The 72,089-nt window shown below is 39.3% G+C and overlaps 1 long non-coding RNA gene and 1 pseudogene across 1 annotated transcript; one reads left to right on the top strand and one right to left on the bottom strand.

Moving 5' to 3' along the window:
• Positions 1-17,741: 17,741 nt before the first annotated feature.
• Positions 17,742-45,440, bottom strand: LOC121038191 (uncharacterized). Its single transcript, XR_005794214.1, has 3 exons — positions 44,250-45,440; positions 21,845-21,889; positions 17,742-21,068 (listed from the first exon to the last, which is right to left on the bottom strand). It is a non-coding gene; the product is annotated as an uncharacterized LOC121038191 (long non-coding RNA).
• Positions 45,441-60,227: 14,787 nt separating this feature from the next.
• Positions 60,228-61,326, top strand: LOC121038336 (programmed cell death protein 6-like; annotated as a pseudogene).
• The last annotated feature ends 10,763 nt before the right edge of the window (positions 61,327-72,089 follow it).

The raw sequence follows: 72,089 nt of genomic DNA, 5'->3' as shown, positions 1-72,089 counted from the left end.
ATAAAGAGGTTGTTGACTGTTTTCTTCTCTAGGGTTTTGTTGGTTTCCTGTCTCACATTTAGGTCTTTCATCCACTTTGAGTTTATTTTTGTGTATAGTATAAGAAAGTGGCTTAGTTTCATTCTTCTGCATGTTGCTATCCAGGTCTCCCAGCACCATTTGCTAAAGAGACTGTCTTTTTTCCATTGGATACTATTTCCTGCTTTGTCAAAGATTACTTGGCCATGCATTTGTGGGTATAGTTCTGAGTTCTCTATTCTATTCAATGGTCTAGGTGTCTGTTTTTGTGCCAATACCATATTGCCTTGATGGTTACAGTTTTGCAGTACATGCTAAAGTCCAGGATTGTGATGCCTCCGGATCACAATGCTATGAAACTTGAAATCAACCACAAGGAAAAATTTGGAAAGCCTCCAAATGCATGGAGGTTAAAGAATACCCTACTAAAGAATGAATGAGTCAACAAGGCAATTAAAAGAGAAATTGAAAAATATATGGAAGCAAATTAAAATGAAAACATGACTGTCCAAATCCTTTGGGATGCAGCAAAGGCAGTCCTAAGAGGAAAATACATTGCAATCCAGGCCTATTTCAAGAAACAAGAAAAACCCCAAATACAAAACCTAACCTTACACCTAGAAGAACTAGAAGCAGAGCAACAAAGAAACCCCAAAGCCAGTAGAAGAAGAGAAATAATTAAGGTTAGAGCAGAAATAAATAATATAAATTTAAAAAAAAGTAGAACAGATCAATGAATCTAAGAGCTGATTTTTTGAAAGATAATACCCCTAGCCAGACTTCTCAAAAAGAAGAGAGAACCCAAATAGATAAAATCACGAATGAAAGAGGAGAGATCACAACCATGGAAAACTTTTAAAAGTAGTGAAAAGCCACTGGGTTATTATCTAGGGCAAGACCAATTTTAGGGAATAGTCTTAGCACTTAGGGTCATGTTTCCATGGGGCCACTTGCTAATAAGCAGAATAATATAATAAGTAATATATAATTATTTCAGCACTTATGAATTTACATCTGCTAGTATTTCAGTATCATTTCAATAACATAAAAAAGTGATGAAATGCCACTTATTGTATCATTTCGTTATTTAAGTGGGAAAATACTATAATTTGTCTCAGATGCAGTGTTGGTATAGCCTGAAAGCAAATACATTGGAAGCAGGTGGTCTTTATTTGTTAGCCACATAGGAAGATAAAACATTTTATTAAGTGTAATGCACATTCCAGTCTCATGAGCAAGAAAAGAGTTCTACAAATGTATATATTTAGAGCTTAGGATACAATTTCTGATTTTAAGAACAAATTTTGTGAGAAAGTTTAAAGAAATTATTTGAAATTAAATTGCAACTTTTTTTTAAATTTTTTTTCAATGTTTTTTATTTATTTTTGGGACAGAGAGAGACAGAGCATGAACGGGGGAGGGGCAGAGAGAGAGGGAGACACAGAATCAGAAACAGGCGCCAGGCTCCGAGCCATTAGCCCAGAGCCTGACGCGGGGCTCGAACTCACGGACCGCGAGATCGTGACCTGGCTGAAGTCGGACGCTTAACCGACTGCGCCACCCAGGTGCCCCAAAATTGTAACTTTTTATTGTATAGCTCTGAGTAAATATAGTTATGAATCCAAATAAATAAAATAAGCCCAATTTACAGTGAAAAGCTATTAATGGGTAGCTTTTTGTCTGTATCAATTTAAACTTTTTTCCCAGCATTCAATTTAAATCTAAAAAATCCCCTATATCCTTTTGATGGACATGCCAAAAGGACATGATGAGCTCCTACCACTGAAGTATAAAACAAACCTAGCTACCTTTAAAAGTAAGAGATCAGATTATCTGAAGTCAGTGACAGTCATGAACCTAATCGTAATTCTTAAATGAAGTAGTTCACTGTCCAGAAAATTGCTTCTATAGAAAAAAATATAAGTAGAAAACTAAAGCATGTGATTAAGGAAAAGGAAAAAATAAATAAAAATATCCTCCTTTTCCCCAACTACTTGGTTTTTTTTTCTTCTTCTTCTGAATTGTTAACAAGATGGAATGTTCAACTCTGTCACTTTAATAAAGTAGAAGGTCAAGTCATTCCACAATTTTATTTAATCTACCAGAGATCAAATAATCCCATTTCCAAAATTTTCCAGTGAAAATTACAATAACTTCTCTTGCCTCTTGTGCCTTTTGAAAAAAGTGAAGTAAATAATGATATAAGATTTTTAAAGAACTAGCATGTGGAAGAGCTCTTAGAGCAGATTTATCCTGTAAGCCATGCACACCCACCATGGGAGCATCCAGAGACACACTTTCATCATGACTGAGAAAGGGGGGGAACCTTTCTCAGAGGGGGGAACCCAAGAATTCTTGAAGATTTCCATGGTCACTCTCTTCTGTAGGACAGAAATCACAGTGGGGCTTTCTACTCTAAATGAGAACCCTAAATGCAGTGGAGATAATTGAGGTCCCAGGATGGCAGGGGCCATGTTGTGGCCCTTAATCATGACAGACAAGGTTGGCAGAATAGTCTGACTTGCAGAGACTTACAGTGTTGACTAGTTGATCAAGGTGTTCCCTAAAAAATATACAGTTGACAGCCTACTAATTTCTAACTTGATCTATATAAACAGAAGAGTTCTGGGTTTAATGCACAAAAGTCTAACTTGAATCACCAAAACAGAGTCATGGCCCCTCAGTCAATTCTCAGACTTAAAACAGTTTACAAACCCAGTGTCAGAGCCAACAAAGTAGAAAAATGTCGCAGTTCCAGAGCAAGGTTCTCCAGGAGGCTGCATATGCTCTAAATCTGTATCCAATACATAGTGCTCTATCTCCCATAGCCAGGATTCATCAGTCTAGGAATCAAGGGGTGGAAATGGGAGTTTCCTCCTATCCGTCCCATTGATCCACTAGCAAAATTTGTGCTTCCTGTCACTACAACTTCAGACTCTGGTTATCTAGAGGCCTTATTTCCCCAGGGAAGAGTGCTTCCACTGGGAGATGCAACAATGATTCTACTAAACTGGGAACTGAGACTGCCACCTGGCTACTTTGGGCTATTCATGCCTTTGAATGAATGGGTCAAGAAGGAGGTTACTGTACTGGTTTGAATGACAATCCTCCTTACCAAGGAGACATTGGGTTGCTACTACACAACAGAGGTAGGGAAGAGTATGTCTAAGAATATAGGAGATCCCTTAGGGTGTGGAAAACTACACCTTAGGGTGGAAAACGACAATTCAGGCAGAACTAATAATGACTCAGAGGATACAAGAATGAAAGTCTGAGTCACCTCACCAGGCAAAAAGCCATGGCCAGCTGAGGTATTTCCTAAGGGCAAAGGGAATGGGTGATAGAAGGTAGTTGTAAATTCCAGCTACAACTGTATGTTCAGTTGCAGAAATAAGAACTATAATAGTTATAAATATCTCTTCCTTACTTATTATAAATATATTTGTGCATATATATGTATATATACTAAATATTTTTGTTTTCTTCCCTCTCTTATACCCTTATCATCTAACATAAGCTGTATTAATAACAGTTAACTTTATATCACAGTGTTTTAAGTTACGGGATATCAAAGAAGAGTAAAATGCTTTACATCCTCTTCGGAGTAAAGGGTAACCACATTTTTGGTTTGACAGGTGATAGTTATATTATGTTAGGCAGAAGTATGACTTTTTATTGTCTTTATTTGTAGATTAAGTATGGCTTAAAGAGATGTGAATGGACAGCATGTTGACAAGGGATAAAAGGCTTTAAATATCAACTTGGCTCGGTTACACCCCTCAAGTTATCCAATCAAATACCAATCTGGGTGTTGCTATGAAAGTATTTTATAGATGCAACTAAAGTCCATAATCAGGGGCACCTGGGTGGCTTGGTCGTTTAAGGGTCTGACTTCGGCTCAGGTCATGATCTCACAGTTCATGAGTTTGAGCCCCGCATTGGGCTCTGTGCTGACAGCTCAGAGCCTGGAGCCTGCTTCAGATTCTGTGTCTCCCTCTCTCTCTGCCCCTCTCCTGCTCACACTCTGTGTGTCTGTCTCTCTCACACAAATAAACATTAAAAAAAATTTTTTTAAGTCCATAATCAGTTGACTTTAATAAGGAAAGCTACCCTAGAGAATCTGTATAGGCCTGACTCACTCAATTGAAAGGTCTTAAGAGCAGAGTTGAGGCTTCCCTGAAGAAGAAATTCTGCCTATAACAGCAACTATAGCCCATGCCCAAGGATTCCATCCTGCCTTTCTGACAGTCTGCTCTCTGGATTTTAGACTTGTTTAGCCAGACCCCACATTATGTGAGCCAACATTTCACAATAAATCTCTTAATGTATATCTCCTACAGGTCTGTTTCTCTGGTTAAACTCTGACTGATACACCTATTGTATTCTCAGTATCAAAGCACTAAGCCTAAGGCCCAACATGTATTAAGGGCAACCTCAAAAGCTACTTTATTTAAATAGCTTTATTTTATATTTAAGTAAAATAGTTTAACAAAAGTCCCTTCAATTATTTTTTCTTTGTAACCCACTACCTAGGTACAGTGCTTGGTGAATTAATGACTATTTAATAAATGTTTACCAAAAAACACAAATAAATGAGGGAATTAATTAATAAATTATGATTACAGCTGCAGGGATTTATAAACAGTACATCATGGCAGAGAATTTTTACGAATCACCGCATTTTGTAGATTTGAAACAATTAAACAGATGCTAGCATTTAGTTAACTGCAATTTCACTTTGTTTCTCTGAAAACGATGCTCTTAAGAACTATAATGAAATGACTTGGGGATAAGGATAATTTACTCCTTAATAAACATATCTGTGAAAGGGTAGGCTATTACTTTTTTGACTATTACACAACCTCCCTACGACTCTTGACTCACAGGGCAGGAAAGCTCCTGGGAGGTCTTCAGTCCAGCCATTTGCTTCCCAAATGCCTCCCTGATTTCACTCTAATAAATGAGAGAAATCTTGGGGAGAACACACTGCTAAAAATTGGCACAGCCTTTCGGTGGCACATATTTTAATGGTGGTGAAGGATATATGATACAGAATCATTGTTTTACAATAAGAACAAGACCAGCAAAAATAGAAAGATGTAAGGAGAAGAGAAAAGAACATAAGAGGTGCTTTGAACTTTTAAAAGTAGGCTGGGGGATGTTGATGATGGTACTGTCGATGATTATGTGTCTAAGATAATGAAAAAAAGGAAATAAATGCAGAAAGGAGAAACCAAAGAAGGTAGAAGTTCTAGCAATTTCTTTCTCAAAAAAAAATGCTATCATTAGAATAGCCTTAATGCTATGACCAATATCAAGTGAGAAAATAGATTCATGCAGTACATTTGGGTGGGTAAACAATCAGGGTAGACGTTACTGAATTGCATCTGCTCGAATCAGGTTTGAGAAATGATAGAAAAACACTTAAAAGATTATCTTGAACTCTGAGGATTGTGAAATCTCCTTCTAAGGGTTACAGACTTGGAGGTTTCTATTTTCAAAGCAACTATAAAATGGTCCCAGTATTCCCATTTGGGTGGGAGAATGGTTGTTCTGGATATCCGCAGTCTAAGTTCTCATTTTTCCATCAAAAAGATCTGGCAGAATGGGGAATTTTTTTAATAGCTACAAATTCTTTTACATTTCTATCATTAAGAGATGGGTGTCTATCACTCTTTCCCTTGAACCTAGGCAGGGATGTGACTGCTTCGACCAATGGAATACCACAAACTGATGTTATGTGATGTTTGAGGTTAGATTGTAGATAACCACACAGTTCCCACCTGACTCCTTTGGGGTGCTTACTCCCCCTCAGGATGTTTCTGCCCAGAACTGGGCTGCTATGCCATGCTTTAAATAAGCCCAAGCCACATGAAGGGGCCACGTGTAGGTACTCTGATCAACCATCGCAGCTGAACCCTGCCTGTGAGTGACCCCAGACCAGACTCAAACATGAGATTGAACATTCCTCCAGGTGATTCCTGCCTCCAGCCATTCCTGTCCTCAGAACTGAGGTCTCAGACCTTGTGATTCTATGGAGCAGAAATAAGCCATCCCCTGACCAACAGAATCAGGGAGTGTAGTAAAATGGCTGTTTCATATCAGTAAGTTGAAGGGTAGTTTGCTACCCAACATAGGTAACTGAAATCCAGAAAAACCTCTACTCATTTTGCAGGTGCAAAATTTCTTCTGGGATGGTAACTCTCCCAGTTTGGGGACACTTTACCTTTTTTGAAAAGATAAAACTATTGCCTTAGTACATATTTCCAACCTTAAAAAGATTTAGAAGAAAATAATTGATGAAATTAAACCAACATATATATGACAATTCTGTTTTAAATTCAGCATTAATACATTCAAAATTGTTAAATATTCTGCATACTGAAATTCTGACAGATTTACCTTTCACTTCTATTTTAAAGTAGGTAATTGAATAATTGGTTTAAAATATGTAATCTTGAAGTAAAAGGTACATAGTTTAAATGTTTCAGGAAATTTAAGTAACTAAGTTATAAATTAGACTCTGTTTATGGGAGTTTAATCTCAAACTTTAGTTCATTGTTCACTGAATTTTTTTTTTTAGAGAGAGAAAGTGTGAGCCAGGGAGAGAGGCAGAGGGAAAGAGAGAGAGTCCCAAGCAGGCTCCATAGTCAGCGCAGACCCTGACATGGGGCTTGATTCCATGAACCTGGGATATGGCCTGAGCTGAAATCAAGAGTTGGACCCTCACCTGACTGAGCCACCCAGGTGCCCCTTTTCAATTTTTTGTCTTAATTTATGTAATACAAAAATAATGACTTTTAAGATGATAGGAAAACATACAACAGGAAGTTGCCTTACAATCCACTACAAGTAGGTCAATGTGATTGCCTCACTTTAAGACTGGGACAGAAAGGCAATGCAGAAAGAAGCTCAAGTTAGAACCCAAAATGTCTCAGCTGGGCTTGGTTTGTGTGGTCAACATAAATAGAGTGACCATATAAATTTGTCATGTAAAGTAGGACAGAATGACAAGGGAATTACTAAAATTTGACCAAGAATAAAAATACAATCTGGGACTTCCTGGCAAACAAGGACTTATATCAGAATCATTCACCTGCAGCCGGCACCTCATCTGGGTGAACCACGAAGCTTATAAACTATAAACTTCAGGTCCCTCCATTGCTTGGGTCCTTGTTGTCCATTGAATTTTAATCAGATAAAAAGTATGGGTGACTTCTCTCTGTTTATTATGAAAATCCAAATGTTAAGTTAATAAACACTGAATAGTAATTCAGAGCCTGAGTTGAGCATCAGACTCTTGATTTCAGCTCAAGTCATGATCTCATGGTCTAGGAATCAAGCCTCCACGTCAGGCTCCGTGCTAAGCATGGAGCCCGCTTAAGATTCTCTCTTCCTCTGCCCTGCTGCCCTCACTTGCACACAGTCTCTATCCAATAAAAAAATACTATAAGATATAATCATTCTAGATAAAATAAATAATTCTAAATAATCTTTATGTGCACAAAAATACATCCTTCCCATGGACATTAAAAATTGATATGAGGAAAGAGCATAAAAAAGTAGAAAAAGAAATAGAATAAAGGACAGAAGCCTAACAATTTTATCTGTAAGACAAACACTTGAGTCAGAGCATCAGGGAAAGACCAGTTTTCTGCCACATAGAAGAGGCCATTTGCAGCTTTGGAGAAACACCCTGAATGGCTCACACAGATTTCTTCCAGAAACATGATGACCCCATTCTAATACTGAACAAACATATCTATTAGTAATTCCACACTGTATAAAACCAAAATATTTTAAGCTGCAGTGTAATTTCCTCTTATTTATTTATGAGTACAAACTAAAAACATCTGGTTATCAGCCTTTTCTCAATATAAAAACATTTGAGCCATTATTTATTCATTTGTTCATGTAAACTGCAAACTCCGTACCCAAGACAAATATAATATTGGACACATATGTTCTAGTGTTAACATAAATAAGGACAGAGTAATAACAGTTTCTAAAAGAGAGGTTCTGAGAATAGTTCTAACCAGAATTCTTAGGAAAAGTGTTCCAAATGCACATACATTTCTTGAGAAATGGAGACCAAAATGTGAAGCACAATGGATTAAACAAATCTTTCGTGTGTATTTTACGAATATGATCTCACCCCCTAGACTCTTTCAGTAGAGTTCTTACTTCCTCACCCCATAATCATTTTTATATTTTTCTGGATGAAAAAAATTCATTTTAAGTTGGGGACCCCCGAACTGAATGCTATGGAGCAATCACCAGAGTTTTGAACTTTCACATAAAAATTAAATTAGGGAAACCCTCTGGGAGTAAAGGAAGAAACAGAACAAAGTGACATGCAGACAAACTGCGTTGTTCTTTTTCATTGCTTTTAATTTTATTTAAATCCACGTTAGTTAACATACAGTGTAATAATGGTTTCAGGAGTAGAATCTAGTGATTTCCCACTTCCACATAGCACCCAGTGCTCATCCCAACAATGCCCTCCCTACTGCCCATTGCCCGTTTAGCCCATCCCCCCACCTCCCTCCCTTCCAGCAACCCTCAGTTTGTTCTCTGTATTTAAGAGTCTCTTATGGTTTGCCTCCCTCTCTGTTTTTATCTTAGTTTTCCTGCCCTTCCCCTATTCTGAAATTAGAACGAGTTACAAAACAAAATGTTCAATGAGGGGGTAAAAATTGGAACCATAGAAATCTTAAGGTGATACCAAAATTGTAAACACAATTTTAAGATACTATTACTCTTTTTTAAAAAAATTAATGCTGGAAGGTAAAACAGGGAAAAAACGTCCCCAAATGCCCAGAGATGAAGAGATAACATGCTAACAACTTTTTCTAAGCTCACTATAGGCACACGCAGCATGGAGGTGGATGTTACCTAGATGTGTACTTCCCTTCGCGGCTGCTTACTCACCCTCCCACTCTCAAGGCCATTACAGTGCAGACCTTGGTCCTGTCACTACAGTCCACAGAAATGTTATCTCAGGAAACATTTAATTTTTATTTCTCTGGGGGCACCTGGGTGGCACAGTCAGTGGAGCAAACGACTTTGGCTCAGGTCGTGATCTCACGGTTTAAGAGTTGGAGCCCCACGTCCAGCTCTTTGCTGACAGCTCAGAGCCTAGAGCCTGCTTCAGATTCTGTCTCCCTCTCTCTCTGGCCCTCCCCTCTCACACTCTGTCTCTCATCCTCAAAAATAAATAAACATTAAAAAATTTTTAATTGTGGGGCGCCTGGGTGGCGCAGTCGGTTAAGCGTCCGACTTCAGCCAGGTCACGATCTCACGGTTCGTGAGTTCGAGCCCCGCGTCGGGCTCTGGGCTGATGGCTCAGAGCCTGGAGCCTGTTTCCGATTCTGTGTCTCCCTCTCTCTCTGTCCCTCCCCCGTTCATGCTCTGTCTCTCTCTGTCCCAAAAATAAATAAATGTTGAAAAAATTTTTTTTCAAAAAAAAATTTTTTTTAATTGTTATTTCTCTGGACTAAAAGAAGATTTGGCAGTGTATAAGAAGAGATTACATCACACCCCATCCAGCACATGACCTCAGTCAAAGCCCAAATTCCCATGACTTTTTTCCATATAGATGTCTTCCAGTCCGGCTATTTTCCAGCCTTCCTTACACTGTGCCCAGTTTTACTGTCACTCGTTTTCTTGCATATCTATGCCTCACAACTCAGTTGTGAAGGCAATGCAGCCCTGTGTTTGTATCTACCTCCAATTACTATTAGAAAGTAAGCTCCATAATGGAGGACTTGAATATGTTTTGTTTTTGCTGCATCACCAGCACCTAGGAAAATACAAGGCATATAATAGACACTCAACAAGTGATTGTTGAATGAATGCATTATTGAGAAAGTGAATCAATGCCCATGTGCCCCCACACAACTAATTGTGCTTTTTAAATCAGCTACTTGGTCACCCCCCCTCAAACACACACACACACACACACACACACACACACACACACACAGATCCAGAAAGCAGTAAGATTAAAAACACATTTCTCTCTGGTTCACCTGGCCTGAGAAAAGTATTCACAATCCCTTCTAATCTATTTTGCTGGTTCCTTCCCTCTTGAAGAGAAGACACACCGATTTTCTTCCAGGATTTATATTGACACTGGCAATACCCAAGTCCACTGTATTGCTGGGCTATAGGGATAGTTTCTTATTTTTTCTGTGGAAAACTTTTCTCAGACAGCCAAGTTAGCAGAATTCTCTAATAAAGTTGGTAGTAGGAGGGATGGGAGGTTCTCTCCAAGAAATTTGTAACTGGCAATGATTAGATGTGATAGCACATTATTAGGATTTAACGGTGACCCCCTCCCAAAAGGATGGACTTCCCAGACTGCCTTCTCCTATAGAGTTTCTTCTAGGCAGGAGCACCATCTATAGAGTGCTTGACAGCTTGCTCCAGCCCCTCTCCTCAAGAGGAGACAGAGGATTTGCATGCCTCTTTACTTTTCTCATAGTATGAAAATACCTCTCTGTTTTTTCAAACCTAATTTTTGGAGGGCCAGGATTAGACTCTCCTCATGGCTAATGTCTATCACAAATGTCCATTTCTTCACAACGGTAACAACAAAATCTATAGGCATTTCTGTTCCACAGAGTCCTAGGAAAGATAATGTTGCTTTGTTAGATTTTACCTGAATCTTGCCTAAATATAACAAGTTAGTTTCCAGAAGATGCACTCTCACAGTAACTTCAAATCATATGTAAAGGTCTTTTCTCCTTTCTATGAGCAGAAGTGCTCCATCAAAGAACATAAGGTAAAAGCTTCAATATATATCGCAAATTAACTTCTAAATAATTGCATCTGTTTTAAATCCCACCTACATTATATGAGTAAACATTTTTTCCACACCTTTACCTTTGAAAAAAAAAATAAAAATGGAAAAGACAAAGGTAACAATAACCATCATGTTAGAATAACATGTCAATTTTTCTTTGTTTTCAAAAGTGTCTGTACTGTTATGTTATTTCAGTAAAATTTGAAATAAATATAGGTATGTGTTTCACTTCAAGAGAACATGCTCCTAAGACACTGAGGTTACCTTCAGAAGAACAGATGGATTAATTCAGAGGAGAGAATAATGATGGTGGTGATGGAGGAGTGAGTTATGAGAAATGATTAAAGATAAAGATTATGTCTGGTGTTGCTAAGTAATGGCTGAGGGGGGACCAATAATTGACTACAAAAATCTGACAGGAGAAATACTGAACAGGCAGTAAGAATTATTTAATCAGGTTTAGGACAGGATAGCTAGAAGTGTAAGGAAGGAAAGAAAATTTTACCCTGAATAGGAGAGAAAACTTTCTGACAGTAAAAATTATTATTTAAGAAAAATATTGCAAGAAAAGTGATGAAAACGCATCCCTAGGGATATTTAAAATAAGATTGGATGGAAACCAAGAGAGTGTATATGACAGAGAACCACAGGGCTATGACTTGGGGCTAGTTTCCTTCTCTGATTTTATAGCAGCTTTGGGGAAAAAAAATAGGTTAGTCAGTCATGGTGGAGGATTAAAACGTGGCTGAGGCACGTTTACACAGTTCTGTGTAACACTGTGATTACACAGTTCCGGGGTGTCCTGCTTCCATACTAGGCACTAAACTAAGCTGAGCCAATGTCTTTGTCTGGAACGTGACCTGCTGTGTGTGACTGGGAACTCTTACCAGTGCATGGCTACCACATATGTGGTGGGGGCAGGGTGTCAGCAGATTACCCGAGCCAAAATTTGGATGCCAGCAACCAGCTCCTGGATCACAGAATACTACCACTCATAGGGAACTGATCTAACCACTTCCTTTGAAAATACTTACTGGGTATGTGCTATGTAACAAGCACTGTGTTAGATGTTTTACCAATATAATCTCATTGGATTCTCCCAACCACTTTGGAGCATAGCTATTGACATCCACATTTAAAAGGTGAGGATGTCTCAAGGTCATGTGGCTAGTAAAAGCTGAAATGAGGATTTCAACCTAGATATATGTATTTCTCCAAGCCTGCGCTACTCAATAGACAAGGCTGCTATCTCAATAGACAAAGAAGACAATGGCTCACACAAGACTGGACAGTCCAATTTAGAATTTAGAGCCCAGTCTAGAACTTACAATTCTTGCTCTTGGTCACTGTCCTTTACCAAAATTAGTTCTCATCTCTATCTTCTTCGGTCCCCACTCCACCCTCGTATCCTCTTCTTGTGATAAGGAACAGAGGAAGAAAGAAAACTATATTTCTGATGTTATAAACTGGGGATTGGTGGAAAGAATGTTCATATGTAAATTTAGCCTTTTGATTCTTTAAGTTATTTTATACGATTCCAAAATTCATTGTGTTATTCAAGTGGTTAATTTGATATTCTATATTTTTAAATTGTCTGAATCAGAAAAGTAATATAGTCCTTTCATAATAAAGTAAGATTCATGGGATGTATAGGTCAGATATGTACTTTTCAGTCTAATCATCTAAAATAAGTTGAGGGGTGCCTGGGCGGCTCAGTCAGTTAAGCATCCGACTTTGGCTCAGGTCATGATCTCACAATTCATGCGTTCAAGCCCCGTGTCGGTCTCTGTGCTGACAGTTAAAAGCCTAGAGCCTGCTTCAGATTCTGTGTCCCCTTCTTTCTCTGCCCCTTCCCTGCTCGCGCCCTGTCTCTCTCTCTTTCTCACAAAAATAAATAAAATGGTACTCGGCAATCAAAAAGAATGAAATCTTGCCATTTGCAACTACCAGTTCCAGTGGATGGAACTGGGGGGTATTATGCTAAGTGAAATTAGTCAGTCAGAGAAAGACAAAAATCATATGACTTCATTCATATGAGGACTTTAAGAGACAAAACAGATGAACATTAGGGAAGGGAAACAAAAATAATATAAAAACAGGGAGGGGGACAAAACAGAAGAGACTCATAAATATGGAGAACAAACAGGGTTGCTGGAGGGGTTGTGGAAGGGGGAATGGGCTAAATGGGTAAGGGGCACTAAGGAATCTACTCCTGAAATCACTGTTGCACTATATGCTAACTAATTTGAATGTAAATATAAAAAAGTAAAAATAAAATGTTAAAAAAATTTTTTAAATAATAAAATAAGTTGAATAATTAAAATAGGAATAATATGTATCAGTAAGATGCTTCATTCTTATATTTCCCTACTTATATTTATAATATTGCTTAATTATTGTTTGTAAGACAAAGGAAATCTATTAAGGACATAAAATGTGTGACATACTATATAAGCTATGAATTTATTAAGGCCATTATCTACTTTTGTTTTAATATTTATCTTAATGCATTGCATTCTTTCTGGTGCATGTTCCTCATTCTAATAGTTAACCAGGAGCAACCAGGAGCTAACCACATAGCAGTAAGATTGAAGATTTGTACACCTAGAAACATTTGGGCTAGACTTAACTCACTAGAAATGACTCATCATGTATTATTCAAACTTTTCTTCTTTGTACCATCCTCCTGTATACGAAGTTAACTATGTCTGAAAAAGGAAAGCCAAATGCCTTACAGACTTCGGACATCCATTCCTCCAATCCTAAGAAACATTTTGAATAAAGTAAAATCTTATGAAACAAGTTAGTTGCTAATAGTGCTTAATGTGTTGAAAGAGGAAATGGAGTGACACTGGGGAGAATGGAGGTTGGAGAAAATAGTGTTTTTAATCCTCTTTATGCTGCTCTATTGCTTGGTTCACCCCTGGAGACAGACGGAAATGGCCATCTGGATGATGTGCTCACAAAAGGATGCTCTGCTGGAGAAAACGCCTTTTATTGCACAAAGGGGTATTTCTTCTCCGCCACACTGTGGCTGAGGTACAAATGACTCAACAGTCCCCGCCTGCATCGGCCACTGGAAGAAACTGTAGAAACAGCGAAACCTTATTCAGAGGAGCTGAATATGCTATAGACCTAAATATTTTAAGTAGGGGCATGCTATTGTTGTTGTGGCTTTTCTGGCAGCCTTTACAAATTTTAGTTGTGCACCTTGAGTTGTCACATCTAGCCACCACCGACATAAGAAAAGTTTTGGAGGCCAGGATACCTGTAGTCCCTTGCCTAAGGCTCTGCGTCTATTAGGCAGAGAAAGCCTAACTGAGAAATCCTTTCTAAAAATTGAGTCTGACCTATTGAATCTAGACCCACTGGCTTCTTCTCCTGTGTTTGTGTGTCTTCACACTTTTCTCGTTATTTGCAAAACAGACAAGAAGGCTACCTTTCCTTTGACAAGATAAAAATAAAAAGTAAATAATTTCCTCAGGAAACCCACAAATTTCATTATTCTGTTACTCAACAGTCCGATGTAAAACCCAGTCATCAACTGAAAATTTAAAACCAACTGTTCATATTCTTAAGCCCAACATTGGAGTTTTACTTTTATAAAATTTTAATAATTGATTCTATATCTAAGGTTTCTATAAATACCTCCCTATATCTCCTGACCACATAGCATATCTTCAGATAATGAAGTCTCCAAAGAATTATAGAAATTATAGCCTTCCAATAAAATACTTATTGACTATCATTTTGTTCCAACATAGCAATCGGAATAAATAAAATTTAAGTTGTATCTTGAAACTGTCTAGTCATCTGCAAAATAGAGTCTGGATCAGTAATTTTTTTTTTTTGCAATTATAGTCAAATTTAAGAAACATAAAACAAAAACAAATGTGAGATAATGTAAAATAGCCAAAATACAGATCTCACTTTGTTCATCGAATTCAGCCCTTAATAACTGTTCCTGCATATTGTTCAGAGTTTCAAACCCTTTGTGTGCTTGGCAGCTTCTTACTAGTAATGGATTATTTCAAAGTTGAATTGTCAGAATAATATGTAATGTAAAATCGTGCCCAACTACCACCCACACGCAAATCCATTATTCCAATAGTCTTGTGGGATAGTAATCCCTTACGTTAAATAATTTTCCAATCCTTTCATGGTAAAAATAATAGATAAGTAGGAAATGAATCCAAACCTGCATTCTGGATGCCTGATTCTTTATTAGCTTATAAGATGATAAATGTTGCAGTATAGCTAACACTTCTTATATCATAGAACTGGCAATACTACTATTAAATGGGAAGGAAACCTAGAGCCCCAGAGAAGTTACTTGGCCAGAGAATTGGCTAGGAAAGGTTCTGAAGGTGTACTTTCTTCATTTTTTTGTGTGTGTGGTGATTTTTTTAAAAAAACAAATGCTGTTTAAACCAAATGCTGTTCTTAGGACTCAAAAAGATCATAGAACAACAACTTACTTCGTTTTAAGTATGTTTTCTCCTTGTCCCCAAAACCTGTTAATTAATTTGAACTAGTTTGAGTTTTTCTATTGTTCCCTGTTGCTAGCCAGGAAACGGGAGAGAACAGAGCAGGAGCCCTAGAAAACGGATAGCAAAGGTCTCCAGATTCTAAATGTTCAGGGATGGATTGCATTCACCAGGTATGTAGCAGAAAACAGAGTGATTATGCTTTAAATGTTTCAAAGTGTTGCTTCTAAGTGTTTGAAGGAAAGAAAGAAAGAAAGAAAAGGATAGAAAAAAAGAAAATATTGACATAGCCACATCTTATTGATTCCAATTTTAATCTTGGTAAAAACAAGCTGATTTGGTCACACACAGAGGTGAGCCAGTTAGACCACTTCCACACTGGCCCAGATCTTGGCTGTGGGGGGAAGTGGAAGGAGGGGTCAAGGTGGATCCAGTGATGCAAATGAACCTTCCCTTGGGAATAGCTATTTGTGAATGCAAGTGACGTCTGCCTCATTTCGTGAAACAATGAATTCCCTCTAAATATTGTTTGTAGGAAAGTGCCAAACTGAAAATTTCTGATATTTCTGATATGGCTCAGTTTTCTTTAGCCAATGTTGATGCTCTGCAAAATGCATGAAAAACTACGACCAGATCAACAGAAATGACCACTGTGACATGCTGGCTCCACGGGAGTAATCTTTTCTACAGAAAGCTTTGTACCCATCTATGTGTTAGACGATGTTGTCCTAAAGCTTAGGTCAGCATGGTTACATTGACCACTCTTCAACAAATAACCCTGTTAACATATACATGCCCCCTCTCTATTCACACATCACTGATTTGCCTGCTGTATCTTTTATTCAGGTCTTCTAAAGTAATTATACATGTATAATGTGTTAAACATGTGATGTGAAAATATACACATAACAACTGCACAGTTTAATAGCTAAGCCTGCATTTAGACTTTACTAGGTGCAGGCAGGTACTGTGCTAAGCACTTTACACGTGTTATTTTATTTGAATGCTCACTAATCCCATGTGATTGACAGATTAAAATTATCCCAAATTTATATATAAATAAGCTGAAGCTTAAGCAGGCTAAGTAAATTACAGAAGATCACATGGCCTGTAAGTAGCAAAGTCAGGAAAAGGTAGCGGGAGAAGCCAGGTACACAGGAATGCAAAGTTCATGGAAAGGGTACTCGGATGTTCATAAAGTGATGGAGGGGGGCAGGGGAGGGGCACCTGGGTGGCTTAGTTAAGCGTCTGACTTCGGCTCAGGTCATGATCTCGAGGTTCGTGAGTTCGAGCCCCACATCTGACTCTGGGCTGACAGCTCAGAGCCTGGAGCCTGCTTCAGACTCTGTGTCTCCCTTTCTGTTCCTCCCCTGCTCGCAGTCTGTCTCTCAAAAATAAATAAAGATTTAAAATTCTTAAAAAAATAGTTTATAAAGTGATGGGAAGACAGAGGAGGTTTCTAAGGAAAAGAATGGCATGATCTGATCCGTGTGTGTGTGTGTGTGTGTGTGTGTGTGTGTGTGTATGTATGGTAAAATATACATAATACAAAATACAGTTTTAATCTTTAAAAACAATTCAGTGGTATTAAGAACATTCATATTATTGTGCAACCATCACCCGCCATTCATCTCCAGAATTTTTCTTCTTCCCAAACTGAAACCCTGTACCCATTAAACACTAACTTCCCATTTCTCCTCCCCCCCCATCCCCGTCTCTGGTTACTACATTTCTACTTTCTGTCTTGATTTTTGACAACTCTAGATACTTCATATGGGATCATACAATTTGTACTTTTGCATCTGGCTGATTTTATTCAGCATAATGTTTTCTAGGTCCATCCATGTTGTATCATGGATCAGAATTTCATTCCTTTTATGACTAAAAAATATTCTACTGTATGGATACAATACATTTTGTTTATCTAATGGATTAAATAACATCTATTATCAAAATTAATTTAATTTGCTTTTTACTTTTTAAAAATATGGCTCTTCGAAAAGGAACGATTACTTACGTGATTCACATTTGTAGATGACATCCTACGTCTCTTGGACATTGCTGCTTTAGAGTCTTCATACACTTATGGAGAAGCATGGAAAAATGACCTTAATTTTTTAAGTGTCATGGGGAAGAATGGAAAGTGGGCTGTTTCTGATTATAAGAACCCCCAAGAACAGAACTATGTCCTACACCAGCACAAAATGCCCCAGAAATAGCATTTCTGTATGGAGGATAAATGGTTTTATGGCCAAAGAAAGCATTTGTTATAGTGAATTGTTCACCAAAGAGAATTCATTGAAATCAAATCAACAGCTCATTCGTTATGGAGGGTGGAGGAATCTAATGGGAAACAGGAACCATTCGCTCACTGCTAGCCTGAGGAAGATTAAAATGAGTGTCAAGCAATCAGTAGAACGAAACATGAATGTGTTCTGTAAAACGTTTATTAACCTTTCTAAGCACAACATCATACTATAACAGAAATATTTTGCTGAGAGCTTTTTTTTTTTTTAAGTCACAAACTGGTATAAAAAATCATGCAAGCTGAACCAAAACACACCAGCAGCTTGAGAAACATTTGAGGTACAGGGTGGCATCCTCATTCACCATCATTCTTGTTCAGAGAAGCATGGACAGAAAAATGCAGACATTGAGGGTTTGATTTGAAATCTGACCAAAAGATGTAGTAGCCTCCAAATACCCAATTTAGAGCTGGTGTGAGCTCATATGATGACATCCTACACACACAAAACCACATTCCATTTCTTTGTTCCCAAATCAGTAGAGCTATGTCTGAGCTGTTTTACTGGTAGCAAGCCATCTACTCCCTCTTTTGAAAGAAGACAGCATTGTCCTCTTGAGAAGTCCAAACGGCTTGGTGCACAGAGAACTTGGGAAATCACCATTCATTATTACTGTTACCCCAAGGCCATTTCAGGCCAATGGCATGCTTTCAAAATCTGAGTTTTTAATAGATTGCTTATCTTCTTGTGTGCACCTTTTAAAATTTCTGTGTAGCCTCTCCTTTCAGCATTGTGTCAATCTTTCAAAACATTAAAATAAAAAGCACTCTCCATGATTAAAAATTATTCAGTCCATGTTGCAGCTACTGTCCATATTCTGACCACAAGCCATCCTCCTTGTGAGTTTCAGAGCCTGTGGGATCTGAAGATCTGCATATCTTCTTACCTGCCGCACCCACGGGCCGAGAGAGCAAGGGTATATGTGCAGCATTATAAAGGAAAAGCTCTGCTTTCAGACTCACATTTGCAAATTACCACAAGAAACTTTCTCTAAGCAATTTATTATTTAGGAATGATAGGACATAAAAGAGAGTAATGATATATGGTTACACAATTTGCAGACGATCAGGTGACACTGCATGCCAGAGAGAACTTGAACGTAATTATCTGAATTTAGGCCGAGCTCTGATTACTAAATTTCCTGCTGGTTGCCTCGCAACATTCGTGTTCCAGTGTAGGCTACTTCAACCTTTTGGCCCCTGCTGAATTTCCCCATATAATCTTTTTCCTTAAGGAAAGGATTAGACCCATTTGCCTTTCTGAAGCATAACTCCATGTGAGCAGCTGGAGTCTGGGGGAAAGAAACTGCTACCGATAGACAGAAATGACCCATCCTGCCACCCCTCCTTGTGGCCGTGCTGATGAACATGTCTATTACAGAGCCTGTCATTCCAGAGAGCCAAAGGCCAGGATGGAGAATACACACAGCGTCTCCAGGGACAGGACAGCATGCTCCCACCAGCCGACACGTCTGGGTCCTGTGTTCCACAAGAGCTATTATTGATGAGAATGCAAACGGGCTCAGCAGAGAGCCAGCCCGAGGGGAGAATGCCCATAAAAGTGCTGTGTGATACCTACTTTTCTTTATGAAGTTTTATTTCTCAGCTCCTGACACAGCCTATACCTAGTAGGTGTTCAGCACTCCATAGATATTTCCTACTGAATAAATTTAGTCCCTGGCTCCCAGGAGACCACATGGAACTGTGACACATAACAAGTCAGCTACACTTACATGTTCTGTGAAAAGACAGTCCTTATATGAAGTTCCTGCTATTTCTGTTACTCAAAATATGAGCCCCTTTTCATAGTTTCTCTCGCTTTGTGTACACAGATTTGAGCTGAAGTCCTTCAGTTGTTTATAAATGTCTACAGCAGGACATTAGCATTCAGAAGCAACTATGAGGGAAAAGAAAGCCATTATGAGAATCCAGGACCCAATAGTAAGATATTTCTCAGCTGTCAAGCAAATAATTTCCAACATGGAGTATGGGGACAGGGGCAGGAGCAGGATTTGGATTTTAAATAAAGCAAGTATGCAAACTAGAAGATTATGGTCTCGAGTAGGAAAATCAATGGGATGTTGGAATTGTGAGACCTCCTCACAGGCTTAATAATATAAAACACCAGGATCAGAGAACAGATACAGGGTTCTGGGGAAACCACAAGGTTGGGAAAGTCGACGTTTGCTTGAAATGTACATTTCCTGGAGCTTGGGAGGAAGAACAACAGTGGAACTCTGCCAAGGGAGGAGGAGGGAGAGGGAGGGGGAGAGTCCTTTCATTAAGATCCATCATCTTTGACCTGAAATCAGTGCCCTTACCTCTCAAAAAGACAGTACAGTTTTTTTCTCCCACTACAGGTAACTTTTACTCATCCCCCTCTAGTTTTATGAGCAGTTGGACCTTTCAAAAATGTTTCAGCTGCGGAAGGAAGGGGGTCAAAAACGGAAATTTGTCTGAACTCGTTGACCTCTACAAATTCTACACAATTTGTTTAGGACGAAATGTTACACCTGTATTTCACTGATCTTATGTCCCAGGCTTCAAGTTCACAGCAATCTATATTCGATAAACATGCATAGAAAAGGAAATGGATAGCGCATCTATCATCAAGGCAGCCTGCTGTCAAAATACAGGGAACCAACAACACGGAGACTTCGTCTCTTTCCTTCCTTCCTCCCTTCCTCCTTCTCCTTTCAAGCATGTGTTCATTCTACACACATTTACTGGACATCTAATACCCTTCACATATCCATTGCCAGCTGATCTTTCCAGGCCAGGCACATATTTGCATTTTATTTTCATATCCAAAAATCTGCCTAAAGTTGAGCAAACTTGGGCTGAAGACACGGGGATCTACTCTCAGCGCTTGGGTGTCCCAGCACCTGCCAGTCGCGCGTCCCCGGAATTGAGGACATCGTGTTTTCAATTTTCTTCAATAAAGCAATGAATCTGGCAATTTGCTGGCCTGCTTCAGCTAAACAGAAAGGACAATTTGAGAAAGATCATAGTTCAGGCCCAGTCAGACGGAAACGATTGAAAACAGAGAGCTGGCCGCTATGTTTCCCCAATGCAGCTTGCTGTCGCAGTTTGACTGACAAACTGACTTTTTTGAGGTGCTCATGCCCATTTCAGTCAGAGTTTATTGAAGGTGATTTTGATCTTCTCCATGAGGCCACAGCAGTGGCCATGCCATCTGTCACCTTGATTGCATCGTGGATTCTCTGGAGAGAGCGCCATGGCTCCTGATCATTTACAGATTGTGCTGCTTTCCCCTCCATAAGGACCACATGCACAGAGCCAGATGGTGAACATGCACGCTTATTATAAGTCTTTATCTCCGTGCAGGAAGGAGAGGAACCATTAGGTCTCCCTCAGGAGCTCTGCTCCTCTCTACCATCATGCTGCTCCTCAGCAAATACAGTCTTCTTCAGCTGTCATCAGCCTACCTCTGAAAATTAAAAAAATAAACAATAATTCCATCAGCCAAGGCCGGGAAACCAAGACTGTACAGCAAAGCAATCCCCTTGCCTGGCCTTCCCTTCTTTTCTCTAACCTCCCACTTGCCTGACTGTCAGCACAAGGTAAAAACAAGTTGTTTGCGAATGCATCAATGATGTGTAGCTTTTTTAAGAGGTCAGGAGGGCCAGCTGCTCAGAAATAAAGCGACATGATCCTATTTTCTGTTATTGGGATCATGGCTTCCATTGTATTGGCCTCATTCTTTTTCATTTAAGGATTTCTGGTTCGTTTTACATATTTTACAATTCTACATTGTTTTTCTACAATAATCGCAGGAAGGGGACCACCTGTGTGTCAAACATAAGGGACCGAGGCACTGTTTACCAAGAATGGAAAACCCCAAGTACGATGGAACTCTAGAAAAATTTCTTTTAGCAAACTCTCCATTGCGAAAGAGACATAATGTGGAAGGCTGGGGACACGCCTGAAGAGCTGAGCAAGTGCAGCTCAGAGATCCAACTGACGGCTGTTAAAAATGTGCATCTTCTCCCAAACCACCATTGTCACTTACTGTTAGGAATTCCAAGAGGGTCCAAAAGAAAACTAAGTGAAACTGTAACATGTGCAAAAATTAATACTGACAAAATAACACGTTATTTGTAAATGAAGTGATTCTCAACTTTTTGATTACATAGGTGTCACTTACATAGAGTAGAGCACTTACATCTTAAATGTATATTTTGGTTTTTACATATAAATACTTACCCAGGGTCGGATATAGGACATTTCCAAAACTCCAGCAGCAGCAGGCTTATGATAAATAAATAAATAAATAAATAAATAAATACTTATAAGCAGATTCACTAAGAAGCCCACATCCCCTGTCTTCACTGATCTTTCCATAAACAGTACACCTGAGATGAGAAGTCTCTTCTCACATGGACACACACATTCTCTCTCTCTCTCTCTCTCTCTCTCTCTCTCTCTCTCTCACATACACACACGCACACACACACACACACACACACACACACACACACACAGAAGAGAGAGGGAAAGAGAGAAGAGCGTGGCCTTTGCCACCAGGAGACCCCAGCAATGTAGGAAAGCCCTGATCAGTGAGCAGCTGTATGCAGAATCTAGGGAAAGCTTTTCAGTGACCCATAACCTTGAAGGCTCACCTACATGAGTCATTCATTTCGAATAACTGCCATGTTAACCCAATGGTTGCAATTACTGAGATCCAATATCTTCGCTCACACACTAAATATAAGTGATCCCAGAGCCCACTAAGTCACATAATCTCTTTGGTTTATGTTAAAACGGCACAGGATTTCTCTCTCTATGAAATGCTAAGTCCACAATCTCATACACACCATTTCTCAAGGATCTGGCTCTTCCAGAAGTATTAGCCTTTATTGGGAGTGCAGAATAAGCTACAACAGAGTAGTTGTAAAAAAAAGTGACTATGAGAAATCACACACACACCCCCACACACACACACCCCCCCCCCACACACACACACAAGCTGCTTACATCTCCTCAAAAAGTAATTGCATCCAGATAACTTCCGACACCAAGCCCAAAGTTATTCCACTGTTATTCCATTCCATGTTAGTTGACATATTAGGGACCTTTCCAGTGGATAGTTGAATAAAGACAATAATGTATCAAACAGACCAACTTCATTTTTGTAAGTTCATTTATAAAACCCATCAACTTCCATGATGGTATGGCTTTATTTACATTTTCTGTGAAATAAAACAACTGCTCTTAACAGAATAAAGTCACTACCAAATATTTTTAGAGGAAGAAATTTAGTGTGGTTTTAATCCAATGCAAATGTTTTTTCAGAGAAGAGGTTTATTCTTAAACCAGCTTTTTTTTTTTTCACTTTGGGGCATTGAGGAAATGTGTGCCCATAACACTGTGTGAAGGTGTGGATATGTGCAGGAAATGTGTGTATTTGAGAGGCTCTGTGCTCACTAAACTTGAGATATTTTGCAAATGATAGTTAAACACAAGAAAAAATTAGTCATGCCTGTCTAAAATAATTCCTGGTCCCTGAACATAGCACATGGATTTTTAAAAATACCAGCATTCTCCCCAATGTTTATCCTTTTTCTACCCAGCACAGATAGGAATAAGTTTGGGATTAGCTCTACCCTAGTTAAACAGATGATCTTGATCTTTGTAACATCACATTGTTCTGTGCTTTTGGAGCAAAAACCATTTACAGGGATGCAAATTGAAAACCAAATACGGTTCACCCTCTCCAAAAAGGAAAGAAGAGAATCAGAAATAATATAGTACATTTGATTAAACATAAAAATGTAGTTTTATAAAGTGAAAAAGGTTACTAGGGCCCAGGAAAAGGAAAGAGAAACTGGGCTTGATTACTTAGTGTTAATGAAACATGCTAAGAGAGAGGAGACTTCCTGGCCCCCATGTGGGGAGAAGGTAATCCTGCAAATCTGGAATGTTTTTATTTTGTGTGCTGGTTCTATCCCTTCTAGCAAGGCTAGGCTGAAAAGCTCAGTGCACTGCCCCCACCCCCATCCCTGCCCCCAACTGCGGCCTCATGTTCAGGTGCAGGGAGAGGCCAAGAGGGCATGGAATCAGGCTGGGGTTGAATTGCAGCCTTTTTACTTGGCCTTGTACTTCGGCAGGTTGCTTACTTTCTCCCAGTTTCACATTCTCTATCTGCCAATGAGCAAAACAATTCCAATCTCCCAAGTGAGGATTAACTGAGATGAATGAGAAAACATCTCACATGTATCTGGTGCGGACTAAGCCCTTAAAGCATGCTATGACTGAAATGAAACCAGAACAGGCGTCACCATTTCTGGTAAAAGGACTACAAATACATACACAGTGCAACAATGAAGATTACTAGGTGTCAGTGTAGAAATCATATTTGTAAAGCAGCCAGAACTGTAAATGCATATTTGATGGCAGGGAAGTGGGCACAGTGATGAAGAACAGACATCCTGCGTCCAGCTGTAGGCTCCACCTGCCACTTGGTAACCCTGAGACCTTGTGCACGTCACTTAAATTCTCTGTGTTCCTGTTTCTCCACCTGAAAAAGGGATGCCAACGAGGAACGTACCTCAGGATTAGATGAGATAATATAGGTTATGTGCATCGCAAATCGTAAACACTGTAAAAGTTAGCCAGCGTTCTGACTGCTCCGATGAGCAGTGAAATAGTGGCTTGTGATTTCATCCTTTGCTAACTTTTGGCTGTGGTGTAGCCATAAAATCTCATTGCAGCTCAAAAGCCCAGGAAACTGACCAAAATTCATTGTTCACTTTTATTGGCTGTTTTTGGTTTCCAGTGTTTGCTAAGTTGGAACTATTGTTTATTTTATTTCATTGCTGCAAACCATACCTATAAACTTACTAAGCTGTGTCCCATCACACACACACACACACACACACACACACACACACACACACAGATACATATTCTTTGGGCAGGGTAGGTGTTGCTGGAGCCATCCAAACCCACAGCCATTACTGAGACAACACCTCCACAACAGGAGAAAGAGTGGCATTATTTTGGACTCAAAACTAAAAGACTTGGATATTGGCCCTAATTCTATTGCTTAACCTTGGATAAAGCACTTTTTCTCTCTGTAGCTATAAAATAGGTATTGCAATGCTTTGTTATTTCATGGGGTTGCTGTAATCTGTGAAAGGACTTCAAAACATCGGAGACACAATACAAGCTTAAATATCAGGTATTCATATTCTATATTGAGACAGCATCACCAGCAAACATTAATGAGCATTATACAGATTAATGAAGATTTCATAATAATTGTATAACCGTCAGAGATAAGATTCTAGTTGGGAAGCAAGAACATCAAAATCCACAGCCTTCTGAACCACTATGCCAATATGGAGCAATAACTAAATTCTGCTCCCAGGGTCTCAGGAGTTCCTAGATCAGGTGATTTTGATTAATAGAGTGGACGCATAGGGCTCACATTTTAATTTTGCTTCTTCCTATCTTTGAGAATACTTCCAATATTACATTTTCTATCCTCCAAATAGCATAAGACCCAAATGAAAGTAAATCCAACAAAATCTGCTTAACTCAGGCTGCTTTAAAATAAGAGTTCCTACAATGGGACAGTTGGTCCCATCCTGGTTTAATATGTCTGCAGTACAAAGGGTCTTTGCTGCCTCCTGTTCCTGCAGAAAAAGGAGCTTATTAAAATAAATGTAGAATAGAATTTAAGCTCCTAATAGGAATGGAAAAACAATAATTATTATTGTTTATTAATAACAAATCTATTTTTCAGGTTATTTTTTATTCTCACACTGTAACTTAATTCAGTAATATTCAGATTTCAAGGGTTACTTCCTATGGATGTAAAAAATGGAAATAATTATTTTTCCTTAAAAAGTTCCAGAGATTCTTTTAAAGAATGATATGACAATAAATAGGCAGTTATAAAAATAAATTCAACCTATAATGAACAAAGTAATTCAAATCTAAATAGCATTAGAAAATATAGAGGCACATAACCTTTTTTTTTTTCTTTCTCTCATTAGATAAAGTAAGCATTAGAAGCTAATTGATTATGATTAAAAAACAAATATTTTGGGGGCACCTGGCTGGCTCAGTTGGTTAAGCCTCCAACTTTGGCTCAGGTCATGTTCTCACAGTTGGTGGGTTCGAGCCCTGCCTCCGGCTCTGTGCTGACAGCTCAGAGCCTGGAGCCTGCTTCAAATTCTGTGTCTCCCTCTCTCTGCCTCTCCCCTACTCATGCTCTGTCTCTCTCTCTCTCTCAAAAATAAACATTGAAAAAAAACTTTTTTAAAAACAAGTATTTTTAAATAATAATATCATAGTGTGTAAAATATCAATGTATGTGTTTGTGTGTACATGAGTGTATGCGTGTGCGTGCGTGTGTGTGCCTGCTCAAGCCAAGTTCAACTAGCAGGCAGTGATCACGCGTCTCATCTTGTGAATGGCATTAGATATCTTGTTCAAAATCTCTGATTAATCTGATTAAGCTAGTGAGTGAATAATCCTTTAATCCTCTCAAGAATACAGTTTATGTCTGCTGAGTGTCAAATTTAAGACTGGTAAGCTGTAAATACTGAAATTTAAGTGAAAGAAAAGGAGGAAAAAAAAAGGCAGCCACCCAAAGTCAAACTGTGTCGCCTCTTTTCTGGATTCTGTCTTTTGTGGGTGACCTTCTCGGCTGAAACGAGAATGAGGAACATTAGGAAAAATAATAAATCATCCTCCAGCAGTGGCTCTGTGGCAGGGAGCGTATCAGTCACCGAGGACCAATCTGCTAGCATGTGCTTCCCTTTCCCAACCAGTTTAATTATAAATTAATGGATACTGCCTTTCGCTTCTCATTTCATTCTGAAGCAGAAATGCTTGACACCAGATATTTATTTTATAGTTGGAAAACTATCTCAGAAGCTGAAAATGGCTAAATATTTTCACAGAATCACACAAACAAACAAATAAAAAAAATAAAAAAAAAACAGGAAAAGGAACATCTTTTCATTAAAATCCCAGTCAGAGGACTACATGTTGGAAACTGCTACTGCATTTAGAATACCAGGGAGTTTTAAGTCAAATGAATTGAGGTGCCTTGATGATGCTTTATCATTATGTATCAAATTTAAATAACAGCAAGACGGTGTGGCAAGGTGGTCGGAGGAGGACGGTGGTCATTCTTTTGCTGCCCAAGGAAAATGAAAAGTAAAAATAATAATAATAATATTTTGAACTAATGGGCTTATTTGCTTAGGGCATTTGATCACTTACCTTTTATTATTATTATTATTCTTAAATATGGTTTAATACCCTTCTCCATTTCTGTATGGACCAACACCAAGATTCTGCTTAGGATCTCTCTGTAGAGGGTATAGAGAAGGCAAAGGCTACGGCTTTCACCCCCTCTTATTTATGTATCTGTATGTGTAAGGGTAATACATATCGGCATATACTGATACACACATTAACATATAATGCAATATATTGACGACATACTTTTTTTTAAGAAAAGTTTATTTATTTTAAGAGAGACAGAGAGAGTGAGTGGGGGAGGGACAGAGAGAGAGGGGAAAGAGGATCTGAAGTGGGCTCTGTGCTGACAGCAGAGAGCCCTATGCAGGGCTCTTACTCAAGCACTGTGAGATCATAACCTGAGCCAAAGTCAGCCACTCAGGAGCCCCTTGACCACATACTTTTAACTGGAGAACAGACGTTATCCCGATCATAAGTTTATAATGTCTGTAGCCCAAAAAATTTGCTGTGAATTTGTTTGCCGGAAACATTTTTTGGGTCAGTTGCTTATGAAAATCACCCCCAGCAGGCTAGAGCCTGCTTTGGATTCTGTGTCTCCCTCTCTCTCAGCCTCTCTCCCATTCATACTCTGTCTCTCTCTCAAAAATAAATAAATATTAAAAGAAAAAAAATTTTAAAGAAAATCATCCGTTGCCCCTAAAACCCTTAACTAATATCTGCTAGAAGGGCAAAACTGCTACAAGAGATTAATTTGCCCCTCAACTACTTTTTCATTTACTAATTTAACAAGAGTCAAAGGGATCTGATCTCATTAAAGTATTGGCCAACCCATAAAAGTGGAAAGTCCATATTATCCCTTAATTCCTCACGATGTGAGGAAATGAGGCAAAGGAAGAATATCCCTCCCGGCCTGAGTGCAGCTCCAGGATCAGTGCCACAGTCTGGGAAGGGATAGAAAGACCAGATCAGCTCATTCTGCTCTTTGCTGTTTGGGCTCTACTGTAGCCTCTACTTGTTGACTTTTCCAATGAAAATTGGAAAACCTGGAGAAACTGGGTGCTCAGCAATCAGATAATGGAAGGGAAGCATGCAAAACAACCTTCTGACCTTCTCTATTTTTGCCTGAATGGAGGTGGGATGGTTCTAGGTTTGCCCAAAATATCTGGAGGTAAGACAAGTGGCAAAGAGCTTCTGGCCCCAGCACAACTAGCCACACCCTCAGCCATCTGGATCTCTCATCCCAGAATCTGCCAACCTTTGTGAGCAAAGCGTGTTGTGGTGCTAACTTCAGCATCTTTCTGATGTAATGTCAAACATCTGGCAGAATCTAGTATTGTTGGTCCTTTATTTTTACTAAGGTAGGCAAATGTCTCACATCTCTGGTCCATGTGCTTACCTCTACCTCTTTCTTCCTGAATACTCAGTGGTAACGACTTCTGCAATTTTGACTTGCTACATTATCTATTGTCTTCATAGGTTTTTTAGACTCTTATTAGCTTTAACCAATCTACCTTTGACTGTGGAATTTCTCTCAGCACCCTAAGCTGGAGATGAGCTAACGTCTGATTTTGAAGGGCAGGACCAAAGCTTAGGCCTTGAGAAGCACACACCCCATTACAGCTTCTGAACTGAGAGTGATCCAAAGTCGGAAGGGAAGGTTTAGAATTTTTTGCAAGGTCTCTTGTAAGGTGTTAAAGAATGGACTGGAAAACTGACGGTAGTTCTCAGTCAGTAAGTTGTGCAGTTGGGAAGTGAGTGCACGAAGATGAATCTCATACTGGTAACAAATTATGGAATGACCTTGTACTTTCGTTCAAATGGTAAGGACTTTCTTAAAACTCCAAAGAGTAGTGTTTACCAACTGTGTAAGATAATTTCTGAAATTATTTTACATTGAACCTAATTATGAATAAATATCTAAGAGAATATGTGTATAAATTGTGCTATTTGTAATTTTTTCATTTTGTACATATCCTCTAATTTACTGTCTTTAGATCCTGTTCTCACCTTCCCATAATCACTGTCACTCATATTACAGAGTAACAGACACACTCTTTTGCCTTTACATGGCGTGCAAGTTAATAGCCCTCTATTTTGCCATTCATTTACTCATTTATTCACTCAACAAATGTTTACTGAAAGTTTGTTAAGTGCATGGACATAAGGAAGCTATTTAAAATGATGAATGAGAAGTGGGATTCAAGATGGCAACATGAGAAGATTCTGAACTCATTTCCTCCCATGGACATATCAAATCTACAGCTACATACTGATCATTTCCCTATGAAAACTAATTCAACTGCTTCTCCACAAGAGGATAAAAGGACTACTACATCGAGATGAGTAGGAGAGATAGAGACACAGTTCCACCAAAAACCCTACCCCTGTGCCTCGATGCAGAGTAAAGAGGGATCTCACATGTCTGGCACTTCTCCCAGCAGAGTGAGGGATTGGTCCCCCAAATCAGACACCAGAACCCTTGGGATCTACATCAGAGATAGAAGCCCCCAAAAATGTTTGGCTTAGAAAATCAATGGGGCTAATGTCCAAGGGACGCAAAATGCTATAAAAACAGATTCTCTTGTTAAATAGCTCGTGGGCAGTCTCTCTCACCCTAGGATCTGGTGAAAAAGCACTGATTTTAAAAGTGCCTCAACTGTATATAAAGGAGATTCATTTTCTGGCCTGGGGGAATCTGCTGGAGGGGCAGGGGGCAGTTGGGAGTGCTCTCCAGAGATGGAAGTACTGGTGGATTCCATTTGTGTGCTCTCCACCTATCCCACTAGTGCTGGTGGTATATTCGGGCACAGCATCCTCCCGCTGCCTCGCTGAGTCAGGAAGGGGTAAGTGGTCATGACACTGTCTCGCTGCCTTGCCAAGGCCAGAGAGGGGAGGCAGCTGCAGTGATGCCCTGCTCCCTGGCTGGGGCAAGTGAGCACCAATGATTGTAATAGCATTCTTCCAGTCCCTTGCTAACATTGGTGAGCATGGGCAGTTGCAACACTCACCCTGCACCCTGGCTGGGGCTGGCAAATAGGAGCAGTCATGGCATTCTTCAACCTCTATCCTGGGGCAAGCATATACCCATAGTCAAGGCATTCTCCTCCAGCATTGCTGAAGCCAAACAGTCAAGACATTTTCCCACTGACTTTTCTGAAGCCGGTGAATGTGCCCCAGCCCCTATATTTCCAGCTGCCCTACTGAAGATGGCTGGTCCACAAAAACCACACAGGGGATGTCATGTTTGCCTGGCCCTTGTGGCCAAGGGGGCTGGAGTTCCTGAGCTCCAAGAGATTGTAACAATCAGGGTAGTCTTGGCAGCCCCTCCCCCCTGCCCAGGGCTCTGCACAGACAGCAAACTGAAACACAACCCCAGTCTTCCCTTGAAAAAGGCCTATTCTTTTATCCTGTACCTTCAGCCTAAGGAGCAAGGATTCCGTTTTCTCACACATCTAAAGGTTATGGAGGTACTCCTAGGAATGTGAGCAGAGTGACACCATCATGGCACACTCCCTTGGCGAATACCTCTCAGAAAGGAGCTTACACACACATCTGGAGTTCCAATTTTTGCAACCATCACCCAGGGGCAACCTCCAGATCTCCTGGTCTGGAGGCCAACAGGGTTTACAATTGTGGTCCCACAGGACTGTGTATATTTGCATATTTTAAAAGCTGCTGCCTGAGGCTCTGGCTTCTCATCAGCCTGAAACTAGGTGCTAAATGAGATTCCTCCCCTAGGAACACAGACAGGTCTTGGCATACCCTCAACAACAGGGACACATCAAGAACAAACCAGGCTGTTGATTAAGAGGTAAAATGTGACATCAAAAATATAAAATATGAGGATGGGGTGAGTAAAAATGTAGAGTTTGGAATGTGTTCAAATTTAAGTTGCTATCAATTTAAATAGACTGTTATATACATAGGATGTTACATGTGAACCTCACAGTAGCCACAAATCAAAAACATATAGTAAATGCACAAAAGAAATTGAGAAAGGAATCTTAACAAAACACTGAACAAACTCATCATACCACAAGGGAAGAGAGAGAAGAAGAAAGGAACAGAGAGGAACTACAAAAACAGCCATAAAACAATTTTTAAAAATGTCAATAAGTACAGGGCACCTGGGTGGCTCAGTCAGTTAAGCATCCAACTTTGGCTCAGGTCATGATCTCATGGCTCATGAGTTTGAGCCCTGCATCAGAATCTGTGCTGACAGCTCAGAGCCTGGAGCCTGCTTCAGATTCTGTGTGTGTGTCTCTCTCTACCCCTCGCCTGATCTTTCTCTCTCTCTCTCTCTCTCTCTCTCTCTCTCTCTCTCTCAAAAATAAATAAACATTAAAAAAATTTTGTAATGTCAATAAGTTAATGTTAAGTTAATAAGTTAAGTTAAATGACATACCTACCACTAACTACTAACTACTTTAAATGTAAATGGACTAAATTTTCCAGTCAAAGGCTGTGACTGAATGGATAAAAAAAGAGACTGCTGCCTACAAGAGACTCACTTCAGATTTAAAGACACACAGAGACTGAAAGTTAAGGGATGAAAAAAATATATTCCATGCAAAGAAAATTAAAAGAAAGCTGATGTAGCCATACTTATATCAGACAAAATAAACTTTAAAACAAAGACTGTAATAAAAGACAATGGATGGCATTAAATAATGATAAAGGGGCCAATCTAGCAAGAAGATACACATTTATAAATATATATTCACCCAACATAGAACCATCAAAATTAGAAAGCAAATATTAACAGACCTAAATGGGGACAGAAGAAAACTGGAAAAAACACAAAAACCTGAATATTAAACAACATGCAACTGCACAGCCACTCGATCATCAAGTAAATAAAAGGAGAAATTTAAAAATATTTAGAAACAGAAATATGACATACCAAAATCTATGGGATACAGCAAAGGCCATTCTAAGAGGGACGTTCAGAGCAATAAATAAGAGAAATCTAAATAGCTCAATAAATAAGAGAAATCCAAAACAAATAATCTAAATTTATACCTAAAGGAACTAGAAAAGGAATAAATGAAGCCCAAAGTTAGTAGAAGGAAGGAAACAATACAGATCAGAATAGAAATAAGAGACTAAAAAGACATCAATGAAACTAAAAGCTGGTTCTTTGAATAGATCAACTAAAATGACAAACTTTTAGGTAGACTCACCAAGGGGGAAAAAAAAAGAGAGAGAGAAGGCTCAAATAAAATCAAAATGAAAGCAGAGAAGTTACAATTGATATCACAGACATACAAAGGATCATAAGCAAACAATTTTATGCCAACAAACTGCACAGCCTAGGAAAAATGGATAAATTCCTAGAAATATACAATATTCCAGGACTGAGTCAGGAAGAAATAGAAAATTTAAATAGACTGATTACTAGTAAGAGATCGAATTAGTCATAAAAAACCTCCCAAGAAACAAAGTCCAGGATCAGACTAGTGAATTCTACCAAACATTCAAAGATTTAACACCTACCCTTTTCAAAATCTGCCAAAAAATTAAAGAGGAGGGAACACTTCCAAATTCATTTTACAAGCCCAGCATTACCCTGATACCAAAACCAGACAAAACACCACAAAAATTACAGGCCAATATCCCTGATGAACACAGATGCAAAAATCCTCAACAAAATATTAGCAAACTGAATTCAATAATACATTAAATTAAAACGATCATACAGTATGATCAAGTGGAACTTAATTCAGAGATACAAGGATGGTTTAACATCTGCAAATCAATCCACACAATACACCAAATTAACAAAATGAAAGATAAAAATCATATGGTCATCTCAGTAGATGCAGAAAAAGCATTAGACAATATTCAGTATCTATTTGTGATCAAAAATTCTCAACAAAGTAGGTATAAACAGAATGTACCACAGCATAATAAAGCCCATTTATGACATACCCACAGCTAATACCATAGTTAACGGTGAAAAGCTTCAAGCTTTTCCTCTAAGATCAGAAACAAAACAAGGATTCCCACTCTTGCTACTTTTATTAAGCATAGTGACTTGTCTCTAGGCCTGTATCAACCAGTACATGGTCAAATGTTTTTCAAAAAGAATAGAAAACTGGATTTTATCACCTCGGTTTGCTTCCCAATTTTATGTTTTACCATACACTTTGACATGATAGCATAAAAAAGTTTAAGAAACTCATTAGGTTGATTAAAATTGAAAAGCTGAATAATGCCATTATTGTTGAGCATATGGCTATATGAAAACCTTCATATGCCTGATGATTTAAGCATAGACCAGTGCAGACATTCTGGAAGCAACTTGGTAGTACTTAGTTAAATTAAATATTCCCTATGACAAATAGTACTCTTCCTGGATACAATTCTCAAAAATATTCTCATACAGTGGGGGGGGGGGGGGAGGGAAGGGGGGGGAAGGGGGGCATCCTCCATGATATTTATCACAGTGCTGTTTGTCATGGTGTGAGGCAATCATGGAGTCTATTGCTGGTGGACATGTAAAACATGGTAGATGCCAACTATGAAGTATTCTGCAGTAATTAGAAACAAATAGCTGAATGTTTACATAGTTATATGGATAGGTCTTAGAATCAATAGGCTATAATGATAAAAAGAAAATAGAATGATCTGTATAACATAATGACACTTGTATAAACTAGAATGCATGAACAAATGTCTTATAAAAACATGAAAACAAAAAGATATCATTAAACATATTAATATGACTGTGTGTGACAGGAGAAAGAACCAGAATGATAGAAGTTGAAAAATGGGAATCAAATGAGATGGACTGATAAAAAGATGGATGGACAGTTGATAGAGAGATAGGTGACATATAAGTGAATCAGTCAGTTGGTTGACAGAAACCTGTGCAAACCAATGATATGGTGTCAGGAATTATATGATATATAATTATCAACTTTCTGAACTTGAAATCCAGAAATGAATGAAAACAGTTCAAGAAAGCTGATATGATTCTAATTCAATAATATATTATTGATGTGTAACACTCCAGATTGAGATTAAGTCTAAACACTGAGTCACGGTATTGCTCAACCTTCACTCTGCCTATGAGACTCACATTTGCCATGAACACCACGTCTGGCTCCTTGAGATCTCTGTCCAGTTACTAGCCAACAGTGAAAGCCTAGAATGAGACCAGTCCACTGGCTCAGCATCTTTGGCAGAGGAGGCATAAGCAGTTGCTAGATAGCAAGCTGCAGTGAGACAGCCACTAGCAGAGAGTAAAGACATCTTAAAATATCATCCAACAGTCCAACAGTCCAGCACAGCCATAGCACATTGCAAACTGCAGTGTCTGTCTGACAGCCCAACCTAGTAAATGCAGCAACTGAACAAGTAACAGTGCTGGAAAAGGTCAGCCTCTGCAGCCTGGGAAAACCCAAGGGTAACTTTCAAATACATCAACAGAAAGCACATTTCCCACTGTCACTCCTGGTCATTCACTGACACATACTCATCTTAAGATCACATGGAAATGACAACATTTTACAGCCTTTGAAATAATTCATCCTTCAAAAGAGTCCCTCTTAGAGAACTAATACATGGATGGAAGATTAACAGTCCAGGGCTAAATTGTCCAATATGGCAGCCACTACCCACATGTGGCCATTGAACACTTGAAATTTGGCTAATTCAAAGTGACATGTGAAGACCTAGTATGATGAAAGAATGTCAAATATCTCATTAACGATCTTTATAGTCATTAAATGTTAAAATGATATTCTGGAAATAATGGGTTAAATAAAATATTAAATTACTCTCACCTGTCTCTACTTTTTTTGAAGTAGCTAGCAGTACATTTTAAATTGTATCTGTGGCTCACCTTCTATTTCTATTACACATTGTTGATCTGGTGACTTACATGTTGATTTACAGCTTGTCTTTCAGTTTAGTAATGTGAAATTGAAACCTGACTGTTTTCCTACAAAGGTGTTAGAGTCTCTCTCCAAGATGTTATTGTTCAATAGAAGACTCAAAATCATGTTTGGTCCTCTAACATTTCTTATTGGTGGTGATTCCCAATAGAAGTTTCTGGCCTTTTCTGTGTTTTTGATTCTACCTTTTAGTCTAAATAGAGCAAGATCAAATCACAATAGAACAAGAAGTCCACATAGGTTGGGGACCACCTGCAAACACCCCGATGATAGTTGCTCAGGTCTTTTGTGCCAAGACATCTTATAGCACCCAGAAAGTCTCTTCTGGGCTCTTATCTGCAACCCTGGCATGAAATCTCACTGAAAATCTAGGATGGAAAAGAAATGAAAACAATTCATACCCAAATATGTCTCTCTCCACCATAAGGGAAAGTCAGGAAACGTAATTCATTCACCTCGTATTCCCAAGAGTCAATGCGATAGGAATTCAAGATTTTTAAAAACAAGATACTCCTTTAAAGTTAGGGGGTGGGGGAAGAAGCTTTACTTAGTGAAAATATAGCTTGTGTAACTGAAAAACTGAAATGTCGCTAAAGGCCTTTGTTAACTTGGGAATAGGGCACATTTTCTACTTTGATTATTACCACATAAGTATATCACCGCTCTTTTATTATTATTATTATTATTTCCTTCATTTGAGCCTGATCCCTGGAGTCAACCCTTGGTTGTCAGGGGACTTGTTGTAAGTAATGGTCATTTGTGTTTCATAATTATCTTGAATCAACACAATTAGTTCCACATTCTGCTGTTTTCTTCCTAAGGCATCTGTAAACATTTTTATATAATTCCAGCAAATAGCTTTTGGCAATAATTAAATTTTTCTAATTAAAAAAATAGTAAAGTGATCCAGGATAGTTATTTTAAATGTGCTTTACAGACCCCTCTAAGAGTATTAGAAAATATTCTTCAAGATGCCAAGAGATTTTCTCTTTCAATTATCAACCACAGTTCCACAATTTAGAATGTCTTTGGTCACAGTTTTAACATGGTTAAATCAACATAAAGCCTGAAGGACATTTAATTCTTTTTTAAACAGTACTATATTTGAATAATTTTTTAAATTTCCTTGGAATATTTTTATTCCCTTCACACACACACACACACACACACACACACACACACACACACACAAATATATTGAACACCAGCTATGTACAGGGCAATGGATGTGATGCTCTCAAATTTTTCATATGCATCAGAATTACCCCAATACTACCTTAGTGGCTCTGATTCAGTGAGTTAGAAGTGAATCCCAGCAATGTGCACTTGTAACTTCTACCCAAGATGATTCTGAAGTCAGTAAAACTCCAACCCCCCACTTTTAAGAAATACTAAGACAGAGATTCAGATTCTGTCTCTTACCCTTGAGAGAGGTGTGGAATATAAATGTTCACCTCTGAAAATCAAAGGCGAGTCTATGTCTCACATAATTTCAGTAAAACTAAAATGATCTAAATGCAGTGGTCCTTACTCACCTGCAGCTGGGAAAGCATGTTTAAAAGGTGGAGGAGCACCTGGTGGCTCAGTCGGTTAAGCATCCAACTTAGACTCAGGTCATGATCTCACAGTTACTGAGTTTGAGCCCTGTGTTGGGCTCTCTACTGTCACGTGGAGCCTGCTTCAGATCCTCTGCTCCCCTTTCTCTCTGCCCCTCCCCTACTTACTCTCTCTCTCTCTCAAAAGTAAATAAACATTTAAAAAAAAGAAGAAGAAGGTGGAAAAGTATGTGTCATTTTGCTAAAAAGTCCACTTTGGATTTCTAAGAGGGCTTTCTTCAAGAATTGTTCCAGCAATGATATTTTCTAATAAATTCGTCATAAACAGGCAAATACTCTGCTGAGTGATAAAATCTGAAGACAGGGAGTAAGCATGGAAAATGCATTCTCTTCAGGCAACTTCCTGAAAGCACTTAGGGCCATCTGGAGGGTGTGGCCACCAAAACAGGGTTACTGAACACAAAGCTGTGGGTCCCTTCACCGATGCCACATTCAGATATGTGCTTTGTTTTGTCTTGTTTCGTTGTGCGGTTTCCCCCCAGGAAAAGGTTTGGTACATTGTAAATAGTGTAATTACAGGCTGACAAGGAGTTTTTCTGGTGTTCTGAGGCCTGAAGACATACGTGCTGCCTGACCATGTTCTATAGACATAGGGAGGGAGAGAACCTGGCCTCCTCTCACAGAGGTGAGGCCAAAGGGCTGTGGCATTGAAGGCTCATCCTTGTGACATTAAATTATGGATTGAAAGTCCTTCTATATTTGTCACTCCTAGTTCTAACAGGATCCTAACCAGCGAGAGATGAAAATCAGAGCATACCAATAAAATCCCAAAGTGTATCAGTCTCAATAACGGTGTATCTTAGAGGTGCCTCAGTGTCTCATTTGGTTGAGTGTCTGACTCTTGATTTTGGCTCAGGTTGTGATCCCAGGGTCGTGGGATCAAGCCCTGTATCAGGCTCTGCACTGAGCATGGAGCCTGTTTAAGATTTTCCCTCTCTCTCTCTCTCTCTCTCTCTCTGTGTGTGTGTCTCTGTGCCCCTCTCCTCCACTCACCCTCTCTTTCTCCAAAACAAGGAGGGGAGGGGGTATTATTAAGTATTGTATACCACTAAAGGATATCAACAAAACTTGAAAAATTAAAATTAGTGAGCCCCACCCTTGCCATAAAGAAGAACAACACCAATCCCACCTAAGGAATAGAAATCAGTGGCCCCAGCCATTCAGGATGCATTTCCCACAGTGTATTTAGCATCCTGTTTTAAATTATTGTATTATTTTCTTTAATTTCTCCCCAGATTAATATCCAGTAATAAAAGGTAATTTCCCTATCCACATTTGGCAATTGGGAGAACATTTAGCCACTTTAAAGTCAGGTGTCGGCACTGTAAGGAAAAGACACGAGGTAGTTAAAAATTTGAAGAATATGTCAATTGGTAAAATTAGATAAAAAGTTACGCTGTGTTCTGCCCTACATTTGGACTATCGCAAGTGAGGCAAACTTTTCTAGGCAAACTGCTGAGGACTGCCAATTTAACAAGCTGTTCCATGCTGCAAGGGACATATTTATGGACATACTTTCAACAAGACGTACCTAGTGCTACCAAGCTGTGCTGTACTAAAGAGCAGAAAGAATCAGAACGATAGATGAAAAAAAAAATAAAGGATTTCACACATGGATCCTATTAAAATCAGATCAAGTATTCTGAAATTTACAGGCAAAAATATTTAAAATAATGACAGGGTTGTTGCAGAATCTCAGAAGAAAACACCCAGGAAATGTAAAAGAGAAGATTGACACAGCATGTTTAGCTCAGGCTGTTGGACAACAAGGCTCATGAAGCAAGAGAGGAAAAGCCAACTACATTGTGAATCTTCTCATTTTTAATTAGTTGGGTCAACATGACTCTAGTGCTTTTCTTGTGAATGTTTTTCAATATAAAGATTACCGTTCACAAAATCTTCCAAAAAAGTTTGATTTCATGTCTCTTTATCTTTTAGTAGTCCAAAAGGCACCTGACGTGACTACTACTACTCCGAGTACGAGCACTTATTTATTTTGAGAAGCCATTGGCTGTTCCCTATGATAGCATTTCCTATCCCTGGGCGTGTGTTTGGGATACTGATGAGTCAGGCTGTTCTCTATTTAAAACTTGGTACCTATTTCTATTTCTGGAAGTGGAGATCTCAAATCAACTTAGAGCTCATCTTCTTTGTTCTGGGGGAAAAAATCATTGCGGCTGGGGACAGAGTATAAAAGAATTGCCGATGGTGGTTTGACAAGAACCTGGAGTGTAGCTGCTTTGATGATTGGCGCTATCCCTCACACATGCACTCATTTACATCCTTCCATTTATTTGACTACAGAACCTTGTAGAAGAACATTTTACTGCCATAATCAATGTCACTATGACACTTTTGATGGTCACGGGTGTCTGAACACATTTTTTCCACAAAGGGCCAGGTAGTGGACATTTTAGGCTTTGTAGGCCACAGCGTGTCACCTTAGGTCCTCCACTCCGCGGTATGAAAGCAGCCATAGAAGATATGTAAGCAAATGAGCATAGCTGTGTTCCAATAAAACTTTATTTACAAAAACAGCAGCAGGCTGATGTGGCCCACAGGCTGTAGTTTGACGACCCTTGCACTAGGCTGCAGGAGAAACCAAAGGACCCTGAGGAGGAAAGTCATTAGAAGGAAAGGAGAGTCCCAAAGCGGTGACTAAACCCTGGTACCAGGATTGCTGGAGAGGAGGACTGGTCTTAGGCCCCCCGAAGTGGCCAAGGCTCAACTCCCTTCTGATGGTGGCTCTGGAACTATTGCAGCCCCAGGGCAGTGCTGTGGGCGTGAGGACTGAGATTGCTGCTCACGTGGGGCTCTCACCCCGGAGGCTCAGGAATCCTGGGGCAGGAAGGGGCTCTCCTCCCTTCCCGGATCCTCATGCTGACAAACCACCAGTGACCCCATTACAATCTTGACAGAGCAGCTTGTCAATAGGCAGGATATTGGCTCCTCAACTTGCAGGGTTTGCTGTGGATGGCAACAACTGCAGCAGAGAAAGGGGCTCTTCTGCCATTTGACCAGATGTTCTACTTTCTTCCTTTGTCAAGTGATGTATCTATGGAGACTAAGCTTTTTGGACTGAGTAAATTTCTAAGGGTCTTGGTTTTTTCATGGAACCCCATGGGGAAAGAGGAAACTGGATGAAACACAGCTACTATAATTTGAATAACAAAATGAATGTGACCTTATCCTATATCCTATACCCTGGTGAGGGGGCCACATTGACTAAAGTTATCAGTTAATGTTACAAACCAGGAAAGTGTCCCCTCTTTCTTCTTTGGACAAAGGTGTTAAGCTGATGAGACCTGTGGGTTCAGATTCTCTCCTAAAATGAGGAATGTGATGCAATCATTAAAAGACGTGGAAGTGAAAATAATTCCATGGATTCAAAAATCAAGGTGCGTTAATAGAAGGGTGGTGTCCAGAGATCTAATCTGGGTTCAGTTACAGAAACAAATTATTTCCACTCGTCATTCTAGACAACTAGACAAATCAGGATTTTATTTGATATTAAAAATGGTTGGAGGCCTTTGGTGCTTCCTATTTATATACAATGTAGAGTCTTCACATTGCATATTCATACTCTGCTTTATTTTATCCTGAGAACAATGTGTGAGGCAGGTGGGAAAATGCTCATATTACTCCCAGTTTTTTTCAGACATAGCAATTCAGACATAGCATAGACCCCCCTCAAAATGTCAATGATTTGCTTAGGGTTCCGGAAGAGCAAGTGCCCATGGCTGCACTGGTCTTCATCCCAGCTCTATTTACTTCAAATCCCATGATCTCCCCACCCCAGCTGCCCCAGCACCTTCACTTGTGCAGCCTCTCTGCTAAGCCATGTCTCTCCTGGTCACAGGGAGCCTGGAAAGTGTGCAACAGAGCAATTCAAATACTCGTGGCTGTTGTCTCCTTGCGAGGTGAGCTGCCCCGTGTCGCAGACATCTATTGATGACCTGTTCACCTCAGGCTGGTTCTTATTCGGTTTGGAACAAGGTGGAAGGAATCATAGAAGAGAAACTGGAGGTCACAGAGCACGCAACCAGGGGATGCATAATTTCATGGGAACAGTGCCAAGCAGAGGTCCAGCACATGCTAAGAAACCTTGGGCAAGTCACTTGCCTTCCCTGTCCCCACCCGCTTACCTGTAGGTTAACAAAAGTACCAACTTCAAGGAAATGCAGTACAGGTTAGTTGACTTAAAATGTATAATGTACTTGAAGCAATGCCTAGTATACTGAAAATGTTAGGCAAAAGAGACATAGAATAGTTTCAAGGAAAGAAGTCGTGAACAAGAATCAGAAAAAGGAAGGAATCTGGTCCGGCTACTAAAAGTGTGACCGGAAACAAGTTATTTTTCTTCTTGGGCTCCTATTTTCCCCTCTATTAATAGGAGACAACAATATCTATTGAAACTGTTGTAGAGAAGGGGTAATAGTGCTTTGTAATGTACTGGTCAAATTGTCAACTATCTTGGTAATTACCTTCTTTGCAAGCGACTTGTACCACACAGTGCAATTTTAGGACTATGAAGCAGAAAATGTCAGAAAGTGATTTATATAAAATGTAAATACAACCTGCTTACCCCTTCTTAAAATTCTTTCCATCTCACTTGGAAGAAAAAAAAAAGGAAAAGAAAAGAAAAGAAAGACAGAAATGTCATCATCTGCCCCATCTCTAGCTGTCAAAATCCCAAGCATGCAGAGTATTCCAACAATTGCCACCATTTTTTGAGTCCTCACTCTGTCTAGTCCCCATGAGTTACATGGATTATCTCATTTAATCCCCATGGAAATGCAGTAAGTATAACAAACTTAGTTTTACAGATGAGGGATCTAAAACTTAGGTTAAATAATTGGTCCAATATCAACAGCCACCAAATAATGAAGCTGATTCAGCTCAAGTCCCTGTGATACCAAGGACCGTGACTTTAACCAACCACTCTATATGTTCCTTCCATTAAAAGGAATCTCTCCCTACTCTGAAATGATACAGTACTTAGCTCATATTCTTTTCAGAGGACTACAATTCTACCTTGAATTATGATTCTGGGGGTACATACCACAGCTTAACTGCTGGCTTACAGACTTCCCCCAAATAGATGATAAGCTTTGGACATCTGTGAACATGCCCTAGTTGCCAGGCAAATAGCAGCATGACAACGGGGGGAAGAGAAAATTCATAACTTTCTTGAGCTTTAGCTGCCTCATCTGAGAAGGATGTTGGAAATCCCTACTTCACGGGATTGCTATGAAGGTTGTCAAATAACAAAAGTAATACAATTTAATAACAAGTCTGATACTCATTATCCAAGGGAAAATAATTAATGAATTGGAGTAGTACATTGCCTCACAAACAGTGGGCCACTCTTCTCGAGGGATTTTGGGCAAGAGCAAGTTTCAAAGAGCATCAGAAGCAGAACACGGATACAAGGTGGCATTGGCTAGGCAGCTGGGGATTTCCTTATAGAGCCAGCAGGGCCTACTTTCTTTTTCTTTTTTATTTATTTTTTTAAAGGTTTGTTTATTTTTTGAGAGAGAGACAGAATGTGAGTGGGGGAGGGGCAGAGAGAGAGGGAGATACAGAATCCGAAGCAGGCTCCAGGCTCTGAGCTATCAGCACAGAGCTCGACTCAGGGCTTGAACCCACTGAGTGATCATGACCTCAGTCATCAGTCATGGATACCCAACCAACTGAGACACCCAGGCACCCCATGAGGGCCTACTTTCTAGGGTAAGTTAAACTAGCTAGAGCTGAGTTGGAGAATTGTGATTGGTGGGTGGTAGGTTTCCCCAAGAGCAAAATATTTCCCATAAGTGCAGGCTGACTTAGGTTTAGATGTGTGACATGGGCCGGGCTACTGGGGTGGCCTCCGTTTTGTGGGTCCAGATATACAAATTACTGCTGTCAGGGTCTATTAAGACAACAAAGTTAAAACCACTGTGTAAACATAAACAGAGTCCTACCAATGTGGTCACAATTCAAGTTCATTAAGTCCTACTGAAATCACAGGGGTTCGTGGGACCGATTGACTCTTAACCAAGAAGAGATAGAATCAATAGGGATATGAACACAGCAAGGAGAATGACCCAGAATACCTGCCTCATTTCCCTGGAAAGTAGCATTTTAAGGAAAGTAATTAACAAATACGTAATGGTGAATAAAGAGAAAAATGTGTCAAAGGAAGATGAAAACATATAGAGAAGGGGTTACATGCTACCATTACTTGCAACCCTAAGGGGGCAGCAAGTTGGAGGTCTCCCTATCACTTCCTTGTGGCCCACCTGATCGGCATGTTCTACCTTCCCGCCGGGTTACAGGGGAGCAAAGTTGATGGTTCCTTTGAAAGGGCTCTTGAACCAGGAAACGCTACACAGGTGTGAGGGGCTAGTGCTCTTGTTCCTATTCCAGAGCAGCACAAGGGCATCCACCATGTGAAAGCCCCACCTGGGTCAGCCCCCTTCCACCAGGCCTTTCAGAAAACCAGGGTCATTCATCCAGCCGGGATTCACTTTCAGGGATTCATCAAGCTCTCCGTATAGTGGAGATCTAGAAACAGCTCCAGGTGACTTCTGTGAGAGACTGACTATATTCATCAATTCTTAATAAAGTTTCTAACCAGGTTTACCAAGGGAGCCTTAAATGGGGAGAACAGCTTGTTTCCTTGACAGCAAAAATCGACAGTTTTTTTTTTTTAATCTTTTGTTGTCTGTCAAGAATTCCATAGAAATAATAGATGCCTAAAAACACAAGGAAACAGCATGCATTTTTTTTTTTCCAACTTCAGGGTTTGCTTCCAAGGAGACTGACAAGAGAGGAGGAGGGCTTCTGAAATACTAGCAGTGGGCAACAAAGACCCTCAGAGCCAATGGGGGACAAGTTACCACTCAAAATTTGCCTTTCCCCAAGTCAAGGAAGTCTTTGCAGTCTTAGGACCGGCAGGCTGCTGGGGAAGCAGGAAGGCAGCATTTCAAAACAAAAACAAACAACAAACACTGCGGAAAGGGACGACTCGGTTTGCATCGCTAAGCTCGGTCCAGGCAGGCAGCCCCGGACCTGGCCTGCTTTCGTGGATCTCCGGGTCTAGGCGCAGCCTCCAGATCAGCGGCCCCGCCGCGCCAGCCTCGGCCCGGGGGCTTCCTCCAGGCCGGGGTCTCCCACGTGGCGCGGGGTCTGCGGCTGCCTCGCCCCGGAGCTGTGAACCCCTGCGTTCGCCAGGCCCATCGATTATTAATGAGCCATCGTTAAAAGACTTGCTGAGGGAGGGTCCGATTTACTTGCCTACTCTATAGAGAAAACAAAGAGGATAGAGGTGGAGGGGGGAGAGGGGGGCACTGGGGAACTAAGCGAAAACGCAGCTTTCAAGTTCAAAAAGCTTATTTTGCATGAGAAAACACATGGGGACGTGAGGATTGGTGGTAGCCATCCCCCCTCCCTCATCTTTAATATCTGCTCAGCAAAAAGTCTGGATTAAAACCATCGGCCTCTGGGACACCTTAAAAAATCCCTTTCTTCTGTGTCCTTATGTACAAGGGTAAAGACCAGCTTTCTCTGTCCAAGTCGGGAGTGCTGAAGGGAGAGCTAGCAGTGGGAGGCCCAGCCGGAGCCTCTGTCCTCTGCCTGTTCCCGATTCCATGGCCTGAGGCGATGGTTTGCATTTTTAGGACAACAGCCGGCTATCGGCAAGCAGGAGACCTCTCGTCAGGCTTCATTACTGCGTACAAAATGACACGAGCGAGCCTGTGGCCACAACTGCGCTTATGAAGTGCTGCGAAGCCATTGCCTGTCCCTGCAAACCCAGCCCTCTTCTTCTGCCCACTCACCCACCGACTGCCCCAAACCTGAGCTCAGTTTCTGTGTGCAGTGTCTTACCTCGGGACACATTGCTCCCACTGGAAATCCGGCTTTGCCACCTTGCTTGCTAGCTGGCTTATAAATTTCCAGAGAGACAGAGAAGAGCTGTGTTTGCCAACTGAACTTTGTAGTTCAAACCACCCTTTCCCTTCCTTCCCCTCTGATATGCTTTCCAAGGTTGGGGTGTTGCACCATCTCCGGATCTAGACAGGATGCTTAGCCGGCATTGGGAGCGCAGCTGGGAATAGAGACCCCTCTCCCTACAAGGTCATTTAAACCTTTTTAGTTACCTCCCTAATTGCAATAGTCTTATGTGTCTGGCCTAAATCATAACTGCGCTCTTAAAAAGAAATCCCACAGCCGACAGCTGCAGATACTACCATTAAATCCTATCTATTAAGAGCTAATGCCACTCAGTGTATTTTTTACAAGGGTGAATCTGTTTGCATCAGCCAGAAAACAGGTCATGACGGTTTGTTCAGCGCTGATACACCAACCATTCTAAACCAATATATCAGAATAAGGATATGTAAAGACAAGATTACTGATTATGAGATTACTGATTATTCTGAAGAAATTATCGTAATAGAAAACATGTGTATCATCAGCCAGGTAGACTGAATTTGACCTTGAACTTTTCTGAAGCCTCTGGGGCTCAAGTTATGTGGAAGATTGTTAGGTGAACCTAACATCTGAATCTTTAAACAGCCACTAGGAAAGACATAATGTGGGACACTAAAAACAAATTGCAGACCACTGGCTAACAGGTGTGGAAAGGGAGATCAGCATATTACCTAGCAGCTTCTTACCTGTTAGGGTAAAAACAAATGGTAAAATAACCATTAGTTAGGGTACGGGCTCGGCTGCTGTAACAATGAGACCCCACATACATGTGGGTCACTTAGGACACAGCTAATTCTTCCTTTGCCTAGCAGTCCTGAGATAAACTGGCCATACTGACGAGCAAGTCTACTCCACAAAATTATTTGAATCTAAGTTCCTCCATCTCATTGATTTAGCAGCTCCTCTGACAGTAGTTCTGACACTTCCATATAGAGGTTGGTAACATGTTTCTGTAAAGGACCACAGAGCAAATATCATAGTTTTTGCAGCCCACATGTAGTCTCAATTGAAGATTCCTTGTTTTTATTTGTCGCTCTTCTTGTGGCAACTCTTCAAAAATATGGAAACCATTCTTAGCTCACCAGCTGTACCAAATCAGGCTGCCCCAGTGATTTGGGCCCACAGGCCATAGTTTGTCAGTCCCTGCTTTAGGACATCAGAATCACCTGGAGGGCTTTCTGAGCCCACCTGAGTTTCTGATTCACTAGGTAAAGGTTTGACCCAAGAATCTGCACTTCTGGGGCTCCTGGGTGGCTCAGTCAGTTAAGTGTCCAACTTCGGCTCAGGTCATGATTTCTCGGTTCACGAGTCCGAGCCCCACATCGGGGCTCTGTGCTGAGAGCTCAGAGCCTGGAGCCTGCTTCAGATTCTGTGTTTTCCTGTCTTTCTGCCCCTCCCCCGCTCACACTCTGTCTCTCAAAAATAAACATTAAAAAAACCTGCATTTCTAACAAGTTCTCATGGGATGTTTATGCTGATGGTTTGGAGACAGCACAATGAGATCCAAAGCCCTACAGTGTTGCCTTTGCCTTTATGGGCAAAGCGAATCTCTTGTACATGCATGTTCCAGCACAAAAGAAAATGAAAAAAGCATCAAGAAAAAGTCTCTTTAAGTATGTAAGCAGGAAATTGTACACATAACTTTCACTCACATCCCTTGGCCTAATCTTAGTCATATGGCCATGAATGGCTGCAAGGGAAGTTGGGAAATGTAGACTATAAATGGTTGTTCATGAATTCTGCTACAACTCAAGAGGTTTTGTTGTTAAGAGGAAGGAGGGGAGAGGGGCGCCTGGGTGCTCAGTCGGTTAAACATTCAACTTTGGTTAAACATGGTTTAAACATTCAACTTTGGCTAAACATGGTTAAAAATCCCAAGGTCCTTTGGGATTTTTAGTCTTTTATAAGCTTCTAGAAATTTACCAACCATTTGTGATAAATAATAATAATAATGAATTTATTTCATATATCAGATAGATTAAATGTAAATGAAAAAATAATCATGAGATTACCTTACAATTTTGTTTTTAATATTTTAGAATATTTCTGTAATCCTGGGGCAGGAAAACACTCTATGTGGTGGTAATGAAATACCAAGAAGGTAAAGAATGTCTGATTTAACTACAATGCAATAAGTCATATTCCTAAATATTCCCTCCCCAAAAAACAAAGATCAACAGACATATGGGAGAAAAATACTTGCAACAAGTATAACAATAAACAATGTTAATATTCTACCCAGGGGACATGGAAGGCAATTCTCAAAACAGAAATGTACACATAACCAAAGAACGTAGGACTATACATTTATTTTCAATTATAAACAAATATATTCAAATAAAAATGTATCACAATTTCTATCAAATTGGTAATTTCTTTTTTTTTTAATGATGATACAGAAATTAACCAAAGTGATAGAAGAAAGGTCACACTAATTCTGTGCTAATACAGATATATTTCAGTTTGGTTATATTCAACAAAAGTTTTAAACATGTACTATAGTGGACAAATAGTTAGGATGACCCCCATGACCCTGCTTCTGGGTGTTCATGCCCTTATGTCATGCCCTCCCCCAGAGTATCATGGGACCTGTAATTTATGTCCAGCCAATAGAATGAATACAGAAAAAAAAAGAGGGGGAGGATACATGTGATTACATGATTATGTTACATAAGATTTTAACATGTGTCTTGCTGGAGTATGTTTCTCTTGTTGGCTTGAAGAAGCAAACTGCCATGCTGGGGGCTGCCTCTGTTAGGAGGCCAAATGGCAGTGAACTTTCAGCTATCTCTAGGAGCTGAAGGCATCCTCTAGCCTATAGCCAACAGGGGCTTTTGGTCCTAAAACAGTAAGGAAATGGATTCTTTCAACAATCTGAGTGAGTTTGGAAGTGGATACTTCCAAGCACAGCCTCTGGTGAGACCACAACCCGCACTGATGACTGACACCTTCACTGGTGCCTTGAAGATACACTAGCTAAGTCACATCCAAACTGTTGACCCATAGCAACTGAGCTCATGAAAGTGTGTTGTTTTGAGCTAAGTCTGAGATAATTTGTTATGCAGCAATTGATACTAATATGTGTATATTAACCTAAAAATTCTACATTTAAAATTTTATCTAGGGGCGCCTGGGTGGCTCAGTCGGTTGGGCATCCGACTCCAGCTCAGGTCATGATCTCGCGGTTTGTGAGTTCGAGCCCTGCGTCAGGCTCTGTGCTGACAGCTCGGAGCCTGAAGCCTGCTTCAGATTCTGTGTCTCCCTCTCTCTCTGCCCTCCCCCGCTCATGTTCTGTCTCTGTCTCAAAACTAAATAAAACATTAAAAAATTTTTTTTTAATTTTATCTAAAGAAACTTAGCCACAAGGATGTTACTCATTACAGTATCTTATAGTTATGAAAAATTAGAAACAAACAATATATGCAAAAATAGAAAATCTGTTAAATTATGGAAAAGCCACACAAAGAAATATTCAGCTAACAAAAACTGCAATGGAAATAAAAACATATTTTTAAAGAAAAATGTTTTAAATACAGCTATAAATGAAAATATAGCTTCTAAACCAGCTTGCATAATCAATTCCCACTTTAATTTTTTAAATGTTTATGCATGTATAGAATATAGTGCTTAAAGTAACATACCCAGGTGTTAATAACAGTTATCCTTGAGAGGCAGGATTATAGATTTTTAATTATAAGACATAAATTTTCACAGTTTTCTACACTATACATTTCATGTCTTTGCAAAACAACCAGAACCTAAAACTGAATTTTAAATGCAAAATGAAGGGAAGAAAAGAGTCCCAGCTTCATGAAAAAGAAAAGGCTAACGTCCAATGCAAATGTTAGTTATTTTTATGGTTATTAAATGTAAGATGCAAATGTCCCCAGAGGCTAATAAACTGCTAACAATAATGGCTACCATTTCTTGAGCATTTACAATGAGCCAGGCACATGCTAAAAATTTGGAGTGCGTTCGTTTGTTTAATCATGGATAAAAAGTTAGATTTATGCCCTGTGTTCACAGAGAAGGGCAGCCCATATGCCTGGACATCCTGCTATTCATACCTTCACTTTCCCCCTCAATGTAAGGCAGATAACTAGTGAGACACATCACCAGGGGGAAAGGAGATCCTGGTCACCCAGGACCTGGATCAACTCCCTTAAATGTGGTCTGGGCACTGGTCCCAAACCAATCAACTAGTTTTGCCATTGCACAGCAGTTCTCAAAACCTTGCAGTTTTGGTTCCAAGGAGCCAGAGAGACGTTCTTTATTTGTTGTGGAGTCTACCACAAAAATAGAAGAGGCCCTTACCGCACACTTTCCCGTTGAATGACTGAAAACAACAGTTGCTCTTACAGATGCATGGAAAGAGCAAAGATATTTCAGTAGGCTTGAGGACAAGCTAAAAATTACCAGTTCCTCAGGAATTACTCATTCTGCTAGAGAACAATTGAAGGTTAGCTCTTCCCAAATATCTACCTCACTCTGCAAACTGAGGTTGATCTTGGTTTAATGGACTCAGGCAAGTCATGTAATGTCTAGGACCTCAGTTTTTCTCCCTGTAAAATGAATTTCTGTTACTTTCCCTAATCAGAGGCTAGTCAGGGTGATCCCTTGGTTCTTATCAAATTGATGGTATGTGATTCTAAGACAGATTCCCTCATCCAGGTGTTTTATTAGTCAAAACTTTTTAAAAAAGAAGTCTACAAGATATGTCTATAACACTGACTCAATGAATGAGTAAAGCCTTCAGAAAGATCAATATATAGAAACTTTGGGCTTACTGAAAACACCTTTAGGGGATTTTCTCTTAATGAACTCTACATGCTTCTAGTATAGTGCCTTCAAATGACATTCCAGTAGAGTTCCACAGTCCTGTGAAGGCAAGTTCCTCGCTCTTCCACGGGGGGCAAGAAAACCAATAACACGTACTCTTTGATAGACTGACCACAGAGAATCACTTCTTGGAAGGTCACTTTTATTGCTTTAAGTCGGTCTAAAGATTTTCTGTCTGAGAAAGTACAGCAATGACATCTGTTCATTCTTCAACACAGACCAGCCCTTCACCCATGATTTTTCAATATTTAAACAAACAGCCAAAACAAAGCTGTGCATCAGTGTTAACCTTGTAAACTTAAAAGTCTGCACCTGTACAATTACTAATTAACATGTTCAGTAACAAAGCTGGTAGGTAACGGGTGACATTCACACCTCTTAATTGGTGCGATTAGCGGTCCTTTTGTTGTCAACTGTTAGCAGCTCTCCTCAAGTGTAAAATGCCACAGGTAAAGGGACATTGGCCATGGGTGGAGTGAAAGGGGGAAGGTGGGAGTGAACAAAAGTTTGTAAAACAGATTAGGCTGAGTTACAGGGAAGCAAAAATATGGTCACTGCAAGAAACTGGCTAAAACTGCCAAATGATTAGGAGCATCAGAGACTGTATCTTTTTTTGTTCTTTACTGGTGGTGTAAATCTTGACTGTTTAAAAAATCTACTCCTCCATTACATTGCAAAATGGAAAGACCCCACTTTCAGTAAATTTAACCGTGAATGGGAAAATCCAAATCAATTTTGTTTTTAAATGAAGGAAGGCATGTCTGGGTAGCTTTTGCGCTCCTAGCAATACACTATAATATTTACCATGAGATTCTTGACAAGAGATATCCTAAGGTCTTTAAGATAGAGCCCAGGATATACAGAGGATATATACAGGATATACAGAGCCCTGTATTCCTTCAGAAATACAGGAATCAAGACACATTTCTGTATTTCTTATTTAATCCTCTCTTCTCTTTTTTAACAAAAGTAATAGCAGGCTCCCCTTCAGCTCATTGAGTAACTTCCTTATGATAGTATCCAATGTTGAACTCTCATCATCAATTACCAATAAACTTTAATTTAGGTTTCCTAAAAGGCACGACCCTGTATTAGGATCATTCCAATTGTCAGGATTTAGCTTCCAGGCTTGACTTTTTAAATTTTTTTTTTTCAACGTTTATTTATTTTTGGGACAGAGAGAGACAGAGCATGAACAGGGGAGGGGCAGAGAGAGAGGGAGACACAGAATCAGAAACAGGCTCCAGGCTCTGAGCCATCAGCCCAGAGCCCGACGCGGGGCTCGAACTCACGGACCGCGAGATCGTGACCTGGCTGAAGTCGGACGCTTAACCGACTGCGCCACCCAGGCGCCCCCAGGCTTGGCTTTTCTACAGCTCCCTCATAGGTCAGTCTTCTTAAGGATATGGCTTCATATTAACCATGCAGAAATGTTACTATTCTCTACCAACTAGAGGTTCCAATATTTCTTCATAATGGGAGGGGTTACTGTGTTGTCGTTTAGGACAAAAATTTGATGTAATATGTTTGTGAGCTCTATGAAGGCAAGAATTATGTCTCTTCCACCTATAAACCACCAACTTCTAGTGCATATGCACCTTCAATAGATAGACGTTACTTATCGAATGTGAACGTTGGTGTCAATGAGATTTTTCTTTCTTTCTCCTAGCTTCCCTTTCATATTACACATTTTTGGTTTTTACACAATTCTTCTGGGGTGAGTATGACCAGATTTTTTGCAATGCAAGTCGAATTCTCCCTCTTCCTGAGACTCTTATTTTCCTTTTGGGAGTGTCTTTCTTTATGTTAACGTACTTTTCTTAGACAGTTCTTCTACTTTGTCTTTATGGATCCGGCTCTCTATCACCTGGCCTTCTCGTTTATTGAAATTCAGCTTCATACCAAAGACTTCACAGCTTTCTACATTCTTTTGAATCCTTCAACCTTATTTTACCTCTTGCTTATCTTCCATCCCCCTTTCCCCGTATTATATTCTTTCTTTAACCTACTTTTTCAGTTATCTATTTATGCCACTTAGGGATTTAAGGGATTTAAGGATTAATTTAAGGGATTAAGACACTAATTTTATTTTACTCAACAATTTTGTGGGCCAGGAATGTGAGAAGGGTGTGGCTGGATGGTTTATCTTGATCCATGTGGTCTCAGCTGGGGTGGGTGGTCTGGAGGATCCATTTCTAAGAAGGCTTCCTCATGTACATAGTCAGTCCCTCATTTCCCACCCAGAATCTCCTCCTCCAGGACCTCTGCACATAGCTTGGGCTTTTCACAGCATGGTGGTCACAGGACAGTCACACTTCTTACATCTGTTCTCCTCCTAATAAGCCTTTCAAAAGCAAGCATTGCCAAGGCCCAGGAAGAACCTGCCAGGTTTCATTCAGTGATCAAGCAGGTCCCTAAGTCCAGCCTAGATCCAATGGGGAGGAAGGAACAGACTTCACCCCTCCATGAAGGGATGGTTTGATCCTACAGGGAGGGAAGGAATTGATGGCAGCAGCCATCTGGAAGACAAACTGCCACACCTACAATTCTCATTTTAATGTTTTACTTTTCTTCCCCATTTGAAAATTCTAACAGCGCTTACCTAATCTGTAGGGTGTTACATATGTGCCAGCACTATGTTCAAGCAGGAAAGTGACCCCCACCTTACCTCATGAAAAACTATTTAAGGGCACTATGAGGCCCTGACACTCCAAAGTCATGTCCCATAACCAGCCTCCCCAGTCTCTGATTTGAGTCACTAACACCTTTCTGGTGGGTGCAAGCCTACGCACAAGCTTACACTTGACCTGAGAGAGAGAGATATGACCAATCAAACATGAGTACTTCTTTATCCAGAATTGCCAATTTATTTATAAGATGTTTGGTTTTTCCCCGGGGGGGGAAACAGAGAGTATGAAGTGGAAGAAAATGGTGTTGGAACAGCAATTGTCCTTTGAAGTGAGCAGAGCTTGGTGACACCAGGCACCTGGGATAGCATCAGGGCATGATGTTCATCAGTCTAGAAGAAGGAGGGGTGCCACGGAGGGTGGTGGTTGGTGAGTGAGTATTGGCAAGGGTGTTAGGTGATGTAATAATATAAAATATTTAACACCAAAAGAATATAAATCACCAATCATCTCTCTTTTCCCCAAAGAACACAAATAATTTAAGAGTTCTCCATCTGTATATATATATAGAAGGAAGGAATTTATGGCAGCCATCTTGGAGACAAACTGCCATACCAACCCACTGTCATTTTTTTAGAAAAATATATGCCATATATATAAGCAAGATGAAAAAGTTGGAACAGTTAAACCATTCAGTTCCCAATCTCCCAGCTGATGTATCTCCTAGGCAGTTTGTATCCAAACTACCAAGAATTTTTTTTTTTTTTTTTTTTTTTTTGTGATTATGGAACTGGTCACCAAATGATCATTTGGATTACTAAAGCAATGAATTTTGACCTGCTTTGTTTTCACACTCGGTCCTATGCCCCTTTCCAGCAGAGACTGCTAGTTATCTTTTAATACATATTGTCTCATCTTCCTTATAGAGTCTCCAATTTTTAGTCAAAACGATGCAATCTAGAATAATGATTATATTTTTCACCAACCTTGCTACACGCATGAGATCTGAGAAGTCCTTCAAGAGGTCCATTTGTCTACATTCTTTCCTCCTTCCTACTGGTAAAGGAGAAAATGATACTTGGAGCACTAGCAGCTATCTTGAATCATGTAGTGGTCGTCATGGACTAAGGATAACAGAGCAGTAAGATAGAAGGAGCCTCAGTTTCTGATGACTGCTCTATCTACTCCCAGCTTTGTGTTAACATATCACATTTATTTATCTAGGAGACGAAATTCTATCTGCTTTAGCCATTGTTATTTGAATTTTCTGTCACTCGTAGTGAAACCTGATTCTAATACATCCCTTTGCCAGTAAGGTCGGTTGGACAATTTAGTCAGGTTAAAGCAACAGCTTAATTTAAAATATTTTTCCAACAGACACAGTATATAAACTTGCAAAGGCTGATTAAATTTCGCTAGGGCATATCTTTATAAAAAGAATAAGTAACATATGTAAATACCATATCCGAATTTAAATACAGTATTTAACTGCCCTAGATTTCACAATGTATTCATAGCCTTGAGAGGGAATAAGAAACCACTTTATAATCCATTGATCCTTGTAAATTCTGTTTACATGTGTTTTTAAAATACATGTGTTTTGTGTTATCGGTGTTGATGGTCAGGAGCTCTGTATTGTAAAATATTCTTCATGTACCATTCTGGAGAATAAACTAAGACTTGGTCTGTGACCTGAAAGCCCTTGCTGGGGTAGGGGGCAGTGCTTTGGGAAAGAATACCCGTTTATAAAAGCCAATGGCTTCTTTTTCTGAAATGGCTGCTAGCATTGCTTTAATTCAATGTTCACTATCTCTTGAAGTTTCCTCTCCCCTTTCCTTCTACAAAGCCTCCCGCACTGAGTCTGCACCTGCCCAATACCTGCTAGAATTATCCCTTTATTTTTTTAAAATTGTTTAACGTTTACTACTTATTTTTGAGAGAGAGAGAGACAGAGTGTGAGCAGGGGAGGGGCAGAGAGAGAGGGAGACACAGAACCTGAAGCAGGCTCCAGGCTCTGAGCTGTCAGCACAGAGCCTGACGCAGGGCTCGAACTCACGAACGGTGAGATCGTGATCTGAGCCAAAGTCAGACACTTAACCGACAGAGACACCAGGCGTCCCTAGAATTATCCCTTTATAAATAACACCTGATCATGTCATTTCACCAGGAAGACACTTGCTGATTTCTTGTCACCTCTAGCTTGGTAGAAAACAGCTTGCACTTTTTCTGTCTTATCTTCTATGCACTTTCCCAGTCCTTTATCACACTTGCTCTCTATTTAAACATGATGAAATTTTCACCTTTTTTTCCAATTATGCCATGCCTTTCACACCCCTGCATTTGGAACAGGCTATTTTCTATGACTGAAATACTCTCCCAACCCCCAAACTTGCTTTTTATTTTTTAGAACCTTCAAGATGCATCTTGTGGGTCAAAAAGCCTTTGTTCAAAAAGGTGCAAAAACCTTTTTTGTCACTACTACAGATGAGATTAACCACTTCTTCCCTTGCCCATATTCTGCATTTTGTACTACCTTCTGTGACAGCACTTACCAGGTAATACTAGAATGGATCTGTCTTGAAGTCTGATTCCTCCTATGTGACATGTTGGAGCTTTTCTAGTACTGAGCTCAATGTCCATAACCGAGTGGGAACTTGCTGTGTCTTGCAGCATGTATCCATGGCTAAGACAAGGTCATTCCAACAAAAAGGCATTTGTGTCTAAATGTAGTTTTTAGGTTTGTATGATAAGGGGGGGAAATTAGGTAAATTACAGAATGTAAATGCATGTTTTCAACTTCTTGGAAAAGATATTCATAGGAATATACAGGAACATGCATGCATATCCTACAAACCACAATATTTTTCTTCCCACCTTGATGAGAAATTTAGCATTTCTTACAGCTGAATTTTTCTAGAATTAAATTATGGAGTCATAGAATTGTAAAGCTAAAAAAGACTTTAAAAATTATTGACTCCAACTTCATAATTTATAAATGAGAAAACTAAGGCCCAGAGAGATTAAAAGAGTTGTCAGAGGACACCCAGCTAGTTAGTGTCAATCAGATCTGAAATCCTGGTCTCTTGACTCCACTGTTCTTCAAACATTTCAGTTGTAAGTCCCTGGTTAAGGGCAGCCAGCAGCTGTGAAGCACACGGACTTTAATTTCAAGTTAAATCAGAGCTAAAGCACAGATAAACCCAAGGGTTTCAGCTACAAATTAAACAGGTGAGAGAAGATAAGTGAGATTATTTGATGAAAGTTTTTAAATCATACACTGTTTGAGTGTAAAAGTCCAAGCCCCCAGTTTTCATAAATGAAAATAAGAAGAAAATTAAATGACTTCCTCCACCCCAATCAGAAAGCCAGAGACAAAGACAAAACTAGAACTTTGAAAGCAATTGTGATATGGACTTCACAAAACTGTGGATAAAATGAGTTACCACATAGAATAATAGTCCTGTCACTCAAAAAAAAAAAAAAATTTGGAGCCTGTGGTTGGTCAATTAACCAAAAAGTTGGGTAAACTGGAAATTGTTAAAAAGTGATACGTACACACTATAATGATTTAATTTTAATTTCAAACATGAATGTACACTTATTATACATATGTGGATAAACAATTATCAAAAAATTATGTGAATTAATTTCTTACTGCTGCTGTAACAAGCTACCACAAGCACAGTGCCTTAAAAGGATAAAAAATTGTTCTTCTAATTCCGGAGGTCAGAAGTCCAAAATGGATCTCACTGGGCTAAAAGCAAGGTGTCTGTAGAGCTGCAGGGCTACAGGGAAGCCTCCCATGGGGGCTTCAGGGAAGAATCTGTTCCTTGCCTTCTCCGGCTTCTAGAGGTCCCTCACATTCCTTGGCTCATGGTACCTTCCCAGCTTCAAAGCCAGCAATCACCCCTCCAGCCTCTGTTTCCCTCATTCCCTCATTACATCTCCTTCTCGGACTGTGACTCTACTATCTCTCTTCCACTTACAAGGACCATTGGGATTACATTGGATTAAACTGGATAAACCAGGATAATCTCTCCATCTCAAGATCCTTAATTTAATCACATCTGGAAGACCCCCTTTGGCCATATGAGGTAACATACTCACAGGGTTGGAGGATTAGGATGTGGATAACTTTGATGATAGGGGTGGGAATATTATTCTGCCAACCATAGCCTGGCTGTGTCATTGAAGATGAATCTTCTTTCCTTGGTGAAACATTCATAAAGTGTATTGTCTATGATTTCTATTGTGTGTCTTTAAAGTTAAAGTAACAATTTAAAGCATTTGAAAAGCGACCTGGGAAGAATTCTTCCAGATTTGTCTCTCAATTTTTTGTATGATGTCTGTTCCACAACCAATTTCAAGTTGATTTTTAAAAAAAATTTTAATGTTTTTTATTTATTATTGAGAGAGTGTGTGTGTGTGCGAGCAGGGGAGGGGCAAAGAGAGCAGGAGTCACAGAATCTGAAAGCAAGCTCCAGGCTCTGAGCTGTCAGCACAGAGCCTGATGCAGGGCTCGAACTCATGACCTATGAGACCATGACCTGAACTGAAGTCGGATGCTTAACCAACTGAGCCACCCGGGCACACCACAGATTGATTTTTGATGTGATTTGTCTTTTGTGGTCCTTCTGAAGATTTAGATTTTATAGACACAATTCTCTTTTTTGCACTCCTATGTCACTGCTTTATATAACATTTATCTAAATCATACAATTACAATAACAAGTACTCCTCACTTAAACAGTTTTGAGGGCACAGAGAACTTGGTACAAATTCCTCCACTGTGGGGCACAAAGGTGACCAGGTTGCTGACAAGGGGCCTACTAGTCCCTGGTCCTCAGTGTGCCCAGAAATAAATGAAAAGTTTTCTTCATCTAGTAGACTGTATCTGTGAAAATGGTTTAGGAAAGCTTCTGTTATATAAAGTGCCTTGTGTACTGGAAGGCATTCTATAGATATAAACAATCACCATTAGTGTCGCTTTTAATTCAAGATCTGGTATTGATGCATGCAAGGTGGAAAAAAGCAGTCTAGAAGTTAGCCTGATGACTAGGGAAAGTCAGAACAATTTGAGAAAACATTCTGCTCAAGCCACAATAAAATCTATAATTAAGTTAACAATATAAGTCAAGTTTCAATCAATAAAGTCTTCAATTATAATGAATGGTTTATTTGCTTTATTAATCTGCTTTTAAGCTTACTCACTATTTCTCTGAAAATTTAGGTTAAACTGCCTAACTAAAGAGCTATTTTCAAAAATATTTAATTGGCTGGAAAGAGTGTATTGAACTCTTCTTTCAGTTGACCTACCTTTAGAAAACAAAGCTATTTGGCTCACTAAACTATAAATGTATCCAGGCATCTTTGTGAAAGCGTATTTTAGACTGAGTAGTGAAGGGGAAAGAGTCACTCACCAATGCCCTGAGTTTGTAAACACAGATATGTAAAATATGACAGTACATAGAACAGAAAATCAGTGCTAAATCTAGAGTTTAACAGAAAATCAGTGCTAAATCAGAGTTGGGAACTCTATGCTGCCCTTGAACTCTATTGTTTTTGACCACTGAGTCAAGAACTGTCTCCATCTACCAGGTGGTTGAGGAGCACTAGAGAGATTCTAAATGACCCTGTGAGGACCAGCTCCTAAGCCTAAGGTATACTCATCAGCCAAAGGCATGGGTTTCTTTATCCCCACCCAGAGTGCAAGCAGTACACTTTCTTATCCTGAAGCTGCCACAGTGAGGTCAAACTAGCTGCCACAAACTAGGTGACTTAAACAATAGAAACTTGCTGTCTCATACTTTGTGAAGCCAGAGTTCTGAGATCAAGGTGTTGACAGAGTCATGCTCTCTGTGAAAGTTCTAGGGAAGACCTCTCTCCTAGCTTCTGGTACTTCCTTGATTGTGATAACATAACTCCACTCGTTTCATGACATTCCCCCTATGTGCATATCTATATCCAAGTTTCTCTTTTAAGGGCATCAGTCACATTGTATTAGGGGTCCATCCTATTCCAGATGACCTCATATTAACTAATGACATCTGCAATAACCCTATTTCCAAGTAAGTTAACATTCTGAAGTATGGAGGGTTAGAATTTCAGCATGTTAACTTTTGGTGGACATAGTTCTACCCATGACACTCTCAGTGGAGGAAACCATCATCACCATATGGTTCATACTAATTCTCCAAATAATTTTAACTTTAATAACCAGTATATGGTCAAATTTAACCACATACTTCAGTAATAATCATAATCATAAAAATTATAGTATGTGCCAGTAGAAATAATAAACACATAAACAGATGAACAAAACAAAAATTGATAAAAAATTGGTGAGGTTTGTTGTTAGCTATGAATAGGAACACTACCAGTAAGAAAGAAGAAACTGAGGACATGCGAATATGAGAAGCAGAGAAAAGATTTTAAAAACAAAAAGCAGGGGTGCCTGTATGGCTCAGTCAGTTAAGCGTCCAACTCTTGATTTGGGCTCAAGTCATGATCTTAGTTTCTTGAGTTTGAGCCCCACATCGCACTCTGCATGCTCATTGTGCAGAGTCTGCTTGGGATTCTCTGTCTCCCTCTTTCTCTTCCCCTCTCCCCCCTCAAAATAAATAAATAATTAAAAAAAAAGAAAAATCAGAGGAAATAGATCAACTATAAGAGAGATCAGGAACCAGACAAGGATGTCTACTCTCACTACTGTTACTCAACATAGTACTAGAAGTTCTACCCACAGCAGACAAGAAAAAGAAATAAAAGACATCCTAACTGGTAAGACAGAAGTAAAACTGTCACTATCTGCAGATGACATGATGCTATATATAGAAAACCCTAAAGACCCCACCAAAAAACTGGTAGAACTGATAAATGAGTTCAGTAAGGTTGCAGGATACAAAATCAATACACAAAAATTGTTGCATTTCTATATACTAATACTGAAGTAGCAAAAAGAGAAATTAAGAAAATAACCCTGGGGTGCCTGGGTGACTCAGGTGGTTAAGCGTCCAACTCTTGATTTTGGCTCAGGTCATGATCTCATTGTTTGTAAGATAAAGCCCTGTGTTGGGATATGCACTGATAGCATGGAGCCTGCTTGGGATTCCCTTTCCCTCCCCTTCTGCCTCTTCTCTCTCTCTCTCTCTCAAAATAAACAAATAAACTTAAAAAAAAAAGAAAATAATCCCATTTACAATTGCACTGAAAATACCCGGAAATAAACTTAACCAAGGAGGTGAAAAACCCAAACTTTAAAAACCATAAAACGTTAATGAAAGAAATTGAAGAGGACCCAAATAAATGGAAAGATACCCCATGCTCATGAATTGAGAGAACAAATATTGTTAAAATGTCCCTACTACCCAAAGAAATCTACAGATTTAATGCGATCCCTGTCAAAATACCAACAGCAGCTTTCATAGAGCTAGAACAAATAATCCTAAAATTTGTGTGGAACCACAAAGATCCCAAATAATCAAAGCAACCTTGAAAAAGAAGAACAAGGGGCACCTGGGTGGCTCAGTAGTTTAAGTGTCTGACTTCAGCTTGGGTCGTGATCTCACAGTTTGTTGAGTTCAAGCCCGGGGCCGGGCTCTGTGCTGACAGCTTGGAGCCTGAGCCTGCTTCGGATTCTGTGTCTCCCTCTCTCTCTACGCCTCCCCCACTTGTGAGCATGCACTCTTTCTCTCTCTCAAAAATAAATAAACAGTTTTTTTTAAAAAAGAATGTGACAAGCTGAAGCACTTAATAAGTACATGTGTCTAAAAAAAAAAAAAAAAACAGGAAAAGGAAAAGAAGAACAGAACTGGAGTTATCATAATCTCAGATCTCAAGATATACTTCAAAGTTGTAGTAATCAAAATAGAATGATACTGGCACAAAAATAGGTATCATAGATCAACGGAACAGAATTGGGAGCCCAGAAATAAACCCACGATTTTATGGTCAATCTTTGATAAAGGAGGCAAGAATATGTAATGGGAAAAAGGCAGTCTCTTCAACAAATGGTGTTGGGAAAACTGGACAGCTACATGCAAAAGAATTAAAGTGGACTACTTTCTTATACTATACACAAAAATAAACTCAAAATGGATCAAATACCTAAATGTGAGACCTAAAACCATAAAAATCCTAGAAGAGAGCACAGGCAGTAATTTCTCTGACATTGGCAGTGGCAACATTTTTCTAGACATGTCTCCTGAAGCAAGGGAAGCGAAAGCAAAAATAAACTATCGGGACTACACCAAAATAAAAAAGCTTCTGCACAGCAAATAAACCATCAACAAAACAAAAAGGCAACTTACTGAATGGGAGAAGGCATTTGCAAATGATATGTCCAATACAGGGTTAGTATTTAAAATATGTAAAATTTCTCCCGTGTCTCATCCCAATCATGCCTGGGTCCATGACCGCCTACCCTTGCTGTCCTTCCGTCCCGCCCTGCCAGAGGTGTAGTGCTGACAGATCAGAGCTTTCCCAGAGGGTTCCCAGAGGGTTGACAAAGATAGGAGCCAACTGATGCTGGACAATGAACTTCAGCAAGCACTATCCAATGGCACATGGACTCCACTGAATTCAGTGACTGTCAGGTCAATGACCTGTTTGACCAAGAGAACAAGGCTGGTGTGACCTTCAGCGAGTTCACTGTTATCTGGAAATACATCACAGACTGGCAGAATGTCTTGCACACTTACGGCCAGGGACCACTCTAGGATGGTTGACAAGAAAGAGCTCAAGCAAGCACTTTCAGTGTATGGGCCCTCTGACCAGTTTCACGACATCTTCATCCACAAGCGTGACATACAAGTATGGGGGCCCTTGATGACTTCATCAAGGGCTGCATCATCTTTCAGGGGTTGACAGATATATTCAGGTGTTATGATATGGATCAGGATGGCTGGATTCAGGTGTCATATGAGCAGTATCTATCCATGGTCTTCAGCACTGTATAACATTGGCCTTTGCAAGTAGCAACATGACTCATGGAAGGAGGACTAAAAATGCCAAATCTCCCTTTAAAGAAATGGAACACAGATGCAGGTAGATACTATTCTTCCTTTAGATTTTATATAGTTAACATGTGGGGACCTGACTGTACATATGTGGATAAGCTGATTAAGGTTTTGCAAATAACAACAATAGTTATAATCATTATTCACATACAGACATTTGATTTGAGACTGTTCAATTGTGTCATGAGGTAAGATATAATAATATTTCAGGTATCCTGCATGCAAAAATTTATCATGTGCATTTCTAGATAGCTCCAGTTCTGTAGTGGGAATATCTTTATTAGCCAACAGGAATTTAAAAAATAATATAGACCTTGGACAGAGACTTTTATGTGCCTTACGTTTTTAAAATGAGGTTTATTGTATTTGTTTGAATATGCAACATAAGCAATGAATAAAATGCAAATGAAAAAAGAACTTATACAACTCAACCCCCCCCAAAAAAAATTTAAAACAGGCAGAAGAGATAAACAGAAATTTCTCCAAAGACATCCAAAGATGACCAACAGACACATGAAAAGATGCTCAACATCACTCATCATCAGGGAAATGCAAATCGAAACCACAGTGAAATATTACCTCACACCTGTCAGAAGGGCTAAAATAAAAAAATAAAATAAAATAAATAAAAAAATAAAACACAGGAAACAACAACTGTTGGCAAAGATGTGGAGGAAAAGGAACGCCTGTGCTCTTTTGGTGGGAATGCAAACTGGTACAGTCACTGTGGGAAACAGTATGGAGGTTCTTCAAAAAATTAAAAATAGAACTACCCTATGGTCCAGTAATTCTACCACTGGGTATTTACTCAAAGAATACAGAAACACTAATTCGAAGGGATACATGTATGCCTATGCTTATTGCGGCATTATTTACAATAGCCAAATTATGGTAGCAACCCAAATATCCATCAACAGATGAGTGGATAAAGAAGATGTGGTATGTATATACAATAAAATGTTACTCAGCCATTAAAAAGAATGAAATCTTGCCATTTGCAATAACATGGATGGACCTAAAGGGTATAATGCTAAATAATATGTGGAACTTAAAAAACAAAACAAACAAACAAAGAAAAAAAGGACAAACAAAAAAGTTCTTAGCTATGGAGAACAAACTGATGGTTACTAGAAGGGAAGTGGGGAGAGGGGATGGTAAGAGAGGTGACGGGATTAAGAGGATACTTATCCTGATGAGCTCTGAGTAATATATAGAATCACTATATTGTACACCTGAGACTAATGTAACATTGTATGTTAAACTGGCATGTAAAAAGAAAAAGAAAAAAAATCAGAAAAAAGAAAATGCAGTCTCCTATAGGAAAGCATGCTTATCAGGTAAGAAGAAATTGTCCAACGACTGAGTACTGGAATCTGTAAGTGGCTCCCTATCATATCTCAAATATCTGAGCACCTTTTATCTTATCTTTGGTGCCAGAGATTAACCTATGGTGGCGATGGTTTAGAAGTGAATGCTTAGAGGTAAAGTTTGGTATGGAAAACAAAGTCCATTTATCAGTAAGGTACAAAGTAGAAGTATGTCTCATTTATAGTAAGCATTTAACTAAAGTACAAGTACAAACTTTCACTCAATGACACAGGTGTCAGGAAACAATGGGCTAAAATGTTGACTGTGTTTGCCTCAGGTATGCAATAGACAATAAACCAGAAGGAAACATGTCTTTAAACTCCAGGGATTCTACAATCTTTCCCACATATAAAATGTCTTTTTCTTGCTTAAGGATCATTAAAATTTGTCATCTTTCTGCAAGGCCTCAGTTATCTAGAATTATTCAATAATTTTATGGATAGTTTAGTGCTCCAATTTTTTTCAAAAAATGTTTATGTTTTTTAATTTTTGAGAGTGAGAAAGAGTGTGAGCAGAGCAGGAGCAGAGAGAGAGAGAGAGGGAAACACAGAATCCAAAGCAGGCTCCAGGCTCTGAGCTGTCAGTACAGAGTCCAACACGGGGATTGAACTCATGAACCGTGAGATCATGACCTGAGCCACAGTTGGACCCTCAACTGCCTGAGCCACCCAGGTGCTCCTAGTGCTCCAAATCTTTAAATTTCCTTTTTTTATAGCAACATTCCCCAGTCGTATAATATACAGTTCTATGTGTTAGTTAACAGAACTTACTGAACTTATGGTCATCTGTGTTATAAAGGCAGAAGGTTTGGGACATCAGGTTGACTCTATTAAACACAATAAACCACCATAATACATTTTACAGTGAATTCTCCTCATTTGTCTTTTTCTTCTAAAGAGGGTTTGCAGAATGTGCTATGGCAGAGCCTCCTATACCATATAAGTACAAAAGTAGTTATTAAATTAAAGGCATAAAAACTTTATCTTAGTTTGTTATTTTGCCTTCAGTAAAACTGTTATCAGCCCTAACCCACTTTCTAATTGAACCCACCTTCAATTCATAAGAAATATAATTTTATCAAAACTTATAATATTGCTACTAAAGATCATGAATAATAGATAACATGGTGTTATATTTTTATTCTCTCATAACCACAAATAGAACTTTGCACCATTTTTTTTCAACACCTGATATATAAGTTGGGACTTTTGGCTACAATTGCCAGAAATAAAACACAATGTAACATAAGTTTTAAAAAAAGAAATTTATTGGTTAATAAATATGGAAAGTCAAAAGTTGCATGTAGCATGGCTGGATCTAAGAATTCAAATGATGTGATCAGGTCTCCATCTCTCCATTCTGTAATTATGTCTTCTTTTGCTCATTGCCTATCCTCTCTTGCCTGACAAACAGCACACCATCTGAATCCCCCAAAATACCCAGTATCATAAGTGGACAATCATTTTGTTTTCCTGTTTTTGTTTTTGACTTTCCCCCCAAGGATTTCCCTCAAGAATTCTATCTCATTATGCTGATACTGTAGCCTCTAAGCCAGGTATAACTCAAACAAAAGATTATTATGTAGTTGCCAACAAGTATACTGATTACAGTCATCTTTATCTCCTCTATATAATAAGGAAGAGAAACGTGTCCATTTACTTAAGAATGGATTTTCTATGGCTATCTTTATGCTGTAAAACATCTGGAAGGAAACCAAAAAAATCAACCAAACAGCAACAGCAACAATAGCATCATCAACAAAAGTCCCAGCAGTCTGTATTTCCAAGTGCCTAGGCTATAAAATTAAAATATTGATTTAATTGAATTTTTAATTTTCCTGAAGATATTTCAGCTTCATGTAGGCAAAATTCAAAACATACTTATGAAAAACAAGCAACTAATTGTGTGTACAGAAGAGTTGGTTTTATGGCCATTGGGCTCTTACTCCAAAGACACAAACTTAGTCTTAGTAAAAAGTATTTTATAATGAATCTTGAGTTAGATTTCCAAGATGCCAGGAAATGATGGCAATATTGACCAGTGCAATTCAGTCTCAAAGCAGCATTTTATAAATTTGATACTTTTAAAAAATCCTGTCTAAGCCAAACAATACATTATGTTTACACAATAAACTACTTTGGAGGAAAACAAGAAGCTGGTTTTCAATAAAAGTAACACAATCTTAAAATCCTGGGTATTAGTAAGACAAGAATTTTCCATATTGGACTATCAACTTGAAATTAATACACCATAGATTTTCATCTGTGTGTTATAAAGAATCACCTGATATTTTTACTCCTTTGCCTTACATATAGCATTTTTACTAGACAACATTTAAATATCAACATAATAGAATTAATAGAATTGCAGTTTCTATACCAGATTCAGAGCTGAAAGTATATTCAGAAAGTCAAAATATTCATTACTACTCTGTGATTTGAATCAACAATCTTCAGAAATAAAAATTTGGTATTTAAACTGAAAACTTGGGGAACCCCTGGGTGGCTCAGCTGGTTAAGCTTCCACTCTGGATTTCAGCTCAGGTCATGATTTCATGGTTGTGATATGGAACCCCAATCGGGCTCCACACTGGGAATGGCACCTGCTTAAGATTCTTCCCCTCCCTCTCCCTCTGCCCCTCTCCCCGCCCCCCCAAATGAAAATTTGTGATACATCCCAACAGTAATTCTCATTTACAAAAGAAGCGTTGTAATACCACTGTTTCACATGTTACTGAATGGCCACACTGAAACAGTAATAGAAAAGTGGATAGAAAGTCTTCTATTCTTGTGAATGCAAGTGACAGAACATCTTCTGATTTCATCTTTTCTGATATTCAAATTGCATGTGAGAGAAACGACAAAGGCAAGTTTTATCTATTTGATTAAATTGACTAAATTGCAAAGCTCTTTACAAGCACACAGCACCAACATCTAACTCTATATGCATGAGCTTGACTTCTCCATTGTTAAGTGCTGAAGGTAGTAAAATCAGCAATCCCTTGGTTCTAGGAATTCGGTTTTTGAGATCAGGAAACAGCTTCACCTCTCAGTTTAAGTAAACATTCGGGAGATGTATGAAGATAGAATAAACACCAGTGATTGGGGTGTTTCCTCAAGATCTCTTTCCATGATGTTCTTATACTTACATGATCTGGCCAGTTTGCTTCCCTGGTCATCAGTGGAGTGTGGTCTATCTTGGACTCGTTCTCACGTTTGTCATCTCCTACTGGACATTCAGTTGTATCTCATATGCGTGAAAACACCAATGGGTAAGTAGTTAAGGCTCTCTTGATGACACTAGCTCTCCTAATCATTCCTCAAGCAGTCTATAATTCCCCTTTGTAGTAATCATGTGTCTATGTAATTCTAATTTATTAATTGTGTTCCCTATAACACCATAAATTCCATGAATCCAGAGGCTTTATCTGACTATACTTCTCTGTATATTTACTGCCTAGAAGCATGGTATCTAGAACAGAATAAATGTAAAATAAATATTTGCTGAATGAATAAATGAGGCAATTGCAAGCAGTATCCTCCCTGTTCTAATACAAATTTATGTGATTTTCACAGATGAGTGGGAGATGTAGAGTAAATTGATGTTTCCCAATTTGCTTGCTTTTGAAAATACAGATTATTAGGCCCTTCCCCTGGAGCTACTGATTCAGAAAGTTTGGGGTGGAACTCGAACATCTGTGTTTTAAACAAGTTCCCCCAGATAATTCTTATAGTGGAGTAAGTTTAGGAGACAGCATATTCAGGATTTCACCTTAGCTTCATAATTCTAGGATGTTCTTCTTTGTTCCATGATCTCAGGGCCTCTGGAATCCTCATAATTCCCATGCTTTTTAAGAGAAATACTGATATTATTATATTTCTTTGTTCTGCTGACCTGGAGTTTCTTGATCTATTTGTAATTCTGACTAAATATGAGTAAACCTGCCCATCTCCTGGGTGCAACACTCTGTGTCAGGCATGAAATTTCACCTTATGAACTATGTGCCTCGTCTTCAGAAAAAAAAACAAAACAAAACAAACAACCTTTCAGCCAGTGTGTGAGTCTGGCTGACCACTCAACATGTACAGATAATATGATTTGACTGCTTTGCATTGCAAATTGCTCTTTTACTCTAGGAAATTGTGTTTTAACGGTATGCACACAGAGCCTTATAGTAGACATTTGATATTTCATTCTTTCCAGCATCCTTCCCCTCCCTAATTTTGTTTTGGAGGAACCATTTTTAATCACATGGCATGGCATAGATATGATTGACCTCACCCCAAATTTTAAAGTGGGACCTAATCGGTTGATGACAAGACACAGAACCCAAGCAGAACCAATGAAGCAGAAGAAAGGTTTGCTAGGGTTTCTGGTACTGAAATTAGTTCTTTCATGGATGCTACCAAAAGAAATCTTTCTTTTCCTTGCCAGTGAGGAGTAAAGATGAAAGGTCTAGAACTGCTAGGGCCATTTTGAGACGCTGAAGGTAACTGAGGGCTATCCACGGCCCTGTGTGGAATCTGAGGATGAAGTCAACACAAAGGACAGGGAAACTCGAGACAAAACCAGTCCTGGACAACATTATATGAGTTTCCAAGTTAAGCCTCAATTACAGCCAGCCCTGACTTACCTTTTCAAGTACATGACCTAATAAATCTCCCGTATTTTTATGTCAGTTTAAGCTGGTGTCTCTATTACTTGAAACCTAAAATTTCTTAACAGATGTTAAGATCCATGGCTATATCAGAATACAGCCTTTAATGTTCCTTGAAGGGGAAACGGAAGAGCTGGGAAGTCATCAGTGGAGCCAAAGGTTTACATAGGTGCTAGAACACCCTCCTGAAAGAGCATGGTTTTTGTTCAAGAAGTAAAAATAAGGATCACCATGACCTACCCAGTAACCACATTTTCCAAAGAAATCCATACATGTAATCTAGCAAAATATTTTTTCCTGATATGCCAATTCATTATATGAAGTCTCAGAATAATATAAAAAATTGAAATCACATTTCATTATGTATTTCACTAATTGCCTTTATTGTAATGAAAATAAAATTACATGAAATCAAGATTAGCCCAGAAAATTCAGGGCATATGGTGTCCATATCTAGGGAACATCCACCTTGTTTTATTGGAATAAATTATTGTTAAAATGAACACACTGCTAGAAATGCTGTTACCAGTCTGCAGGTCATAAAGATAAAAAGGGCTAAACCAACCTCTCAGTGCTGAATTGGCAAGTGAAACGCTACGTTCTGCACACAATAGGTATGCAGTGAATATATCTGACTGACAAGAACCCTGCTAGGACTAGCAGTGAGCTATTTAAGCCCTGCTGTTTCTTGTGGACTTTGCCAGGCTTGGCTGCAGAGTGAGGATGCGGGAGTCATTAACAAGAGCCCCAAGCTACAGCTCCTCTTCCTCCACTTCAAACTTTCATAAGCCCTATCGTCAGGTGCTGGGCTCTCATCAGTGACTGATAGGCACACAGGGTCTGAAGAAAACACTTTTGTACTGGATTATTTGTTGAGGATAATAATTTCACTGTGCCAGTGTCAACAGGCTTGTTACTATGGAATTTGTAAATATATTCACTAAACTGTAAAATGATAGTCTTGAGTTGAAACTGACCTGCTTTTAACCTATGTGTTTTAGACATCTGGCATCCAAAAATTCTGCTGCATAACACAAATCAAAGTAGATGAAACCAATTAGCTGAAAATAAAAATGAGAGTGATCAAGTCTTTCTGTTTCTGGAAGAAACTAAGAGAAACAAAGCAGAGACTATCTTTGAAAATCCAAATTACAGGAGTCTTTTTAATATCAGGAACTATATATACCTATGTATTCAAATATGTAATACACACACACACACACACACATTTCAAATTGACCTCAAGCATTAATCAAACAAAGGTAGCAAATCTCAGCCTTCATAAAATATTCCAGTTCAATAGAGAAGGAATTATATTTCCAGAAATGGAACCGTGTGCTGTGGTTTCATAGAATATTTGCCAAAGAATCGGTGGTGTGTGTAATCTTTATATTTAGGCTTCATCATCATATGATAACAGAAGATCACATTTTCTCAACTAAGCAAATTTAACATCTCATGCCCCTACCTGCCCATGAAAGAACTCAGTGCCCCATCCACCACAAACTGTCCATGGTCATTTTCCTGCATTTTCCTTCCCATTGCCCATGAAGCTTTTATCATCTGTTCCCTCCAGACTTTTCAATAGCAATAGGTACAACTATCATTAATTGAGTATTTATTATGTACTAAACAGTGTGCTGGTGATTTACATATATGTTCTCACTTCATCCTAACAACAGTGAGGTAGGTGCTCTTCTCAGCCATCTTACAAATAGAGAAACTGGGGCTCAAGTTCATATGTTAAAAATGGCAGAGTCAAAAGTGGAGCTGAATTTTAACCCAGTCCATCTGATTCCAAAGCCCACGCTCTAAATCATTACTAATTGATCATTAACTATTCCCTTTGGAGGTCTCAAAAGGATTTTAAATTTCTCTCAACAATTGTCAGGCAATATACCCCAATTACATAATCTGGTTCTGACATATTCAACTGAAATTCTTCCGATAGACCATCTAAGTTTGAAGGAAAAGGTAAAACGCAACAAATAATATTTGCGTGTCTGGTGGCTTTTAGAATTAATCAATTATATTTAGACAGAATCTGGTGGTTCAGACGCTAAGAGAACACACTGAACTTGTATTTTGCCCATTTTAGTAATGATTCACCAGGCTTCATATCTGATTCCATCTGAAATTCATCAGTGCTATATCCAGGACATTTTTTTCTTTATCTGCCAATTTCATTTCATGTTCTCACTTTGTGCTTTTCCTGTAGTAATATTAATGATTTTGGAACACAGAGGCTGTGATGGTGGTCTTCCGAATACTAGCGTGACAGCATTATTTCAGATTGCTTCTCTAGTCCTCTCTATACGTACCCAGTTTTTTCTTTCCTCCATTCCCATCCTCCTATTTCTTCTCTCCTTCTTCTTCTCCCATAAATTTCCCATACCATAATTTGTCTTATGGTCTCCAGGTCATTTTTCTTTTGTTCTTAGAGTCAGACATATGCTCACAGTACGGAAGACCGAGATACCATACTTTGATCAATTTGGGGAGAGATACAGATATGGATGTGGATTTAGAATTACATATACATATATAGATAGAGATATCGAACTTCTCATTGTTTTTAAGACATAATTTTTTTTTCAACTTTCAGCATTCATGAGATTGGGTCCAATACAATTGGTGGTTCCTTTGATCTGATGAAGTACAATAAATACAATCACTTTCATGACCGTAGTGTGTTTTCTAATAACTCAAGCATTTCTCTTTTTTTAATCTCTCAAACACAAATACACATGTATAAAATTCTCAGACACCTTTTCCTATTTCTCCTTTCATGCTCCATGCAAAAAGACATGGGATCTGAGCTCTGTTGTTATGGAAGTTCTTTCTCCTATGCCCTCATTCAATAATTTTTAGGATATATATATCAACCCTCCTCTTCAAGTCAAATTCCAAAATGCGCTGTTGATTTTTTTCAGGCATTTTCCAAATATGCTTGCTTCTTTCTTCCTTCCTCCCCTCCCCCTTCGTCCTCTGGTATGTGACAAGGTGCTACATACTGTAGGTCTAGGCTAGGGAGCAGTGCTAGTGGGCTCCAGCATCGAGATGTGCACTAGATGTATGTATTTTATTATTACCTTTCCTCCACAGCCAAGACTGTCAGAAGAAACATGGCATTCTTTACAGCTTTCTGCTAAGTGTCAGGCTTTGCATTGCAGAAATATTTGATAAGTGGAGCATAAGTTGCAGGAGCACATCCATGCAAAAGGCAGATACACAATGTAACTTTAACTCTCCTATTAACTTTTTCATTTCCCTGCAGAAGTTGTTTCTGTCCATATTTTTACTTCAGCTGGGCTGAGTGGGAGAAAGAACTCAAAGGGAGGTCGAAGCAGATGGTTGTCACAAACTGCATACGGCAATTGAGAATTAGTGTGCAAGCATATGCAACCTGGTACAGTATGAAACATTCCAGCATATGAGTGCCGAAATAAATCAAGCCTGGAGAAGATCGGGATGATAAAATGATGAGCTCTTCTTTCCCTGTTACATATATATATATAGGCCTTCTGAATTCATTAGGGTATGTTCTCTGTTTTCAGTAGGCAAGTTAACACCTAAATTGAGCAGATTCATGTAGATTCTGGTATCTTGCCTTTTTCTCTCATCCACAGTGTGCTTTCTGAAAAGAAATACTTCTGAAGAGGTGTGCATCCTCTGCACATGAGAAGGATTGGAGATGTGCCATCAATTTACCTGGACAAATTTAATCATCATAATAATCACCAGTCAGATACCAAAATTTACATTTGTTCCCCAATTTATTCACAACAGCTATGCACCACGCACTAGCAATTTATATAGAATCTCCGTGTACATTTTTGACTATTCATGACCCTACTGGTGACCAATTTGTTCACAGCAATTCATTCATCAAACATGCTGAAGTGTTTTTCCAGTAAGAACGGTAATAAAGAGACACACAGCAACGGTGGTTAACAGGAAGTGGAGCCAAACTCACAGCCCAGAAGTCCTTACGGTGGTAGTAGTGAGGAGACTAGCACTGCCACGTTGCCTTTTACAGTAATAACTAACTGGAAGTCTCCCTCAGTGCTCTCAGGAGTCTCAGGAAAGGGGATAGAGCCTTTCCCTCCATCACAGATGAAGGAACAGAAGAGGAGGGTTTAATTGTCAGTCACCTGTCCTCTCAGAAGAGCAAAGATCAGTTCTGCAGTCAGGGTTGGTTTGGTCCTCGTGGGCCTGTCTGCCGCGCCACCCACTAAGCTGTGGATTTTTGTGTCCCTACGTGAGGCCAGGGCTGGTGAAGACAGGTCCACGTGGGCCTCTGTGCCTGCAGTCAGGGCACTTCCACCCTTCCTTCAGCTTGCTCCCGATGAATTTTTAAGAAGCTACAGTTGTTTTCAACAAGGTCCTTCCTGCCTTCCCGCCATTGCCTTTCTGCTTTGTTCCCTTCCCATCTGTCCTTCCTTGTGAGAGGTGAAAGAAATGTAAGACGCAAAAGAAATGGAAAAGGGGGAAAGTGATGGGTATTGGCTCAAGAATAGATATTGAATTACATATTGGTAGACCAAAACACAAATCAACTCTGAACTACAGGAGTCCACCAACATGCACATAAATCATTTATAACGATAATCCAAGACTAGGTCCAAATCTCATTAAAGTATATGAATCCTTAATCTATTTTGGCAAAAAAGCGCCAATACACATTTTTTCTTTTTATCATAAATTACAGTTCTGTGGCACTGTGCAAATATTACCAAGCTGTAAGACAGCTGTGCTCCATTAAAATGTGTAATGGTCGCTGATTTCTTACAGCACATGGTCATCAGGCTGAATCTACAGCCAGTAATTAGGAAGATGAAATGTTTAATTGTGCCTTAATTTTGATAAAATTTATCTGTCACACATCCCGCAGCCGAGCATTATGCTCACAAATCAATGTCATCGGGCCGAGCAGGAACTCAAGCACCAGACTCTTGTCCCTGACAGATTCATTTGAATATGTAACTGCTCATCATGAGCAACCAGGCTAAGGAAGAAAGTAAGAACTTTCCTTGTTGACATTGTCCCGGTGAGGTGCGTCCTGTTACTTCCTTTATGGAAAAGAAACGCTCAAAAATAGTTCCGCTGTTCCCTCCTAATGACCGTGTCCACCTCTAGCTCTGGTCATGTAAAGAAAGACAACCCCTCAGGGTCTGTTCTTTCCTCTTGAAATCTATTAGTGCAGGGAGAAGAGAGAGATGGAAGA

This window comes from Herpailurus yagouaroundi, unplaced genomic scaffold (genome assembly GCF_014898765.1).
Source record: "Herpailurus yagouaroundi ecotype Mexico unplaced genomic scaffold, PumYag 165, whole genome shotgun sequence".
Lineage (NCBI taxonomy): Eukaryota > Metazoa > Chordata > Mammalia > Carnivora > Felidae > Herpailurus > Herpailurus yagouaroundi.
This window is presented reverse-complemented; position numbering and strand designations above follow the sequence as displayed.